The sequence below is a fragment of the Cavia porcellus genome, unplaced genomic scaffold (assembly GCF_034190915.1).
Source record: "Cavia porcellus strain 051 isolate PalLab524CR breed Dunkin Hartley unplaced genomic scaffold, mCavPor4.1 scaffold_24, whole genome shotgun sequence".
NCBI lineage: Eukaryota > Metazoa > Chordata > Mammalia > Rodentia > Caviidae > Cavia > Cavia porcellus.
Window position 1 is genome coordinate 2,420,005 of NW_026947507.1, and position 72,089 is coordinate 2,492,093.

At 40.1% G+C, this 72,089-nt stretch overlaps 2 long non-coding RNA genes across 4 annotated transcripts; one reads left to right on the forward strand and one right to left on the reverse strand.

The window, feature by feature from the left end:
- Positions 1-2,035: 2,035 nt before the first annotated feature.
- Positions 2,036-11,054, reverse strand: LOC106025898 (uncharacterized). 3 transcript variants are annotated; one of them, XR_001199493.2, is made up of 3 exons: positions 10,410-11,054; positions 2,536-3,188; positions 2,036-2,417 (listed from the first exon to the last, which is right to left on the reverse strand). It is a non-coding gene; the product is annotated as an uncharacterized LOC106025898 (long non-coding RNA). The 3 variants fall into 3 exon arrangements; XR_001199492.2 differs by having other exon boundaries at positions 2,536-2,730; positions 10,410-11,042; XR_010042540.1 differs by lacking the exon at positions 10,410-11,054 and adding an exon at positions 7,248-9,010 and having other exon boundaries at positions 2,536-2,730.
- Positions 11,055-55,376: 44,322 nt separating this feature from the next.
- LOC134472586 (uncharacterized) lies at positions 55,377-71,862 on the forward strand. The gene is made up of 3 exons (XR_010042472.1): positions 55,377-55,503; positions 55,731-55,810; positions 70,452-71,862. It is a non-coding gene; the product is annotated as an uncharacterized LOC134472586 (long non-coding RNA).
- Positions 71,863-72,089: the final 227 nt, after the last annotated feature.

Genomic DNA, 72,089 nt, shown 5'->3' on the forward strand with positions numbered 1-72,089 from the left:
GCAGATCTGGCTAGTTTAAAATCCAATCAGAAGAGACATTAGAGAATTCCAATGTTTTACTAGATTCATTCAGTATGACCAATCCTCACTGTAGGTAGATGGTAATTTCTATATGAAAGACATAAAGCATTGAATCATTTGTTATTTGCAACCTAAAAATTATATCAAAATGTCATGACTCGAAACAACAGTGATATATTAGTGCTTTAGATTTTGTCATTTGCTTTGTTGACACTTCTCTGGGTCTTGCGTAGGCTTAGTCTCATGGTGGAGGTCAGCTGGGACCTGTAAGACTGCTTGGCCTCTCTTTCTTTGTGGCTTCTTCTCCCTTTAGAAGCTGGCCTTGCTGGTTTGGCTGGTATTTCAGGGTCCCAGCAATGACAGAGGGCACCTCTAATGCACAGGTCACCATCAGTCCTCTGCTCAGCCTTAGCTCACATCTGCAAAGTTACATGGCCAGATTCAGAGTCTATGGGGGTGGGGTGAAAGCTAATCCAAGGTGGGTTAGAGGGAGGTGAGAACAAATTGGTGCCATTACTGTCATCTGTTCGGTATTTTCAAATATCTTTAATGAGGAGCATCAAAATATCCTAGGAATACCTGCCACCAAAGAGCAGCCTTCATCTAGATCAGTGCTATTTAATACAGACAAATGTAATTATACGTAAATTAGGATTTGGATATGTTTTGAATGTGCCCCCTAAAACTTCACATTCTAAAACCTTGGCACCCTATGTGGTGGTGCTGAGATGGTGAAACCTTTAAGAGGTGGGGACCTAGTACAAGGTGATTAGGTCCCTGGGGTTTTTGTCCTTAGAGGGATTAGTGCTGACCTCACAGAGTGAACTCCTCTCACGAGTGAGTTGCTACATCAAGAGTGATCCTGACTTCTCCGTGGTCTCTTGCTTCTGCTTCCTGTTTCACTGCGTGAGCTTCTTCTCCATCTTGCTTATGCTCCCACCATGATGCCAGTTATCACATTGTGGTGTAGTGAGGAGATCCTCACACAGTTGAGGAGATGATGGCACTTAGACCTCCAACACTGTGAGCTCTCTCACTCTTTCTGTTTTTTTGTTTGTTTGTTTGTTATGTTTTTTGTCTTTTTGAGACAGGGTGTCACTATGCAGTTTAGGTTGGCCTTGAACTCTATATCCTAGGTGTCCTTGAACTCAGTGATTCTCCTGCCTCAGTCTCCCAAATGCTGAGATTACAGGTGTGTACCACCACACTTGGCTGTGAGCTCTTTTTCATAAATCTTCACCATGCAATATATGCAGCCTCAGATATTTTGTTATAGCAACACAAAATTCACTAAAACAATATATAACTATAAAATGAAATTTCCTGGGAGTCACATAAAAAATGAAACACACAAAATTAATTTTAATACTATATTTAACCCAGTAAATCCAGAATAGTGTCATTTCAACATCTACTTAGTATAAAAATTACGAAAAAATTTACTGTTTTTGGTACTAAAACTTCAAAATCTAATGTGCAATTTACTCTTTTTTTTTTTTAATTGCTACCAGAGATCGAACTGGTGACCGCCCCACTTGCAAGGCAGGTGCTTATGCCACTGAGCTAAATTACCAGCCCCATGCAATTTACTCTTATGGCACACCTTAGACTTTCTTCTTTTTTAAGTGCAATGATTCAGGATCAATTTTAGAGCTTGTTTTTAAAAATTATGTCAATAGACTACAATTATTTTTCAAATTCAGTGATCCGCAACTCCAGAATACCTGCTCCAACTTTGTCACTTATTTGGGCAACTTAGTAAGATACTGTCTTCAAAACAGAATAAAAATGGAAAAGGGTTGGGAATAACTTAATGGTAAATTCTCAATGATAAAAAATTTATTTATATAATCCATCATATTGATTAATCAAAAGAAAAATACACTGAAAGAATCCCTTTGTATTAATATTCAGCAGCGTTAATAATTAAAACAAACAACAACCAAACAAACAAATTAACAACATCAACCCAAATTGCTAGTGAAATAAAATACATCACTTAACTTGCAGAAGATCAGAGGAAAGCATCCTTAGGCAATTTTATTGTACCAACACCATAGAGTACACTTTCACAAATTAAGAAACCTACAACATCACTACATCATGTGATCTTTTTGCCCTGCTGAGACAACATCCAATAAAAGTGGGGAGATTTACTTAGCTCACAGTGTGTAGAGGTTTCAGTCCATATTGGCTGGCTCCAAGGCAGGGGGTACATGACAGAGGGGCAAAAGCTCATGGTGGTGGAAGACAGCAGAAGTAAGGAGCAAGGAGAGAGCCGCTTTCTGTCTATTTTATCTTATCCAGACTGCCTGGATTAGAGTGGTGCCAATCCAGTCAGTATCCAGCAACCACCCACCTCTAATCCCAGCACTGCACACGCTAGGTTCAACCACCTGTGAAAAACAAAACAGAATAAAACAGAAGTAAGCAAACAAACGAAAAAACTCTGACTGCAAACTCTGACTGCATGAGGTTTTGGAGGGATATCTAGACACACACCATAACACTCACCATCATCATCTATGTCCTTCATTGAAGCTTTACTGTGTGATCTGTCCTTGACTGAAGCTTTATTGTGTGGCTCCGGACTCAGAAGGGTATTACCTTCCGCACAAAGAATATCTACTTCAATCAACGGTCAACATTTGAAGTGGTGAAATAGCAAAGGCATTCCAAGTAAGTTCCATATTGCTTTTTAATATTGACCTGGGAGGGCGAACCCACACAATTAAATAGAAACCTAAATTTAAGGGTGGGCATATTGGCAGAAGGAGGCAAAATTTTTAAAAATCCCCACTCACAGTAGCAGCAATGACAAAATTAATAGAATTTCTATGAAGTTGTAGTAGATTAAAAATGACAATAAGTGACAAATAAGAAGGACAAATTAAATTAAAAATGACAATAAATTCTTTGCCGCTTGGCCATTGTGACACTAGCACTTGGGACGTAACAGAGGCTTTGAGCGTTGCTTGGGCCTTGGAGCTTGTCTGAGTCAGTCAGCTTGGCTCCCGTAAGGGAGATGCGAGGACTCTTCTTGGAAGAGAACTGAGACGTGTAGGCCTGACATCACGAATCCTTTCTGGAGAACTTCTGTCCCAGCCAGTCAAATGCAGTCACGTGAATGAGTCCAAACAAGACTCACAGTGGAACCACTCATCAAACTGGGGAGAAATATTGAATTGACTATCAATTCTTGGGATCCTTTGATATGTAGCAACAATCAGCTAATATAGAAATCAACTGCTTGAGAGACCTAGAGCGAGCTGTAGTTAGTATTTCAGAAGTGGTCTGTGCTCTTTCCTTATAACAAAGGGATATGAGATCTAGAAAGATAAGTGAAGGAAGTATGTGGGCTTGTCTCTACAGTCAGTCTCCAGAAATGCCTTAGGTCATTGGTTCTTTCACTGAGTGTCCACTGAGAGTTTGCTGGGCTTGGCTCTGGTGGCAAGAAACTAGCTCTATATAATAAGGGACAGGAGTATTTATACAGTCATGATATCAAGTGATAAACACTACAATAAAAGTACATACAGAGTGTTGTCACTAGGTGCACTGGGCCAAAGTGGGAGGGTCAAAGTGACATTTGCACGGAGTCACAAAAGATTTGTGAGTCATGGAAAGACAGTCCTTCCCTGTGAAAGGGTAGTCCATCAGAGCTGAGGTCAAAGCTCGGGAATGTCTCAGTATTAGTTGAAATCTGATCAATCATTGGCAGTCTGAAGCAGTACAGTGACATGAGGACTTGACTGCATTTGCCACTTGCCCTTTGCTGACCTTGTCCTGAAAACTCATTTTGGAACGTCTTCCCCCAAAGAATCCGAACTTCAGCTAACTCTGCACCATGGTTTTTTTTTTTTTTAAAGAAGTTCCAGCTAGGGAGTCTATAAAATGAACATGCTTCCTGCAATATACAACCAGAGGACGCAGGATTTGTACTTTGTCACGTTTCTGACAAAGGAGCATTAACTTGACAAGAGTATTGACCCTTCATTAGTTCTATCCAAGTGGTTGAACATAATTCCTCACATGACATTTGAGTAGGATATGAAATTGGAAATTTAGTCCATTTCTTTCCTGGCATAAGGTGGAAAAGGAGCTCTACTAGTTTTAACCAGTTTCATTTTCCACATCCCCTTTATTACTGAAATAAGCCACTGAAGTTCCTTATGGTATGTTTGAGTACCATTTATTAGAATTTGACCTCAGTATTTGCATATGTAAGAGGGAAGTGTGTTTTCTGAGAGCTTTAAAATTCCAGTCATCACCTGGCTAATGTTTTAAATCTCCATAGATACACAGTAAACAAATGTATCAGGCACCAGCCTACATCCTCATTCAGAGTTACACTGTTGACAGTGTTCAGGAAGTGGTGCTCCACTAGACACTTGATACACTGTTGCTAGTGAATGTGGAAATAAGCCTTCTCTTACTTTTTAAAAAGCTAGGTGTTTTGGTAAAACTGGATAGACTGTCAGAACAAGCCACTTGGAAATGAAGAACAGCTTAAAATCATCTTATCTCATCTTTGTGATATGCTTTGTTTCTGTTCATTTCAGTGACTATTTCCTTATACATTTAGTTCTCTTCCATTTTTGTTCCTTTAAAAATATGTCCACTTATTTCTTTGTTCTTCTTGAGTAGCATAAACCTCTCCCCCTTGACACACACTTTTATGTTGCTGGGTATTGGTGTGGGTCCTCTAGAGGAACACACCATAATTTAAAGCAGAGAGATGGCTTCCTATAAGTGAGGAGCAGAGGATGTCTTGAAGTTTTACAAGATAATCTGTACCCAGCAGATGAAGGAGAAAAAGGATCCAGACAGAAGGAGCAAAACTATGGAGAATGGATCATCAAGTGTGCAAATTTATGAATGTGTGTGCACATGCACACATCTGTGTGTGTATGTGTGTGTGTGTGATCATGATGAAACACGAGCCAGGTTCCGAAAGAACCTGCCTGATGTTCTGGGAGCATGGTCTGCATTCTGAGAATTCTGAATGGTTTCAAAGCAGAGTATCGATAGGCTCTCATTTGGTTTTGAGCCATGACGGCATAAAAGATGGAAAGAAAGGGAGAAAAGGAAGTAACTGGTACCTTTCAGGTGACGATGTTAGACTTAGACCACACCAGACACACTGGTGTTAGGAAAGAAGACAAGCTTAAGGCGATGGTGCTCGAAGGAGCGGTCCTCGGCCTCGGGATGGGTGAACGCTGGAGCCAGGGCCCAGAGTGAGGGGAGGGAAAGAGGACACTGTGGGGTCCAGTCTGGGCTGGGACTCTGGAGAGATTAGAGAGCAACATTCCACAGAAAACTCCGAGGTCTGATCTGGGTCGGGATGGGGTCTGACACCTTTCCTTCAATAGCTATGTTGCTCCTTAGGTTTGCCAATAATTTTAGGATTCTCCACTGTTTTCTCAAACATTTGCAGCCTGAGTTTAGTGCCACTTTCCCACATAAACCAAGAAAAATTTCACACTCTTTCCTTTCTCTCTTTCTGCTAGGATGTACTATTCCAGTGCTGAACGTGGAAGTGAGTATAATCGGGTCAACCCACATGGAAGGCGAAGGGACCATCTGTCATACATATTTCCTCCCAAGAACACAGGGCTGCCATTCCCACCTTCTCGTGCAGCCTGTCTTTATAATTATACATCACACTTCATCTGCTCCTAATTTCTGTTTCAATATTCTTAGCCCATCCAGGGGGAAGCAGTAGATGGCGTGACAACTTCCCTGGCCGTTTTCAGAGAATTAGTTTTGCGTTCAGTGTGGTTAGTTTCTTGGTGCCTATAGAGGAGGCAGAGGGACAGAGAGCACGCACTCTTCCTCTCTCCAAATGTCTTCTTAAAGTTCTTAGAAACTCAGGTTGGCAACAGTTCCATCCCCACGGCTTAACTGTGACAGAGAGATACATGAAAATATCCTGGGAGTCTCCGTGGCCAATCACAGCAAGCACCTTCCACAAAAGTAAAAATACAAAAGCTGCTTCTTATTGCTTTGCTTATCTGTGAGCCCAGAGCAGATTTCAATGAACACTTATGGAAAGACTCAGTCAGAAATTTCTGACCTTTCAACTCCCCAAATGATCCACTTTGTATTTCACAGCTCCATTGTTTTAACAAAAGAATCATGGCAGTCTTAGTTTCTAACCTGGTTCCACATTATTCTGAAAGTTATTGATGTTTCACATACATTTTGACTCTCATTAGAGCTAAATCACCATTTTAAAGACAAAGACCCCAACATTGAATGGAAAGAGGCCTCACAGAGAGAACTTCAACCCAGAAATGGTGCTCATTTGAATGGATTCTGGTATGCACGTTCAGGGATGATCTTCTAGTGACTGAGATGAGCTTTTCTAATTAATATGTATTAAATAAACAGAATACGAAGGTTTGGGTTTCTCCATAATTCCATGATCATGAGCTACATCTCAGAGTGTTGTACCAATGTTTGTCAATGTTATTTTAATGTATCAAGTTATCTGCATATGTGATTAGGCATCAAATCAACACACCAGGGGTGAGTTCGAAATGCATCTGTATTCTTTTTCCATGGTTCAATTTTCCTGACTCCTCTTAGGCCAGGATACCGCCAGACAGCTGCTTCTTTCTGAGCTAAGATTCCTCCAGGTGAGCCACGGCATTGGCCCCCACTGTGGGAGCCATTTGTGTGTATTGTGAAGGTAATCCCCGACCCCCTGGAACTGAGCGGGGACTTGAATTTATTCAGGATTTCGGTTCCCATTATGAGAAACTACTTTTGCAACTTTATTACTTAGAGTGGGATTTCAGATCACAGGTACAGTTCAAAATGAGTGGATTTTAGCAATTTCTGCCCATGATGAAATTGAGCTGATGTGTTTTTCCTAACGAAACCATCATCTCTACCGTTTCCTGGAAACTTTCCGGGTGCCTGGCCCCACAGCCACCCCTGCAGTTTCTTGTTCTCTTGCACCAGGTTGTGAACTGTGACTTTTTCCGTGCTTTCCATGTTTGGCAGACTTCAAAGCTAGGAAGCAGCAGAACCTGACCATCTAGGAAGAACCAGTTCCTCATCCACCACCAGGGTATGGCAGAGACAATAGAAACCCGCCCTCAGAGGAGCAGGGCGAAGGGGTTCCTTCCTAGGTCCCTCCTCCCCCGTTCCTGCACCTCCCTCCTGCAAGTCTCCCTTTCTCAACCCAGTATCCAGCGTTTCTCTCTGGAATCCTTTACCTCCAGCCTTGGATGAATTTCCCTTCGAGTCCACAGCTGTTCTTGTGACGTTCACTTAAAAGTGTGAAGTGACTGGACGTCAAAGTCCCATCACAAGCTCGCACAGTTCCTCTCCTTAGTCCCCTCCCTGGAGCTCTCACGCTCGGGGTGTTGCTTCCTTTCCAGGCCCTGCTCTTGCTTCTCCACGCTTCCGCCCACACGTGTGGACTCTTTGGGACTCAAGGGAAAAGGAGGAGTTGGACGGTTGAAAGGTTATATATCCAACTGGCAGTTAAAATCGATCCACGCAGGTGTGGCGGGCAGCCAAATACCGATCGATTCTTTATCTTTGGGGCCCTCTTGTGGGGATGTTAGAGACACCCACCTGCACGGCTGATTCCTGGCTGGCCCTCTGACTTCTACCCGCGTGGTCTCAGCTTGTAGCCTTTTAGAAATGAGGCCTGGGGGAGAGAGACATCAGTGCGTGTGTTCCCTCCTCGCTTAAGTTTCTGCTGTCTGTCTGTCTGTCTCATTTGGTCTGAAGCAGGTAAATTGAGGAGGGGAAACCCCACCTTCGTCATTCCCACTAGGGAGAATTGAATAGAATAATCCTCTTCACAGATGACTCCCCACCAGCCTGTCTAATGAAACTTTGATCTTGTTGGGGAGCATCATGACTGCAAGACAAGCTTGGAGATAACTGCAAGCCTTACGGGCACCGCAGGCAGCCTGAGTAGGGTGTGGGGGTATGCGACACCTCTGGTTCGTCCTTTTGGTCCAGACTGTCCTTACATTTAAGTTAATGTATGCGTCTAGGAGTTATTACCCCTGCTTCCTCTTTTTTTTTTAATGATGAAATTAAGACTCAGAAAGGTTACATAAGCTGCCTAAGTGCATATGACCCAGAAACAGAGAAAGGTCAGGACGCCTGAAAATTTCCAAAGTCCACTTTTCCATCTGAATTGACAAACTGAGCAGTGAAGAAACTGAAAAGACATGCACTATTAATATTTCTTTAGAGTAAGACACAGGAGGATACTGTGGTGGTTTTGACTTTAGTTTACCTTTGATCCTTGCATGACTCTCTGTGGTGCTGACACTGGGGGTTGATTTTCCAGCTGACATTGTATTAGCTTCCTAGGGCTGCTGTCCAACCTAGTAACACAAACCAGGTGGCTTTGGACAGCAGATACGTTTTTCTCCCAGTCCTGGAGGCTGGAAGTCTGACATACAGATGTCAGCAGGGTGCTGGTTCCTCTGAAGGCTCTGGTTCCCTTTCACTTCCAGCATTTGGAATAATCTCAATAATCTCCATTTCCATGGTTACCTGGCCTTCTCCCCTTTTGTCTGTGTTCAAATTTCCCTTTTCTTAGAAGGCCCAGTTATACTGGATTAGGGGTCTATTCTAATTATGGTACTTAGTTGACCAATTGTCAGCCTGAATGAGAATGCCCAGCTGAATGGAGTCAGCACGATTCTGGGCATGGAAGATCCTCTCAAGGAGTGTTGCTATCAGAAGAGGATAAAAGGAGAATGGGAGGGGTGGATTTCAGCTGATTTTCCTCAGAAGTGCTTCATTCCGGCTGGCTTTCTTCAGCGGGCTTCAGCCATTCTCTTGAGCTGAGCTCTGGTCTTGGTCTTCACTAAGGATGGCTGTTGTTCGCTTTGGAGGAGAACCCTTCCCTTCGCTTTCAACTTGGATGTTGTCTCTGGGCTTTCGGCACAGACTGCAGCTTCCAGCATCCGTCCTTGGGCTTCCCAGTGCAGCCCCAGAGATTCCTTGGCCTCCTGAACTGGACTTGCATGGGACATCGCTGTGGGCTCTAGGCCTTCAGTTGGACTCTTTAGTCTCTAGCGGGCAGATAGATCTCTTGCACTCTTGTGTATTTCACTCTGTGGACAGATACTGCAGATACTGTCAGCTAATCTTGTTAATATCTGTGTCCTGCACTAAATTTGCTTCTCGCACAATACGGACTACAGTACCACTCCAGTGTGACTTCATCTTATCTATTTAATATCTGCCAAGGCTCTGTATTAGTTGCTTTCTTGTTTCTGCAACAAAATGCCCCAACACCTGCAATTAAAGGATTACAGCTTTTTTCTGGCTCATGTTTCAGTGCATGCAGTCCATGGCTAGCAGGCTCCGTGGCAGAATCTGCATGGCGGAACCTAGCAGGACCCGTGGCAGCCAAGAGTGGAGAGGGAAAGAGTAGCTGGAATGAGGATACATCCCTCCAAATCCTGCTGCAGGCCCACACCTTCAACCAGGCCCCAGATCCAAACATGAGACTCTCAGGGGACATTCTAGATATAAACCGTAACAGACTCTGCTTCCAAACAAGCTCACATTCTGAAGTACAGGGAGCTAGCATGCCAACATATTACTGTATTTAACCCATAACAGCACTCAATTTGATCCGGAGAGAAATCCCCAACAGAGGACTTTTTGAAGAAATCTGAAGTTATCTTTGAACTTGTAAAGAGCAGGGAAATTTATGAGGAAATTTCTTGGGATGCTAAATCGCTACAGAAATAAATTTTAAACACAAGACATCACTTGGTTCTCTCTGTGTTGTCTCTAAGAGAACTAGCAAAGTGGTTTCAACCACTCTGCAAGGTCAAGTCATAGAAAACTGCTCCTGGCTGCCAACCTCTGGAGCCTGTTACTAAGAGATGCATACTTACGAAATACAGAGTCATCTGAAGGGTGTTTCTGAGAAACCAGTCAAGGGGACTGGGCAGTCCTGGTCAGCAAGTGGCATACTGCACTTGGCTAGACTCATTATCGAAAATTAAAACAGTACTTACTATGTAGTTTCTATATCAAGTACATGCTATATAATGTACAAACTTTAATACATTTTATCTCAAATTAAAACTAACATGTTTATAGTATCTTGGTACAAAACATATTTTAAGTAGTTATGTCAATGATATCTAATGAGGCTGGCTGTGGGGGTGCACACCTGTAACCCCGGCACTCCGGAGGCTGAGGCAGGAGGGTCGCTGCAATTTTGAGGCCAGCCTTCCTACATAGTGAGTTCAAGGCCATCCTAAAGTACATATTGAGACTCTGTCTCTAAAATAATTTTAATATAAAATGAATATAAATGGAAAAGCTCTCAGTAAGCCTTTTAAAAAGTCATTCCGACAGTGCTGAGTAAGTGAACACGCTCTTACCTTCTGGACATGCAATGGGTCGATTGCTTTGTGCATAAACTCGCCACTGGAGTCTTCGCCTTGCTAACAAGTAGGCCCTGGCTTCTGCCCTTCCACCTCCGCAGCTTTCTCTGCTCATTCTCCTGGGTCCTCAACGGGACCCTGTGAACTCTGCATCCTCCACATCGCCATCGCGGGCGTGGAGAGGACGCCCAGAAAAGATCTATTTTAGGACAGTGGGGCTGGCACAGCAGGGGCCAGTTGCCCCGGTACGGCGGGGCCGTGACACTGGGCAGACCCGCAGCCTGGCAGCCCCCCCACCCACCCGGGGCGGGTCCCGCGGCGCTGAGCAGGGCCGGAGCGAGCGCTGGAGTTGCGCAGCTCGCACGTTCGGGCGCCACCAGCTTCTGCTCGCGCTGAGGGCTTGCAGCGCGGGCGCTGGTCCTCCGGGTCTGGTTTCAGGGAAGCCAGGCCTGGGTCAGGTGCAGCCTCTCACCGCAGGACCCTGAGCTCGCGGCTCCTGCACCAGCCCTGCCAGCTGGTTCCCGGCCCGTCCCAGGACGGCTTAAACAGGAAATACCTGTAGTCAGAGTCCACGTGTGTGTTAACGCACGCTAACCACAATAAGCACATTTTAGGATGTTGCCTGAGAAAAATCAGAATAACCGCGCACTCGGCTAGGCGGCGCTCAGCAATCCCTGGGAAAATCTGCACGCAGCACCCTTGGGTCCCAACGCGGTCTAGGACTCAGCCAGCGAAACAGCGGAGAGCCGGCCGCGTGCCGCGTGCCGCGTGCCTTGGGAAACTGCTTCAGCCTCCCTCATACTGGGGTGACACGTTCATGTTTTCTATTCCTTTTCTTCTCTGTATGTTTATGACCAAAGCAAAAACGTAAAAGCAGATAAACAAACAAAAACAACAACAAAAAGTTCAAATTCACTTCAACAGTTGCTTTGTGACTTTAGAATTTTAAGGTGAAAGAAGTCTGATCCAGAATCAAGATTTGTAAAATCTAACCAGGAATAAAAACACTTACCTAGAAAAAAAATTGTATTTTAAAATGTCAGTGAAATAAATGATTGAACTTATTCCTCCAGGGAAATCTGTCATGGTTAAAAGCAAAGTTTGATCTTCTGTAGCCTGTAGACCTTGCTATGCATGAAATCTGAAGTTGTATTAAGGTGACTAACTTGAAGAGTTACGACAGCTGGAACCAGATAGCCTTTGATGACTTTAAAACGCGTTCAGTCGTCTTGTAGGACAGATTTGAGAGGTAACAGCTTAGCTGGAGGGCTGCCAACTTAGAAGTCAAATTCAGGCTTGATGAAGGCAAACACTGAATAGCGATTAAAAGGCTTCCTGTATTTAATTACAGATTGTGAGCCATCAAGAAACATAAAGATAAAAATAAGGCCAATTATACTGCTTGGCATGTAACTGTGATTGTAAGTAGGAAGACCAAACTACTCAACCTTTGCTTTTGTGATTTAATAGAATGCAAGGACCAGAAGGGTCTAGAGAAAGAATTAAGGTCTTTGTAATATTTGTGTTTGATGTTCATTTTTAAAAATTTGGCTATATGGGAAATTCATTGTGTTTTCAGTTTTCTCATGCAAAAAGTGAAGACAGCAATATCTGTGGTATAGAGTGACTGCAAGAACTGAAAGGACGTGGCAGTGCGTGGTGCCGTCTTCCACAGTCCATCCTTGACCTCACGTCCTCTTTCAGGTACTGCCCTGGGCCCTGCTTCCAGCCCACACACACTCTCAGGAGGGCCAGCCTCCTGCCTCCCTTTGCACCTTGTCCTGTCCAGTCAGCTCTCCGGCCCTAGTTATACAGAAATGACTCTGACCACATCCCAGGGTGAAAGCCACGCATCTGTTAACTCTCACAGTAAGTTTTCTGCCCACTGAGCAGCCTCTGGCTAAACACTGTTCTCTTGGAATACACCTTTCTCCAGGCTCCGCATTTAAGCCTGGGGCTCTGCCGAATGCACCTTCATTCTCTTGTGTCTAGTGTGTGTGTGTGTGTGTGTGTGTGTGTGTGTTTCAGGTCTAAAGAATTTGCAATCTTTTTCTTTTTATATTTTTAATATGATGTCATTTTGCTCTCTGTGTGTATTAGGTTCCATATAGAAGTTATATTAAGTATAGGTAGAAGTTACCAAAATGAGTAGGATCTAGTCTTTTGGGAAATTTTAAACCTGTAAGTAAGGGAAGCACATAAATAGATATTTCACCCCAAGTTATGGAAGTGTACACATGTTTCAAAGTGTGTCAGACAAACCAATTGTAATCATGCTGCTCAGTGGTATTGCATACACCCAGAAAGTTGTGTAACCCCATCATTTGCACAGAACTCTCATCATCCTCAGCATAAACTCTGTACCCACTGACCGACAATTTTTTCTTTTTCTTTCTCCTGTTTTCAGGCAGCCTCTGTTCTACTTACTGTCTTTATGACTTTGCCTATTCTAGGTACCTCAAATAAACAAAACCACAGAATATTTGTCTAGCATCTGCCTTATTTCACTTAAAATAATGTCTTCAAGAACCCATGGTACAGCATATTGCAGGATGTCCTTCCTTTTTAAGATCCAATTTTGTTTATTCATTCACCTGTGCATACAGAGTTGGGCATTTCTATCTCTTTGCTACTGTGAATAATGATGCTATAAATGCAAGTTTACAGAATTTTTGTAAGACTTCTTTCAGTTCTTCAGAATCTGTACAAAGGAGATAAATTTCTGGAACTACAAATGGTAGTTTCATATTTAACTTTTTGAGGTTAAAATATAGAACAGGTTCCATGATGACTGTGCTGTCATATATTCTGAGCAGCTATGAATAAGGGGTCCAATTTCCCTACATCCTCACAAACTTACCTTCATGTTTTTTGATAATCACCATTTTAGTAAAGGAGATAAATCACATTCAGAATTCAGATTGTGTAATGGATCAAATGAGAGGAGTGAATCAAATGTTATGAGAGTTCTAAAAACTAGAATGTGAAGAGATACCCCTGCTCCATTGCAGTAAGGTATGTATGTTGAGCACTGTTGTAGTGTACAGATTGTGCATTCTATTCTGTGGGTGCTCACATATACCTTTATACCTGATGGTTCCCTCTCTGGGGTGGCCGATAGAGTAGCATACATAAACTGGTCCAAGAAGTAATGAAGTTGACTGGTTTACTTGTGACCAAACCCTCAGAGCACCACATCTAAACCCATTCTGTTTATGGCCCCAAGTCTCACCACCCACTATGTGCTCCTCCAAGCATCCATCCAAGTTCTAATAGGATATAATCACAGATTTTGCAATTATGATGTGATTTATAATTTAACGATCTAAAAACTTGCAGAACATTTACTTGGCAAGCAGTTTTATAAACGAATGTTAGTCTCCAGTACATCTGAAAGATCTCACTTAACTTACAGGGAGTAACGGTATTAGAAGGACCTCAGAACTTTAGGTTTTGCTCCCGGGTCCCTTGTACACTTACTGCCCTCCAAGGCAAAGGAGTCGTAGTCTTCTGTTTCTGCCCTTCGCTGCCGACTTCTCATCTTGCCTCGCCCACACATTTCAGGAGCTGAGGTCCTGCTTTGGTGATTCTGATGTGGACGGCCTGTAAGTGTGAGAGCCTCGATGGCAGCAGCAGGAGAGGCGAGCTGAGCGGTCAGAGCCGTGAGGGTCCTTCCGGGCAAGTGCTTGGTGAAGTGGGAATGGGGCTAGCAGCTCATCGTGATCTTAGGAATGAAATGACCTCACGTGTGTAAGCGCTCAGTGTAACACCTGGTCATGCAGTTTAGCTTAGCAGATACCAGCAGATGAGATTATCGCTACTGATGGAAGCCTGTGACCTGCAAAAATGCCTGACATACACTGGTGTTCAGTACCTATCAGTCTGTTTCCTGTTTTGTCAGCAGGTAGAGGGAGAAGTACAGTCTGTGAGAAGGAACATCTTGGCACTTTGATACCCTGATTTTTCCATGTAGAGCCTGAGGCCGGAGAGGCGGAGTGGGCACCCGGAGGGGAGGGTGATGCTGAGGCCGAAGGTCCCATTTGTATATAACGCGGTGATTGTGGTAGAAAAGCAAGTTATGGGTAAGAGGGCGGCTGATATGGGCACTTAGGAACAGAGAGCATGAGTAGGGGTTGCCTTTCACCTTGTAGGTGAACTCCAACCAATTTAACACTTAAAAAGGGTGAGTATACCTAGCCTCACTCTGCCAGGGAATGGCAGAAACCACTGTACCTTCAGGTCTGGTCTTTTGGCTCCACCTACTGGAACTAGATGGTACTTCATGCTTTCAAAAGCCCAGACATTTCTGGTTTGTCTTTAGACTGGGTTGTTGTCAGTAAAAGGGACTGCATTGTGTGTGTGTGTGTGTGTGTGTGTGTGTGTGTGTGTGTGTGTGTTCATATTTGTCATTAATCTGAAGATATCTTGTATCAGCAGGAGTTTAGTTAGGAAGACTGAAGATGTGAGTGCTATAAGGAAGCAGAAAACAAGCATGCAAGGCTGTGATAGCTTTATCTGCACTGCTGGACACTAATCACCATTTACCCGCTACTTAGAATACAGCATCTGAGGCCAGGCTCCAACACGGGGGCACTAGAAGCTTTGCGAGGTGGAACAAAGAGCCCTGTGAGTGTGGCTGCCTGGCCTGAGACCCCAGGTCTGCTCAGATCTCTGGGTGATTGCCTGCGCTCTCCGCCCTTTCAGTGATGTCTCTCTGGCCTCCTTGGGCCCGCAGCTTCTGGAGGCGCTCAAAGGCCTATTCATGCACGTCTTCCTCAAGTGCTCTCCTCCTGTGTGTCAGCAGGTGTCAGCACAAGCCAGGGAATACACGGCACTGGTGGCACTTTGAGCTAACCAGGGGAGGGGCCTGCAGGAGGGGAGAAAGGAAATCACAGTGATTTACAAGTGACACCACCACCAGCGTCTGCTCAGGCTCCCTTTAGAGAGGCACTGTCAGCAATGAGAAATTCTTCAACTCAGGGTCCAGATATCAGCGTTGGTCTCTTTCGGGTCTGTCCCTTTTGCTACAGAAATGACTGAAGCCTGAACTGCTGGTTATCATCTGTGGAATGAGAACAGTCCTGCCCCTGCCTCTCAGTGCAGTACGAGAACACGCATTGCCTTTCCCTGTGACGTTGCCTAGCGCCCTCTGGACGCTAGCGCCCTAGCGCCCGTGGGGTGTCGGCACATGCTTCTGGTGAGGGATGGCATCAAATGCCCCCTCTCAGTGCTTCTTCAGTTCCCACCAGCCCCATGTATACGAGAAACGGAACGGGCAGCCTCTGCGCAGATAGAATTAGTCAAAGGAGGCGTATAGAGGGACAAGGCTTTTGCATGAAATTCCTTGGTGCCTCTGGGCATAGGGTCTTTGCAGGATCTTGAGACTTTCTTTTTGTTGGGGTGACCTGAGGTATAGCTCACTCGAAGACACTCTGGGTCCCAGAGGACAGAAGAAGAGAACTGGGTCGTGATTTCCTCCTCCCAGGCAAACGTTTCCAAGGTCAGAAAGATCTGAAGGTGCCTGGCTGGGTGGGAGCTGGATAGAAGAGGCATGAGAGTGACCTGACATCACAGAACTGCATTCTGTCACAGTTCTGCAGGCCGGAAGTCTGAAATCTTCAGAGCTCTTCTCTCTCTAAGTTTCCAGGGAGCATCTGTTTAGTGCCTCCCGTGGCTACAGCAGCCAGCTGACATCCTCTGGCTGGCGGCTGCATCATCTCGTCTCTGCCCCCTGGCGTAGTTTGGTGAAGCTCCCTGTGCCTGATTTTTAAAAGGACAAGCATGATGACATTCAGGACACACCCAGACAATCCAGGATAATCTCTACCTCTCCAGAGTCTGAATTTAATCACATCTGCAAAGATTTTGTCCTAAAAGGCAAGTTTCCCAGATTAGGAGGTGACGTCTTTGAGGAACCATCTACTCCTAAGGGACTCAGAGCTTATTATTGGTTGCCAGACATGAAACCAGGGATGTGAGGTTACCTGAAGAGAGATTCTGCTTTGATCTTCCCTCTGTCTCCAAACAGGATGTGTTTAGAGAAATCCAAGAAACTTCCTGGCCAGCAGATGTGGGATGGCAGAGTGCGATGGAATGTTGTTGTTATGAAACAGCCTTCCGTAGTTGATCAAGACCTATAGTTTGAGGAGAAGCAAGGAGTGCAAGACAGTTTGATAAACATTGCTCCCAATTACTCTGTTCTGCCCTGTAGCAGTGAGGCAGCTGCAGATAGCGCCTGATAAAACATTCTTCTATCCCCTGCTGAATACAACTTGAAACCCTGAGGACTGCATCCTGAACAAACAGCAAAGCTCTGGAAGGTGGAAGGGGGAAGGAAGATCAGCCAAGAGCCCCGGGAGTGCAGGAACAGCAGCGGAGAGTTTTCTGTTTCTTTGTTGTCTCGTGTATATCAGACTCGGAGCTGAAGAGGCCAGAGAACCAGAAATGCCAACTGCTACCTACAAAATGAGCACCAATGAAACTCTGCCTTTTGAAGTCAGAGGATCAGAAAATGGATAGCTTACTAGGACAGAAAATATTTAGAAAATAACTGATCTATTGCAAACACTGCAGACGGGGTGCCTCTCCACCCAAGTCAGCAGAGGGTGTGTGGGAAGTCCGGGCTTGTACATCACAGAGCTGCCAAGAGCCACCCTAGCCGCACTGCCAGGATGGGGTCAGAAGGGTCCAGATAGAGAGCTGAGACTCACTTCCCAGCAGGTGATGAGCTCCCCATCTGCAGGTCAGCGGAAGCCATGAGAAGAGCCCAGGCTCCTTCCCCAGTGGCAGAATGGTGTTGCCTCTCCATCTGCTCTAGGATGGAGGTGCCCAGCTAGCGACTTTTGCCATTGCCTGATAGTAATGAAGCCACCCTGGGTGTCCTTCAGTTTGTGAATGATAAATGTCCATAAATTCACATATGGGAGCACTACTTATCAGCAAGGAAAAGTGAAACATTAATGCACACAACAACTTGAGAGAATTCCCAGAGAATACTTCTAAGTGAAAAAAGCCAGTCTCCCAAAGTTATCTATCCTGATTCCACTGACACAATATTCTTGAAATGACAAGACTGCAGAACTGGGCAGCGGATAAGTGGTCACTAGACACGGAAAGGGAGAGTTGGGGGCAAGTAGAAAACACGTCTGGGTATGAAAAGCAGCCTGAGCGGAGCTTGTGCTGATGGGAATTTTCTGCAATGCAGCCGTATCCACATTGACATCCAGGTTGTGATACTTAGAGCGATGGGTAAACTGTTACCACTGGGAAAACTGGGGAAAACTTGTGTGAAACCTTTCTGGCCTATGTTTCACAATTGCATTTAAACCTGCAGTTGCCTTGAAATTAAATGTTTGTTTTAAATGCCAAAACAACATTGGCTTTTGAAGTCACACTTCACTCTTTGTTTTCACTCTGTGTCTTTTTAAATTGATCCCTATCAATGTTTATTCTCAATAGGATTTTGTGTTCCTCCCTACAAAGGATTTCAAAGAAAAGATATAGAGATTCAGAAATAATTGCATGAAAAAGATAAAAAAAGAAATTTCAAAGTAAACTGTGGGCTACAGGTAAAAAGGCCTTAATTATTAGGTCTAGTACCGAGTTGTATTCATTTGGGAAATTTCCCCTCCAGAAGGTGTCTTAAGACAGATCCTTTGAGAAGGAGAGGCCAGGATGGAGCTGTGTACCACTGAGGTTTATCAGAGGAAGATGGGGGAGGCCGAAGGAGGAGGATACAGAAGCCGGCAGAGAAGACTTTCGACCTGAACACAGGCCTCGCGCCTGTAAAAGCAGACAGAGCAAGGAGAGCTGGGCACAGGTGTCATAACCTTCGCTGCAGCTCGGCCGAGGCGGGGCGGGGCGTCCACATTGGGAAGCAATGACCTGGCTCGGATGGAAGCAGGAGAGACGTCGTGAGTTTGCTGCCAGGCTGGCTGGCTGTAGTATGGCGCATGTTCTTACAGTCTCTTGAATCTCTGGGCCTCAATTTTTTCTTGCACAAAATGGCAACAATACTTAGAACTTTCAAAACATGATCAGATGCCTGGTGCTCCGATCCCAAATCTGCTATTTGACAGTAGGATGATCCGGGGCACATTTCTCATCTCTGCAGGAGAAATGGCACTTCTGCCCAAACCTCTGATGTGTGTGCTTCTGCTTTTCTCTAGGGATTTTCATGAGCCTCAGTGGTAAGGGGATAAAACATAACAGTTACAAGGGAAAAAACAGAAAGTAATCGATATAAAAATTATTTGGAAGCCGGGGGTGTGGTTCAATGGAAACACACTTGCCTAGCATACAGAAAGTCCTGGGTTTGATCCCCAGCACTGAAAAAAAAAAATAAGAATAAGCAGTTGAGTAGCGTAGTTATTATTAGGAATCCTGTGTTACCCTAGAACCCTCAGGTATGGCAAGATGCAGGCACAATAGCTCACAACCAGGAGAATCATGGGCCCCTCGGCCCCTAAGGTTCACTTCTTTGGCCTGGTCAGGTCTTGCTCAGAAATTTCCTTCCTGTCCTTAGTTCTCCTTACATAGGCGGCAGAGTCATCACAGCTGCCGAGCCGCCTCCTGGTTTCCCTCCCAGGAGACGCCTTCATTGTAATCTCTTACTGTGCTGCTGGAGAAATGTCACCGCATTTAACTGAATAGCTCTCAATTTTGTTTAGTTTATGTACCACAAAGAGAAAACACTGCCAGTGAAACTGTGACAGTGTCTTCATGACAGCCCTGCCTGATGAGTGAGTTTGTCACACCAGCTTCTCATTGCATTAAAATTTCTTTCATCTACTCTGAAGATCTTGACAGTTTCCTCTGTGTTTTGTGATACTGTCTGCTTCTGCACGTCCTCCAAAATCTCAATAATTAGGCACAGTTGATCGCTATTTTATGTCCTCCAACTTTATGGCCTAAACAGACATCATTGAGGAAAGCTGTGTGTGAAAAATATATATCCTGAGTCAATAGGTTTGAGGCAAAATCTAAGATTCTGCATTTCTAATCCTTGCTGCCTGCTGCCGGACCAGACACATTTTGAGTAACAGTGACACAAAGCACTCGGTTTCTTTTGCAAAAATGTGGAATTGCATTCATTCTTTCTCTAATGAATATTCACAAGGCCCGTGTCTATGCCGCATTGATTTTTTTCTTGCCTTTCTGAATAAACTGTAAGTTTTCCTTTCACTGCTGACTCATGGTCTAATCTTTCAGAAGACATTTACATGGCAATTAAACCTGGCACATGGAAAACCAACAATGCACATAATCCTGTTGAAGTGATGACGACAGGGGCAGCTGTGAGCAAGTCTGCACATGCAGGCAATGACAACCAGGCCACGTGAATGACTGCAGACAGCAGCTGTGAGATGGTTTTGATCATAAGATATATTCAAATTTCAAAGAGTCCAGAGATCTTAAGAGGTGAAAAAATGTGCTTCTTGGAAATGATGCGAAATGAAAAGTACTTTATTCTTTCCGTTTTTACATGTCCCTTTTTCCTGTTTTGCTCTCCACTTGAAGAAATTTATTTTAGGGACTGATTAAACCCAATGTGTGCTATGAATAGGCTTTGATTTTTTAGAGAGTGAATTCTCTGCTTGTGTGGGTCCATCCAGAGTCCGGCCTGAGAGATCAGGGCAGCTCTTACCTTGGATCTTGCTTGAAGCTCTCTCTGGATGGGTTGACTATTAGGCTCTAGCCTGACTTCTCATCCTCTTTCTCCAAAGTCCATGAGTTAAAAATTCAAACCCTTTCTGGACACCTTGGCAGGGCCGAGCCTTCTGTGAGCTTATAAAATGAATGCCCTGCTGGGATATTGCTAGTTAGGAATGCAATGAGCCCAGAACCAGACAGATGCCTAGAAAATGACTGTTGAATGCTTTGGAGAGATAAGCCACAACCGATCAGTAATGCCTGGGATTCTTGAGTTTCTGGGGATGTGTTTTATCTGTGGAGATTATAAACTGCGTTTATTCAGCTTCATATCAGCTGGGGAAATGTTGGAGTGGTGATTTCCATTAGTTATGCTAGGAACTTTTCTCACCGTTGGACATTTTACCAACCCTTGACCCAGAGTGCATTATCATCAGGAAGAGAAGATAGGATAAACATGTAAAGAATTTAAATCACTGGCTCCACATTTCGCAAAAATATTTTCCATGGAGAAACATTTTGGTTTCTAGGGATTATTTTCCAACTGTTTTACTGTGTAAAAATACACACAGAAAATGTATCATCTTCACCACTTTTAAGTGCACAGTTCAGTGATGTTAGATTCATAATGTCATGCAACCATCACCATCATCTATCTCCATAAATCTTTTCATATCATAAAATGGCAACACTGCACCCATTAAACAATAACACCCCATCTCCCTTCCCTCCAGTTCCTGGCAACCATCATTCTCCTGTCTGTTTGATATTCTAGCTTTTTCTTTTTCAAAATAAAAATGATTTAATTAGAGGTGTGGCATCCTGTTGTCTTTTTGTGTTACTTAAAATTTCTTGATGAGCATGTGATAATTGTATATATTAATGGGCTACAGTGGGCTATGTTAACACGAGTGTAGACTGTGCACTGATTAAATCAGAGTCATTAACACTTCCCTCTTTGTGTTTTTCATTGTGTTTGCAGGCTTGGAGCTCCTCTTTTCCAGGATTTTAACAGATGTGCTTCCAAAAGGACTTTACTGCCATATGAAGTAAATACACCACTTGTCATCTTCCACTGAACTCGAGTGTAAAACCTGAACTAAGTACATATCACATCAGTTTGAGATATTCTGGGAAAACTAAGTTAAACAGTTTTCTTTTCTGAACAAACTTGGTTCGTCTTTATTAAACATTTTGCATTTCTAAGAGTAGCCCATTCATCTTCAGTATCTCCCACATACAGTCTTGAGGGACACAACACTCTTTTAATGCGTCCTGTGTCCCTACACATAAATTGGATGAATAGACACTTCACACATTTCACCTGGATATTTTTTGACAAATGTCATATTTGGGGAGAAAAAACAGCAACATGGTGATTTTAACGTGGCCTATCCAGTGGGTGGCTATAAATTGTTACTTATTCTGATTTACTAATTAGACCAGGCTTGCTTTTGTCCCTCTCGAGTGATTCATGTGGCAATATTTAATATAATAATCCAGTAGGATTAACTCCCCTTTCATAAAAGAAAAGTGTGCTTAGAGAACCAAGAGGAACAAAGGCCAAAGTGATGAAATAGCTCTTAACTGCACAGAGGAGAGCTTCAAGAGTCAACATTCCTGGAAAGTTGATGTGAACAGATTATTTTGCGATTCTTTCCTAATACCATGCTAGGGATTGAGAAAAAAGAAAAGGTAACAAAGAACTGTGTTAGAAACCATACTGAGTAACAGTAATGATTTGGGGACAATATTTCTTTTTAGTACACCTAGACATTTTAAGCAAGTGGCTCTACGTAGGATGATTTTTTTTTTTTTAGTGCAGAGATTAGATGCAAACATAGATGCTCACACTATACCATTTACTGTGTCAAGAGTCAAAGTTAAGGCAGGACCCAGAGGCTTGTCTGATCCAGTCTTTACAAGGCTGGTTGAGAGGGCAGGTGGGGCTGGGTTCTTCTGAGACTCCCAGTACTCTTCCTGGGTCACCTGGCCCCTGGTAGTATTCATTTCCTTTTAACTGTAGAACTCTGGAGGCTGCAACTGTCTGGTTTTGAATTTCTCTGGCTTCTTTTAAGTACTCATCTGGCTGAATTACATACAGGGAAGATAATGTTTCCATTGATTAAAGCCAACTGCTGAGGAGCCTTAATCACATCTGCAAAATCCTTTCTGTCGCATAAAATAACATAACCATGGGGATGGTATTCATATTTACAAGCCCTGCCCACATTCATAGGAGAGTGTTATCAAAGGCATCTAAAGGGCAGAAATCTTGGGACACATCGTAGTATTCTGCCTGTCATCGGAGAACTATATACCTCTGCACAGCACTTAATAATCTCAACTAAAAACATAGAATACAAGGATGGCTCTTTGAGAAATCTACCAAACAAATACCCATAGACGAGACAGGGGAAGATAACCCAAATTCTAAGTACCATAAAGCCAGTAATAGCACAGTGTTCAACATGTCTGGGATACAGATGAAAATCATTTGTCACTACAGAACTCCATACACCTGTACTGACTTTGGGAAAAGACAATCAACAACTATCAATGATTCAGTGAAATAGATATTAGACTATTCTTCAAGGATTTTAAAGTAGGCCTTATAAAACTACTTATGTGAGCAAGCCTAACTCCTGTAACTTTAGATTTCTTCTGATATTTTTTTAGTATTTTAAGGTAAAGCTGAGTTATTTGATTTAATAACTTTCTTCTTTATGATCTAGGCACTTAGCAATATAGTTTTTTGGTAAGTACTATTTTAACAACCTGTTGTAAATTTTGATAGGCTCATTTTCATTTAGCTAAAATATTTTATAGTTTCTCTTTTGATTTCTTCTCTAATTCATTTGGTATTTACAAATGTGTTATTTAATTTCCATAGCTGAAACATCTGTGTACTTGTATAAATGTTTCCATCAGTGACTTTTAACTTAATTTCACTAGATCAGATGATATAGTTCGTAAAGCCTGAACATTTTAAAATTTATTGAAATTTGTTTGATAGTTCAAAATGTGGTCTATACTGGTTGATAGTTGGTTTGCAATTGAGAATAATGTGTATTTTTAATGTTCTTATGTAGAGTACTTTATGAAGGTCAGTTATGTCAATTTGTTTGGTAGTGATTTTCAAATTTTTGGTAAGATTGCTGACTTTCCTTCTACTTGTTCAAACAATCATAGAGAAATAATTACTAAAATTGTAAATTATGATTTTGGATTTGTTTAGCTCCATTTGTAATTCTGTAAGTTTTTACCATACGTGGTTTAAAGTTGTCTTGTGCTATTCTGTTATTAATGTCACTCCATGTTTCTTTTTATTGGTATTAGTATTGCATATTCATTTTTGTCATTTCAATTTTATCTATTTATGTTTTAGTATTTAAAAAACATTTCTCATGGACAGCTTCATTTATTAGTTTCTTTTAAAAAATATTATCTAACAATCTTTGCATATTAATCAGTAGATTTTAGATTATTTACAGTTAATTTGATTATGAACCTAGTTACATTTATTTTCTATACAAGATTTTATTTCCAACATTTCAGTTTTAATTTTATCTATTTATATTTTAATATTTAAAGAACATTTCTCAAAGACAGCATTCATTTAGTAGCTGAGTTTTAAAAATATTTTGTATATTAATTGGTATTTTTAGATTATTTAGAGTTAATTATGATTATTAACCTGTTACATTCAAGTTTATTTTTTATCCATGGTTTCATTTCCAAGCTTTCAGTTATACACTAAACTTCAGTCCAGAAATATTAAGTGGATGTGATAGTTAATACATTGTGTCAACTTGAGAAGTTTAGAAGTTTTACTGAAAGACTCAGCAGAGAGCCAAGATCCTTGCTTTGTAAATATCCTCATCCTGTGTAAGAGGAGGGCACAGGAATTCTGTGAGCGCTACACCTGCCCTGGAGAGTGGGTGGGTGGCCTGTGTACAAAATAAGGCAGTGAAAAGACACTTGCTCTTCCCCCTTCTGCTCTGGCTGCTGCCTTGAAGGGCTGCCCAGTGCCATGCCACCCGACCTTGGAGCCAGCTGATTGTGGACTGAAACTTCCACAGTGAGCTAAATAAACCTTTCCTTTCTTCATTTTGGCTGTTGAGTGGTTTTGTCCCAGCAAGGAGAGTAAAGTAACCAAGAGAGTGGAAAATTGTAGAAGTAAACAATCTTTAAATTTTAGGTTTTATTCCATTCTTAGCAGCACGTCCAGATCTCGTGCCACGCTGTTTGTACCTGTCTATAGCTCATAGTCATCTTGGTTTCTAGATAAACTGTCACAGTATTGCAGGGCTTGTAATCAGGTTCCCCAATTTTACTAACAATGTTCCCAGAATGAAAGAGGAAAGGTACTGGCAGCTTTGTCACAATGTATTGTTATAATTGTTTTATTTTGTTATTAGTTATTGTTAATTTCTTAGTGTATACAGCTTATAAAGAAACTTTATTATAGGCAGATATATATCGGAAAAAATATAGTATTGATAGGATTTGGAACTGCTATCTGCAGTTTCAGGCAACCCTTAAACTGTCTCCAAGGGAAAAAGAGAGACCTCTGTGTTTGTTTTTCAGGTGTTCCAGGTATTTTTGTAGGGGATCGGGAAAGGATTTTACTATACAGTCCCGGCTGGCCTTGAACTCACTATATAGCTTAGGCTGGCCTCAAACTCCTGCCTCAGACTCCAGAGTTCTGGGATTACAAGTGTGCACCACTATGCCTAGCATTATTTTTTTTTTCACTTTTTCTATTTTTTAAATCATGTTTGAGTTAACTGATTTTTTTTTATAATTTTGTTTGTTCTCTATTGTCAACTTATTAGTTACATTTTTTGCCTTATAATTTTAATGATGAAATTAATCTATCTATATAGTGTACTATATATATATATATATATATATGCACACATACATATTGTGTACAAAATTCACATCATTGTCTTCCTTTAAATGATCAACAATTGTGTATATGTAGAAATCTCCCAGTGGAATATTTCCTTTATTATGCTTGTTGTTTATGCCATTGTTGTCATATGTTTTGCTTATACATATATACCTCACAATAAATTATTAGTTTTACTTCAATAGTAAATATAAAGTCTTCTAATAAGGAAAAATTACATATATTTATCATGTTTTATATACTTTATTCATTTGCCTTAGGTGCCTATTTCCATCTTATTTTTCTCTGTTATTTTAATGTGGAAAATTATTTTTAAAAAATAATACTGCATATTATTTTTCTTCTACTTAAAAAAACTTGTTTTAAAACTTCTTTTAATATGGGCTTACTGATGAATTTTTAAAGTTTTGTATGTTTGGCAATATCCATATTTTAACTTTGCTTTTGAGAGATATTCTTGCTTCATGCAAACCTCTACTTTGGCAGCTTTTGTCTTTAAGTATTTAAAGATGGCTTCCGGTGCACATGGTTTCCTATTAAAAAGTCTGCTCCCGGTTTTATCTTGTTCCGCTTTATGTAATTTGTCATTCTCCTGGCACTCCCAGCCCCAGCTGCTGTAAGATTTTTGTGCTTATATTGGTTTATTTAGCAATTATGACTATGATGTGCTGTGGTGGATTGAAAACTAATGATCAATTTCAACATCAGCTGAATTGAATCAATGTGGTGCTGCGTGTAGAAGGTCCCCTGAGGACTGTTGCCAGCATAAAAAAGGAGACCTAGAGAGGGACAGTAGCATTGTGGGTTCTCCTAAGTGTTGTTTTCCTGGAGGAGCTTGTCATGCTGGCTTCCTTGATATGAGCTTGGCTATTATCATCGGAGTACCTTGGGACCTTGTTGCTGAGAATGGCTGTGGTTCACTCTGGGGGCGCTCTGGTCCTTACTTTGAGCATTGCTTCCTGGCTCCTGTGGGAAAGATGTGTGTTGTTTAATCCCTAGGAGAAGCTTGTCACGCTGGCTTCCTGATAGGTACTCAGCTGTTCTCATTGTTGGAGGATCTCCGGACCTTGTTGTGGCTGAGGATGGCTCTGGTACCTTTGCAGGGAGCCCTGGTCTTTATTTTGAGCATCGCTTCTTGGCTTCACTGTGGAACCCTCAGCCTGCTGGCACAGATCTTCTAGCTTCCACCACTGACCTTGGAGCCTTTCCAGCAGAGATCCATAAAACAAATTTGTGTGTCATTGCTGTGGGCTCTGGGCCTCCAGCTGGACTCACGCAGGACATTGCTGTGGGATCCAGGCCCTCAGCTGAGTTTTCTAGCTTTTTAGTGTTGTGGACAGATTCCTTGCACTTTCTTTGTATTTAACTCTTGGCATGATCATTATAAGTAATACTCTAAATTATGCGCCCTGTATATAATTGTTTTCCTTTCAAACCAACTACAACAAATGCCTTAGTGCTCTTTCTTTTCTTTCTTTTTTTTTTTTTTGCTGAAGGTTGGGTGAACTTCTTCGATCTCTGCATGTATAGTTTTAAATAAGTTTGAAATATTTTCAACCACAATTTCTTCAAATATTCATTCTGTCACCTGTTTTTTTGTTTGTTTGTTTGTTTTGTTTTGTTTTTTGTTTTTGGTACTATGGATCGAGTGCATGATCTTACACTTGCCAGGCAGGTGCTTATGCCACTGAGCTAAATCCTTGGCTCATTGATACTTTTTAAATAGAAATTTTTGATGTGTTTTCTTTTGAATAGTAGTTATTACTGTGTCCTCAGATTTACAAATTCACATACAGTATTTTATTTACCATTAATCTCATTTAATTTTTATTTCAGATTATTGCATTTCATGTGTCTAAATTCAATATAAGTGTGGTATAAAAACACTTTTAGTTCTCTGTTTAGCTTTTTGAATATCTGGAATAAATATGTTACTGTGTTCAGCACTAATTCTAACATCAGTGTCAGTTCTGAATGAATTTTGATTAATTGATTATTCTCCCTATTGTCTTTCCTTTCTTTCTTCCTTTCTTTCTTTCTTTCTTTCTTTCTTTCTTTCTTTCTTTCTTTCTTTCTTTCTTTCTTTCTTTCTTTCTTTCTTTCTTTCTTTCTTCCTGTAGCAGGAATCAAACTCATTACTGATGCCTGCCAGGCAGGTGCTTGAGCCATATCTCCAGCCCTTATTCTCCCCGTTATGAAGTATACATTCCTTACTCTTTGAGTCTCTGGTAAACCTTGATTGGATGCCAACTACTCTTCTTTGAAGAGTGGACATTGTTACTTTTTGTTAGTCATCCTTGATTTTTGCTCTGGTATGCAACTAAATTACTGGCATTGTAATCCAAATATTGTAATCCCTTTTCCCATCCTCCTTGTCCAGAAAGTTTATATTTGTAATTCCATTGAAACGTTATTAGAATCCTGGCAAGTTTATTCCAATCTACGACCTCCAGGGCAACCCACAGTGAGAATAAAGACACTAAAATGTATTCATGGTTAGGGGAGCCAAAGGTCCTAAGCCTGATCCAGGTGAGGATTCATGGGACGAAGGCTGTGACCCTGGTCCTCGCTCAGAATGTATTATTAACTCAGGAAGAAGGGAGTGGCTCAAGGGTGAGTGATGGTGAGAATGGCAGGAATTATGGGAGTCTGTGAGCCGGCTTAGCTAGGAGGCTGGAAAGCACGTCTGCAATGTGCAGAGAGAAGCATATGCAGAAAAAGAGTAACCTGCCGAACTCAATTGGGGTAGCAATGTTTTAGGTGGCTGTTGCTTCAGCTTCTGATATGTAAACTTTTGTGCCCTGGGAAGTCATAGCGGCTCATCTTGAGGTTTGAACCCAGTTGACATTCCTGGCATTATGTGGCTCTGCCATCCTCTGCTCTGTCTACAGGGAGACACAAGGTGAAGAAACAGGAAACTGTTGTGGCTTTAAGGAGTGCACATCTGTACCCAGGTGTACCTATTTGCTTAAAGCCAATTACAGGGAGAAGGAAACGGTTTAGCCGGCTCTGTACATATCAGTACATGGAGACATGGCCTGGTTTAACTAATTTGGTGGCAATCATTCTGCCTTCAGGGAGAGGCAAATGGTCTTCTATAACTTGGAGATACTTAAGCCACTGGGGTCCAGATTTTATGCCTTGCAAAGTGGGAGAGGAGGAGCGTTTGTTTGGGGCTAATTATTTTACACTACTGAGTCATGACCTTAAAGCTATTTTGCCAAGTACCCCCCAAATTTTGACTTTTTCTAGGTTGCTGGTGGGAGAGGACAGGCTATTTTCTGGGTCCTTTGGGAACAACACATGCTCCTATCTGATTTACCCCCTCTCCACCATTGTGCAGAATCTCCACATGCATGCAATATTCTGCACTGTGTTGAATACTTAGGGAAACCACCCCAGGTCTCAGGGTCTCTCTCTGCAGCCATCTCTTCTCTGGGCCTCTGTTCTATAAGCTCTAGCTGCTCTAGTCTTCCTGGACTTGTATCTCTGTCTTCTCATCTCAGGGAGTCCGCTAGCCTCTGCCTGTGTTCCGCTTTCCTGGGCAAGAGTGAAACTCATCTCATTCAGTTCACATTTCTCACAGATCGCTGTCCTCCTGATAAGATAACCAATGTCTTGAACACTGTCGTTTTATGTATTTTGTTGGCTGTTTGTGTGTATGTTTCAGACAGGAGAAGAATTTGTTTCTTTCATTCTATTGTAGGCCAAAGTAGACTTTTTAAGCAGGGTATCTTTGTCGTGTATATCAAAGAATCCTGTTGCATTTGGCTGCTGAGGGAGTAAGACAACAAGAGGGAAACTGCTTCTGCACAAAGCCAGTCCATCCTCTGTTCCTGATGATGTCTTCTGGTGAAGGGCACATTCTTCTCATATTCTCAAAACGTGAGAATTTTAGTAGGGTCTTTCCAATGTAGCATACTAGTGGCCTATGATTACATTTTAGGCACCAAGGCAAATAATAATCACAGTTATGAGAATTTCTATGTGGGGTGCCCAGTGTTGCAACCAATTATGGTCAACAACTTTCTAAGTTAGAATTTATTAAATGTACTTACTCAAACACACCTCTATTTTATGAAGACTGCCTCTAACAGTTATGAATGAAGCAATTTACTTTAAAAATTTCCTAATAAGGCAGATGTACTAATAAAAAGGCTTTTCATCTTTATCTTCCTTTAATAGAACTGAAAAAAAGAAAAATGCTTAGAGTCTGTTTTGCCAGTGACATAACAAGAGCTCTGTGAAGCTCGTGAGAAAACTTCAGAGAATGTTTCCTGCAGCAGTTGCCCAGTTCTGGCTCGGAGCTCTGATAGGACTGGTTCATGTCCCAGACAGAGCAAATGAGAAGTCCTGTCTGAGTAAGCTGTGGAAGGCAGATAAGACAGAAAACTAAACATATACAAAGTCTCTTTATTTACATTTTGTGCATTTGTTTGGACAACCATAAAAAGAAAATGTGTTACCTAGATGTAGAATGAGACATAAGCAAGACTCTGAAGTACGAATTGCTCTTGTTGGAAAATTGAGGGTGTAACTGAGAAGGTTTGGAAGGCACTTCCTTTGCTGAAGAGTTTATGCTTCTCTAATACCCCAAGGTCTTCTGAAGAGCCAGACCTTATGCCAACCTGTGCTTCCTAGGAGCCACCTTGTAGTGGTCAGGAGGACTCACCATGGTGGACATTAGCTTCTTTTCAGTTGGCATTTTTTCTATAGTTGACTTTTTCCTTGACTCATTTCTTTGAACCTAGTGTCTACTGGGTCATTTAATCAAGGATAATTAGGAAATTATTATTTGTAGTATGAGTGTACTTTGTTAGGTAAGCAAAATATCACTCCAGATATCCAGTGCAGAGAGGGAAGAAATTCATAGAGCTCTTATTAGTATTTCTTTTTATGTTGTACTTTTCTTGTTTGTATTTTGTTTTATGATGTGCATAATACACTAATTATAATAGTACATATATGCAATTTAAATATATACAGTACAGTCACACACCTTATAATCCACTTTATAATTATGTTTTGGTCAATGACAAACCATATATACAACAGGATATATCAGATAGCCTAGGAATGTTATAGGCTATACCAGTAGTAGTGAACCTTTTAGAGACAGACTCTTAACTACAACCAAAAACTTACTTATTTATAACAAAATGCTAACCCTGCAATTAAACCTGAATACTGAGATTTTAGTTTAGAAAAAATAACTCATACATTTGACTCAACACCCACAGAGAGGGCTCTGCATGCCTGGATTGGCACAAATGCCACAGATTTGCCACCTCTGGGCTAAATTGTCCAAATTTGATTGGCTGCACTTTACAACGTTCATAAAATGATGGAAACAGCCAATGTTACAATTCCTAGAACATAGCCCCATAGTGATAAATGACTGTAAATAATATTGAATGCTAAATTATGCTAATTGTATAAATCTTCTATTTATTCTATCATTGTTTCCTTTTTTATTTAAAGAGAAAAAAGATAAACAAATAATGAAACCAAGTTTCCAAACAGGTTAGTAGGACAGTTACAATAAGTGATACACTGTGTGTTGCTGGCTTCCTAGTAGTTATTCAGAGTACAGGAGATAGGCATGAGATCTTGTCTAAACAATTGACACAAAACATTCTTTTCAAGGAGCAAATAGAAGCTAGCTATATAATTATTTTAACTTTCTTGTGTGTGTATACATATGTATTTTTTCTTTTTCCTTTTATTTCTTTTCCCTATCAGTTTGTCTTTGTCTTTGAACAATTTCTTCCTGATTCACAGTATCTATTGTATATTTTGGATCTTATTTACTTGCTCAGTTTCTCACACAGTGAGACCATATGATTTTTACACACATGGGTCTGATTTATTTCACTTACGAATATGGTCTTGAGTTGCATTCATTTACCTATAAAAATCTCAAGTTTATCCTTCTTTATGACTAATACTCCATTATATTTCTTCAAACCACATCTTTTTTATCCTTTTCTCAGTTGACGCATACCTAGGTTGCGTCCAAAATTCAGCTATTGAAAATTGTGCTGCTATAAACATGGGTGCATGTATAGCACTGTGGTATGATGTTTTTAATTCTTCTAGGAAAACATGCAGAAAATGAAGAGCTGGGTAAATGAGACCTCTAATCCTAGTTTTTTGAGGAATTTCCATGCTAATTTCCACAGATGTTGTACCAGTCTACACTCCCACCAACAGGGGGAAAGTGTTCCTTTTTCCCAATAGCCTAGCCAGCATTTGTTACCAGTTGATCTTTTTGATGATCGCCATTCTTTCCAGAATGAGATGGAATCTCAATATTGTTTTAATTTGGATTTCTCAAATGACCAGCGATGCTGAACATTTTTTCATGTATTTGTGATTTGTATTTCTTCATCTAACAAGTACATATTGATCTTGGGTGCTCATTTTAGGATTGGTTCTTTAAATTTGGGGAGTCTGCTTTGATTTTTCCAATTCTTTATATATTCTAGAGAAAAGTCCTTTGAGGACATATTTTCACACTCTGTGGGTTGTTTTTTCCACTCTGTTGGTGATTTCTCTTGAAGTACAAAAACCTTTTAATAAGATAAGATCAAAGCACACATTACTCTCAACTGCAAGGTACTAACCAGTATAGAGCACATTTTGAACTATAAAGCACTACAATAAATTTAAAAATATTCAAGTTTTATGAAGTATATTATCTCATCCAGTGAAATTAAGTTAAAAATCATTGATGGAAACATCTATAAAGTATACAAATGTTTGAATGATAGAAATTAAATAACACATTTGTGAATTCCAAATGAATTAGAGAAGAAATATTTTAACTAAATGAAATGAGCCTGTCAAACTTTACAACAGGTTGCTAAAATAGTACTTACCAAAAATTTTGTACTACTAAGTGGCTAGACCATAAAGAAGAAAGTTATTAAATCCATTAACTTAGCATTTATCTTAAAATACTAGAGAAAGAAGACCGGAAGAAATCTAAAGTTGAAGGAGTTAAACTTGCTCACAAAAGCATTTTTGTAATGCCTACTTTAAAATCCTGTAGAATGTCTAATATCTCTATCACTGAATCATTGACAGTTGTTGATTGTCTTTTCCCAAGTGTATGTAGTTCTATAGTGACGAGTGATTTTCATCTGTGTCCCAGACATGTTGAACACTGTGCTGTTGCTTTTATGGTACTTAGAATTTGGGTTGTCTTCCCCTGTCTCATCTATGGGTGTTTGTTTGGTAGATTTCTCAAAGAGCCATCCTTGTAGTCTATGTTTTTGGTTGAGATTATTAAGCACCGTGTAGAGGTATGTGTTTCTTCTGTGGCAAGCAGAATTCTAAGATGCATCAGAGGCACAAGTTTAAATAACACATGGCTTCTCTTATATGAGAAATCCAAAATACAAATGAAGAGAAAAATAAAAAGATAATAGGAAACAGGGAGATAGATCAAGAGATGAGGGAGGTTAGGAGGGAAGGGAAGGGATGAAAAAAGAGTTGAGTTGTGTTGTGTGTGTGAACCAATTCCCCATGAAGAATGTAATCATGATGCACTACAAACAGGTACTGATAAAAAATAAAAATAAAAACGAAAAAATGGAAGGAGAGAAGTTGAGTCTCCAGGTTTTAGCCCCCTGAATTCTGTTCTCACATGTGAGGAATGGTAAGTGAATGAGTTGATTTTTTTATCCCAATCAGTGGCCAGGTTTAAGGAAGTGCCACAGTCGGGTCACTAATGAAGTCCTCAACTAGGCTCTTCCCACGAAGACATTCCAAAACAAGGGGATTAGAAACTGATAGGAAAAGGGGAAAGTAACAGATAGCCCCAGATGTGTTTAACAATCTGGGTTCCCACTGAGGAATTGCCAGGATTGCCATCACTTCAGACGCGGAATCCAGGTCAAGCAAGATTTCAGAACTTGAAAGTTTCTGACACCTTTGCCAGTCAATTGGGCCCTCCTGGCTAAGGCACCTTCCAGAAAACGGAAGTCAAACTTTTTCCCTGAGCATACAAAAAGAGCACAGTTCCTGGCAACCAAAGGAGTCATGAATGTGACCCCATTGTGTTTGCATAAGCTGGGGGAGGGGATTTAGAATTGCATCTGGACCAGTTAATAATGCAGTCCACTGGTTTGTGTCCAGAACATTGCGTCTGAGAATGGTGTTCATTTCCAAAAGATGATGTATGTCTGAAGGAAATCTGATCTTTCTCCCCATTTGTCTTTTAAGACTCAGTTACCTTGAAGTCACCTCTTTATACCAGCAGCAACACCCCAAATTGGTCTCCATTCACAAATTATCTCAGAGGCAGCCTTCCCAGGAAAACTTAAAAGCCTATTTAACAAGAGAGGAGCTGCTGCCAAGAAGTCAGCCTGGGAGAATGGCAGTAATTAAACGATGATAATATTTAGGATCTTGCAGGTATAACAAAGCCTCCTTTCTTTGTCTCAGGTGGGGACACATTAACACATCATCTCCGTCTGGGAAAGGAGGGAGTTTAGGGAGGAAAGAAAGGCTTGTGGGGGTGTGAGAGAGGCTGAGGCGGGAGGGAAGGCTGACTTCTGAGGGCTGACAGGAGAGATTGATGCCAGGCAGGGAGCGAAGCTTAATGCTAATACCCAGCCGAGATGGGTCCTGTGGCTTTTCAGTCCGAGATGTATTAGACAAGGTGAAAGATGAGAAACAAAGCCACGTTCTTGGTTAAATACTTTACTGTCTGTGAGGAGAGGGCAAGGAAGGGAAGAGGAAAAAGCGCTGTCTGAGGAGGGCCATGTGTGGAGGAGTCTCACACCCACCTGGCTGCAGATGAGATGCTTTAGAATCCTGGGCAGGGACCTTAGTGGGAGTCTTGCAGGTGAGGAGGACTTGAGAAGATGGAGGTTTGAGTCCTAAAAGCCTGCCTTTTCTCTGTCCAGCTGTGTGAGTGCTTGTAAGTCACTAAGCGTTGACAGTCTGTCTGGGCGGGGCTCACCATAAGCCAGGCTAGCAGCCCTCCCCACCGGTGAGGGTGGGGTGGGGGTGGGCATGGGCTAAGCCTGTCTGTGCTGTTTTGTCTGTTCCAGTCTGTATTTGTCTCACAAGCCGGGTTGATCCAGGGGTCAGAATGATAGATGCAGCCTGGGGCCCTAATAAATAAGTAAATTTGTGGCACTTCTTCAGCTAAAGCAGTTTTATCTGTTCAGCCCACAAAGAGAAAAAAATGGAATGCAGAGTTCAGTGCTCAGTGCCAGATTCATGGCTCCAAACTCAGGAGAAAGGCCGGGATTTCTCTGTCATGACTGTGGAATTGGAGGTTCCATCTAGCAGGCCTGAGTCCTAGATCAGCTTTCTGCCCCCTCTGTTGGGATTGAACTGTGGCCAGTCTGGACCCAGAAGGTCACAGTGCAGTCAAAGACCAGGTCACTGCTAGCAGTCTTCTCAAGATTCCTCTTGTCAGGAGTGTGCAGGGAGCATCGGGAGGAGGCAGGGTGTGGTCATAGTGCCCTCTGTTATGGAATAGAATCGAGCCTGACCTGGGCTGGCCTGCAGCGAAGTGCTGTTTACTTTTGAAGTGAGCACAGGAAAAAGAAGTCAGAAAATCCCACTGCAGGGGCGCTAGGGTAGGGACTGAGGCTGAGAGAAAGGGGAGCCCTGGGTCCCTCCTGTGCATTCATTATTATTCCTTCCTCATTTATTTATTTATTGACAGTGACAGGGATGGAACCCATGGTCTCACACATGGCAGGCAAGTGCTCTACCACTGAACCACATCGCTCGTTCTTATTTTAAATGCAACACAGATCCTTATTTTAAATGTAATGCACACTCTACACAGAAAACACGAAAGAATTTAAAACACTCATAATATCAAAATTAGAGGATAAATGCCATTTTAAAAAGCTCATCATTTGGTTATATTTTTATAACTTGCATTTTCTTTCTCTTAGTGATCATTCCAAGGGTGTTTTTCAGAACATAGCTGCATCTGCAAAAATCATGTCTCTTTAGGAACCAACCAAATTCATATTTATGACATGAAAAAGTGTAAGTTATTTAAGCAATTTAAAATAGTAAGTATTTAGATCATTCTCCTTTTTACTTTTCTTCTTATACAAGAAAAGCTCCAGTATATAGCTTTGTATGCATACTTCATTTAAATGTGAATGCATATGTGTAGTGTGGTTTTAGAAGCAAAGTTAATTCTAGATGCCCTTCCAAATCCTAGAAGGCAGAAACCTTTAAAAATGCAGTGCTGGTGTCTGTTATGGATTAAAATCTGGTGGTCAACTTAACACCAGCTGAATTAAATCAGCATGGTGCTGGGAGTAAGTGGCCCATCTGAGGAAAGTTGCCAGCATAAAAAGAGGTGTGGAAAGACAGAGAGGGGCATTGTGGAGCCTTGTCCTAAGTGTTATTGTTTGGAGCCATTGGTGCTCCTGGAGGATCTTATCATGTTGGCTTCCTTAAGATGAATTCGGCCATTATCATTGGAGGAGCTTGGGACCTGGTTGTTCACTTTGGGGGAACTCTGGTCCTTACTTTGAGCATCACTTCTTGGCTCCAGAGGGGAACATGTGTCTTTTTAACCTCCAGAAGAAGCTTGTCATGTTGGCTTCCTGATATGTGCTCCACTGTTCCCATCGTCAGAGGGGCTCAGGATGTCACCATTATTGAGGATGGCTATAGTACTTTTTAAGAGAGCCCTGGTCCTTATTTTGAGCTTCACTTCTTGGCTCTAGTGCAGAACCCTCAACCTATTGGCACAGATCCTTCACCCTACTGGCACAGACTTTCTAGTTTCCACTCCTAACCTTTGGGCCTTTCCAGTGAGGATCCATAAAACAGACTTGCATGAGTCATTGTCATGGGCTCTAGGTCTTCAGCTGGACTCATGCAGGATTTTACTGTGGGATCCAGGTCCTCAGCTGGATTCTCTAGGTCTTTAGTGTTGTGGAGAGATTTCCTGCACTCTTGTGTTTAACTCTGGGTGACCACCATAAAATAATATAAATTATGTGTCCTGATTGTAATTGCTTTCCTTGTAAGCCATGATTACACAGTGTCACATACCTGAGCGACCCAGACCTCAGCTTTGGAACAATGTGTAAACCCACGCACTTCTCGGACTCATGCAACTCAGCTGAGTGTTTGTTTATGAAGGTATTCTGGTGTGGTGTGTGGTCTGTAGTGTGTGTGTATATGATGTGTGGTGTGGGTATGTGCATTTATGTGTAATAAATGAATGGTGTATTTGTGCGTGTGCTGGTAATATCTTGTTTGTATGTGTGTTGAGTGTGCTATATGTTTTTCTGTATACTTGTGTATGTATAAATTTGTGTAACATTTGTGTTATATCTGTGTCTGTGATGTGCCTGTGGTGTGTGAGGTGTGTAGTAAATGCATCTATGTATAGTATGTGTATATAGGTGGAATGTCTGTGTTTGTGATGTCTGTACGTATTTGTGTGTATTTGTACTTGTGCCTGGTGTGACCTCTCAATGTGACAAACACACTGAGGGCCTCCTGTGGGCCCCTCAGCAGCCTGTTCAACCTTCTTTTGCACCTCGTGAACCTCATGCTGCTGCAGCATGTGCAGCCTGGCTCTGGCCATCCCTCAGCAGAGCCAAGGTTCCTGCAATGCCACACAGCAGCATGTGCTCACCTCTCCTGGCCCCTTGGAACTGGTATGGCCCCCGCTCTAACACTGATGGGGTCACATATACACCTAATCTCTGTGCATACACATTTTTCCCTTCTATTATGGAAACTGAGTTATTGGTATCCATGGAGTTGATTCGGCCCTCGGACAGATATATTCAAATACAGAAACACAGTCTGTGGTCAACACCTGTATAGTTCACTGTTGAACTACATCCCTTTACATCTCATCTGTTGAAGGCCTAACCCTCAGGGCTGCAGAAAGTGACTTTATTTGGAAATGGGGTCATCACAGGTGTAGTTAAGAAGATATCATGCTGGAGTAGGATGAACCGGTCTGACTCAGAGAAAGGGTACCAGGTGAGGAGGCAGGCGTTCAAACAGTGAAACTGCATGTGGAGGCCAACGTTAGGTTGCCTTAAGCAAAAAATTATTGGAGGCTGGGAAAGAAGGCTGGAGCAGATCCTTCATAGTATGCTCAGAGGATCTACTGCCCTGCCAAAATCTTGATCTTGGACTTCTAGCTTCCAGCGCTGTGAGTGAATAAGTTTCTGATTAAGCACTCTGATTTTGCCATTTTGTTAAATAGCCCTGGGGCTCTAATATACTCACCATCACTTGGGAGCTTAGAAATCTTGTAGATCTATGAAGAATTGTATTCTCCACATAATTCTGTTTAGTGGTACTCATTTTATAGATGCAGAAAACATGTCCCAGAGAGATGAATTTATTTATTGGAAAGTACTTTCCTACAAAAACGTTAAAAAGAGCAAAGCAGCACAAAGTTAACCTCAGCAACTTGCCCATTATCTGCCAACTGCTAACGCCATACCCAGAGCCTGTCCACTGCAGGGTTAGGCCTTTGGGATGCCATGATTCTAGAGGCACGCTGGTCACAGATGAGGAGCAAATCAGCAGTTGTTGAGTATATGGAGCCATATCCCAATGAAATGTTGAAATTCCTACTTTTGTAAAACCTGCCAGCACAGAAGGGTGTATACACCCAAAGTATTTATTTTTATGCTTTGAAATGCCAAAAAATGCTTTGAAGTTTTTAAAAAGTAGTTTCCATCCTGAAGGTGAAATTCCTTGAGTTTTCTAATTGTGCAAAATCTATACCAGAATCACATTTTAAGTGCCCATCTCTAAGAGATTAAGTTTCCAAGACTCTGAAAGAAGGCTGCAGGGCACAGAAGGTGGAACAGGGCTTTGGAGTCAGGAGATGCCCTTTGAGTCCAGCACTATTCTCACTATTCTTATGAAATACAGCAATCTTATGAAAGATCCATTAAAGCCTCTGGGTGTCGTTTCAGAACAGAGTGACAACTGCCCCTAGTACTCAAGTGTTCCTGTAGAATCATGGAAGCAGCACAAGCCATCCTGTCTCAGTGGAAGGAAGACAGCTCAGATTTCCAAGGCAATGTGAAGCCTTGGAATGCTCCCGCATGCAACCCTGAGTTCACACTATAGTTAGAAGCAGGGAATTTTTCATTTGGAAGACTATGAGAAAGGGTTCAAGGAGGGCCAAAAGTGATTTTTTTTTTTTTTTTTTTTTTTTATGTAACTGTTGCATGTATGTTCACTTCTAGGGAGAAAACTCATGACTGTGGGGGTCTTTGACCAATTCAAAGTTAAGCACTCATTCACCAGATAGGGTAAGGAAAAGGGCTCATTCAGAACGGAGCTGGGGTACCTTGAAGGAGTGCAAACAACCAGCCTGGGACCTGTGTGCATCAAATCAAACCAAATCAAATCAGAATCCCCTCATCCCTCTGCTACCTTCCTCAGTCTCGCTGTCTCCTCCCCCAGCACACACCTGGCTGTGCGCCCCTTTTCTCTTCAATGCTTTATCTGTGTTTGGAGGAGGTGGGGAGGTGGCCTGGGGCTGCGGTGTCCTTGCTCATGTACACTCTCCTCTTTTCTGAAGCTAAGTGTCCTTTACACACACCTAATGGGCTGGAAGGGGCACTGATGCTGGTGACTGCCCATCCACCCTGCAGGAAGATGTGCGAGGAGGGACTCAGACACAAAGGTTATGTCTTATTGGAAGGACGCAGGGGCGGAGCGAGCAGGGAGTAGGAGGGAAGGAAGGTGAGCGGGCTCTGACTCACTCTGGAAGGACTGGGTTGCTGGACGTTATAAATTCTCCGGGGCTTGGAGAACAAATGCGAATGACCTCAAATCTAGCTAATAGAGAACGCTGATTTCCTTTATGTAGTGCAGCCAAATGCACTTAACTTCTAATTAAATGTTACCAGCAGATCCTTCTCAGTTCTTATAATAAATCCTCTTTTTAGGTCACCTTTAAAATCTCCCAGCTGTCCCTTTAAGGAGATGCAGTCAGTGATAATGTCTTAATTCAGCAAGACTTCTGATGGTTAATTATATTGCCAATATGCATTTATTTCCTCCTCTTTTGGAGAAATAAAGGAAAACATTCTCATTCTTCTAGAGCCAGTTTATTGCCCTGTGTTTACAACACTACCATATATATATATAGACTGGCCCTAGGCTTACCTGTTACCCAGCCATTCAGCTAAGCCTGGTGACGCTGGTCATCATCAGCCGGAAGCAGCAGCAACAAAAAAGAACAAGAAAAAAGCTTGTTCTTTCTCATTACCTTTCCCTGGCTGTGCTATATCATAATTATGATTTTGTATAGCCTCTGTATTCCTTTAATTTGACTTAAGGTGACAGTACAGAAAGCAAATGATGCTTTTACTCTCGTATGCCTTAATATTAAAATGCATACAGAGCCTATGAACTGACAATAATTAGCAATTGAAGAATAGTTTTCTAACTAAGCTAGTTATCATTGCCTTATTTAGTCTCATAATAGAAGAGTTTCAGCATTCCTGTTCTGTGCAAGCTGTCTAGGAAATATATCTCAACGGTTTGAGGAATTCTCATTCCATGCGTGTTTCTGGCTTCCTGCTGTTTCCTCACTCCTGCTCCCCCCACTATCCTAATGAATATTCAGCCTGTATCCTTCAACCAGGATTTTGAATAGGATGCTTCCTGTTTTTCCTATTAAAGATTGTTGTCCTGGGTGAAAGGGATTGTTAGTAAGAATGTGCAGCTGGGAATTCCTGTTTATTTTTTATTCTGACCTTGGTTCTGGGGACAATATTATTTTGTAGTTTGAGATGCTGTCTTGCAATTTCAATGAATCAGTTATTCCTGACTATTGCAATTTTTTTTTAAATTGGTCTGCCTCTCTTGCTTTACTGTAAGCCATCAAAGGCACAGCTAGACCTAATTTACTTCCTTTTCTGGTACCTAGCATCATGCTCTGAACAGAGCAAGAGCTCAACAAAATTTGTTGAGTGGATGAACAGAAATGATGATGTTTAGGTGCTAGATAGAGGTATTCTTCATCATCTATCATCTTTAGGCTAAAGACAGGAAAGGAGAGATGAAGATTCTTTTATGCCAATTGTGTGGGTTTTGGGCAAAGGAGTGATTACCTAAGCATGTTGTAGCATGACCCATTGGGTTCAGAAATTGTGTTTTATTCTTTTTTTCCCAATAGACGATTTTTTTTTTTCACTAAACTCAAGCACTTAGTAATTGCTACAGCTCAGTTTAGGAATAGTGGTTCTACCAATCATAGTGTTATTTGTTGTTTGTTGTGTGCCTTGGCAGTCAGTAGGTGAAGCTAATTTGTGCACCTTTGGTAACTGCTACCTGGGGCAGCTAGAGATGACCAAAATAACTAACTGCCAATTAGGTGATAATTTTATCACTTTCCAGAGAATTGTGAGCAAAAGCATGCCTGCAAGCACGATTCCACTAAAGCTGGTTATATACATGTGGACAGGGAACATCTAAAACACAGCTGCTTGACCTATGATTTGACCTTCATGGAATCAGCAATTGAAAAGTTTTTGAGTTTCATTCCTGAAATGCTGTGTGGATGGTGTTTTGCATTTGCCATCTGGGAAAGGAGATATAAGTACACTGCTATTTCCTTAGTATTCATTTTTAAAGCTGCAAATGTACTTAATAAACATTATTTCACAAATCCTTAAACCAAGCCTGGAAAATAGTAGATGTCCTTAACAGTTACTGAAACTTTTCAATAGCTTTCTGTCACCTAGGGATATATTCTTCCACTGCCTAGCTCTGATTCATCCCTTCTTCTATTTCTGAAGCACTAATCTCTGCTTACACAGAGCTACGGCATGTATTTACCTCGTGTATACTCTTACGCCTTCAGCTTCCTGTCTACACTGTGCATCTTTCTAAAAGTTTTCATTTCAATTCTTCCTTCCCTAACTCTAGATCCTCCCTTACTTTGAGGAGCTCAAAGACAGATTACTGATCCACACCCCAGGTGGCTTTCCTCACGATTTGCTTTTACAGAGAAACTAAGAATCCATGGGGCAAACACTTTTAGAATAATCACACTTTTTTGGTTATTTTAGGCTTAATAGGAAATATTTGAGTTTAAGGCTGTCCTTTTCAGGACAATACATGTCTTTCTATTTATCCTGTCAAAAGTGGATGCAAAATTGTATTTTAGAGGAGCCAGTAAGAGTTTGTCAAACATCTTGATTTGTACTTAAATAAGTTTAGTTTTGTCTGACACCTTAGCCATCCAGGGAAAAAATAAATCACACTTCTGTTCTTGACTTTTTCTGAAGAATTTAATATGTTATTAGCAGTCTGACTATAATCAATGGCAAATGCATTATTAGAAATGTCAGAAGCTTGTATGGCTTTTCTGATTATTTTAGAACCTAAGTTTCATATTACTTAAAATAAGTCACAGGTAGAGGCCGAGAAGACTTTGGCTATTTAAATTGCTTTATGATGGTATTATTTTAATCACACTAGGTATTTGAAATTCTTAGTAATATTTATGGAAGCAGAAGAGCCAAGAAACAGATGCTGAAGGCGATGCCACTTTTGGTGTAGAAATTAATGCCTTTGAAGCTCCAGTGTCTCATTTATACAACTGGAATAATGATAGAACCTACCTTATGGGATTACTGAAAGCCGCAAGTTTTAGTACAGAGTCAAATATGGCTCAAGGTTAACACTCTGTATCCATGTATCTGTGTCAGCTATTTTATTATTATAATGTTTATGCTAACAAGTAACTTTTACTTCCTGATGGTAGTATTTAGTCATTTCCTTGGTCAAACTGACCTCCACTAGGTGCCACAAAAGTTACAACAGTTACCGGACAGTGGAGGCAGTTGTTTTCCCGTCTGTGTTGCTAGGAAATGACTAAATTCTCTCAGGCCACATTGAGTGACCTTGATAGTAGTGAACTTCCTCACTTTTGCAGCCCCTGCAGCCCACAGCTCAGCACAGGAGATCTGCCTAGGCTGTTTGCTCCCTCGGTGGGTCTCCATTGTGTCCTCTCATCACGGTTTGAAGCACTCTGTGCCCCGCCACCCACCCTCTCAGGCCAGGAGCAGATTGCTCTCAGGCCAGTCCATCTGTCTTGTCTAGATTTGCTCAACCTATTTTGAAGGGCATGTAGATGATGAACATCCACTTTCAAGGCAAAAGATGAGAAAATAGTGTCTTATATTAATTTCAATTTCATCAGTTTAATCTCAGTTCAGTCACAAGTCTCTTTACTAACTGTCAACAATGGCCTTGAATCCTAAATGGGCCTCTAGCTTCTATGTTAAGGGACACTCTAAGGTTATTATCTTATTGATGGATCGTTGACTAGCAAATGTGTCAGCCTAAGAGTAAAGCTAGAACTTTCAACTGTAATCATTTGGGTCTTTTTTATTGATCAAACCTATAGCGAACAAACTTTTAAAGAACTCAATGAATATGAGTGCAGATAGATTTTATTATCCTCTATTTCTTCTTTAAGAACACATATGAGCAAACAAAACTGAGACAAACATATTTTTTGTGTATGCTGGGGATTGAACCCAAATCCAGGACCACATGTGTGCTAAACATGTGTTTTACTACTGAGCTACATCAGGATCCTTGTGTTGTCTTATTTCCCTGACATTTGTCTACCAAAAGTGGCTTCTGGTCTTAAATAGCTAATTTGAAGCTCTTCTCAATCCCAGTATGAAACCTGAGGCCATTTCTACCATTTTTCTCTTAACATCATTGAGGGGAAACTGCTCCAGGAGTAACAGATTCCAATTCTCCCCAGTCATTTGCCATTTTACAAAAAGAATACAGAAATGTTGGTAAGCTATTTATTCCACCGCAGTCTGATCTTTATGATCCTGAGTTTCACCTCCCATCTCTCTGTTGACGAACTTGAACTTTGTTGGGTAGGATGTAAACACACTGACAGCTGGATGAGCTTTTCATTTACTCACAGGAAAAACTGGAGATTCTCTCAGCAGTCTGTAGGACAAAATTACTCCAAGACTGCATTCCAATAGGACTGTTAAAAATCCAATAAAAATCCAGGACTTATATACGATTACCTATTAAACTGGTTAGGCTGTGGCTATTATGATTCATTATATGACATCTGCTTTCTGTAATAAACTCTGAGTTTGTCTATTAATTCTGGCAAATATTGTAATTAAGTTAATAGCAAGAAAGGGATTCTTGACTCAGTGTACTTGGAAGTTCCTAAAAGCAGCCCAGTGTTAGTAACTGGCTGTCCCAGCTAGAATTTATGCAAATATGATTGCATAAATTACAAGTATTATTGCATAAATTGCAAGAATAAGGAACTCTAGAAGGTTCTGCACCACCTTTTCACTTGATTTTATTCAACTGACTTTCTTTTTAAAATGGGTCATTGTAAGAATATTTTATCATAGCAGATTTGAAAACAGAATATTTAATTTTACATATATATAAATGATGCAATATGTCCCTTATTTAATATGTTATATTTGTCACATATACATATTTAACTAAGAATTAATGGATCTTGATAATTAGAGGAGAAGCCATAATGTTGAAACAGATTTGAGCAGATTAGAAACTAAGTTACTTCTCAGGAAGTACTCTACCCAGTACAGAATGTCTGATTTTGTTTGCTGGCAGTATCAAGTGACTAATGGAAACAATGAGCATGAATGAAGCTTTTACAAGGGTCGTTGGTAAAGTGAGGATTAGAAAATTTTTGTGCTGTCCAAGTATAATAGTTAATGGGAGTAATCTGTGGAAAGGATTTTTGGTGTCTGGCATACACACAGTTGTCACAAATGGTTAGTATTATTCTCATCAATAATAATCATGCTTGAATCTATGAACAGTGCTAGATACATTTAGTAGTCTTAAGTCTGAAATGTTACTGCTAAATGTTACTTCTAAAGTTTTGACAAAATCTACTAAACTCTTGTCTTTACCCTTTTATCATCTATCCTCTTAATATGAGGAAATCTTTTGATTTAAATATTTAACAGGGTTCTGCCAGAAAAACCAAAAGTCAAGTTTCTGTCATTATGGAGACAGATAGAAGCAGATAGAAACTAGTTCCATAAACTATCTTTAGTCTAAACAAAACAAAACAAAACAAAACCCATGTTTTCATGTCAGTTTAAGAATACACATCAAAATTTAGAGGATTTCTAGGCCCAAAGAAAAGATCGTGAAAAAATGAATTTCTTGGGCACATGAAAATATATAAAAATGCACATTAGAAAATGGAAATTGTTTAGAATGTTTGCATTAGGAGACTTCCAGAAAGTGGAGAGACCCATTTTCTGAGCACTGTTGTATGGAGCAGGAGCAAAGTTTTTTCTCCTCTCTTTGACCTGTGTCTGACATTTGCCTTTCCTCCCTCCATTCTGTGGGGCCCACTAACTGAGGTCTTTGGCTTGATCCTACGGTGTCAGCTCAAGCATTAGCCCTTCCTGGGGTCCCCACCAGGCACCTGAGTATAATCATCCCTGTTATATGTTGTGCAGTACTGAGCATCAAACCCAGAGGTGCCTTTTTATGATTTATTTTGAGTCTGGGTCTAACTAAACTGCTAAGGGTGACCTTGAATTTACAATTCTCGTCTTCAGCCTTTTAAATAGTTGGGATTACATGTGACCACCACTGCACCCAGCACATCTTCCTCTTTTGTGTTCCTACAAGTGTCTTTCTGTACCCATAATGCTGCTTTGGTTTGGATATAACTTAACCTCTCCAAACTCATGGCAAAATGTAGTTCCCAGTGTGAGATATTAAGAGATGGAACTAGAAAGAATATTTAAGAAGAGATTAGGAAGGAGCCTTCATTTGTATGAGCAATGGAATGCAGTCTCTCCAGAGTGAGTCTGTATAAAAGGAATTTGTGTGGGCCACTCACGTAGCCCATCTCTGACCATATGATACCCTGCACTGCACATTTCCAAAATAAATAATTTTATTCTCTGTTATAAAATGCTAATGCTAATTATAATAATTTTAAAGTAAAGACAAAACTATACCTGATTTATTATTCAGAAATAACCATATCAATATATAAATTGTATTTTCTATGTAAGGTTCCTTTTTTAATGTAGTTGTATTCATCTATTTATACACCTAAAATATTGACAAATGTTTACTACATGCCAGCAGTGTACTTATAATGCATATACTGTAATTATACAGAAAATATAATTTTATGTTCATGTATTTTACTTAATATAATAAAAACAAGGAAAATGATCAAAATGCAATATGTAAACTTAGTAATACCTCAAGATGAATGTATTTATGATGTATCACAAACACATGATAAAACTAACAAACTTTTGCCAATAGCAGTCCAACGCTATTTTGAGACTAAGCACCTTCTCACTGTCCGTTTCTGTCCATTTCATATCATAACGCTGCGTAGCATTTTGGATATTTAGGAAGGATTTGGGTTTTGAGGAAGCTTTGTGTAGGAAGGATTCTCAGCTGTAGATTTTATATGGAGGGAAGCTTTTATAATTTTTGACATATTTATTCACCTGCTTTCTAAAATGAGACACAAAATTAATATTAAAAAATTCAGGAAAAAATCATGGAAACATAGAATATATTTTTAGAAAGATACAGTGAAAAAAGTATACCTCAGTATTAAATCTCAAATGGAAAACCAGTGAGGATCTAGAATACATCCAACTTAATCTCTCAGATACTTGACGTTCATTTGGAGTTGCCATCTTGTCTGGAGGTCTGGACAGAGAAGGAAGAGGCTGGCTCAGGCGCCTTGTGCTTAATCCAGTGTCTCCTAGAGGCATAGGAGCTCTCTAATTTAAGCAGGATGTCTCTTTGGTATGCCTAGAAGCACCTAAAACCAGGACAAAGGGAGGACAAATATAGCAGATTGCACATACACAGAGTTTCATGTAACAAGTAAATGAAGGTTTCTTTAAAAGCTTAAGATTCCTTTCTTGTTAAATATACCTTTTTATTTTTAGATAGGAGGAACTCCAGGCTGGAGCAAGCAGTGTAATACAATCTGGCATTGTCTAGTCTTGAAGGAAATTAGCCAGGGAATTGATTCATGCTTAGCCATGGCATTCTAGGAATCCTTTAAGCGGACTGTAGGGAATTAATACGTCCCTAAAGTAATTTTGGACAAAACAGAAACAGATTTTGAAGGGAAAAGATGCAAGCATCATATAGATGTTTCAGTTCAGTTATATTCCTTCTTTCTTTTTTCTGTCTGATACATGATATAGAGTTAGGAAATTTAGGAGACTTCTGTGATACTTCAAGATTTTCAGTAGCAACTGAGTACAAAACTCAGGAATTTGATTGTGAGTAGTAACCTGTTTAATGGTTTTAGCTCTACCCCAAACCGTACTCAGAAAGTTTGAGTAGTCTTTTTTAAAATTTTATTATTTTAATTTAATTTTATTAATAAATTAAATTTATTAATTTAATTTAATTTTATATTTGTAGTACATGAAGTTCACATTTGTCCTAGGGAGTAGGTAGGTATATGTACATAATACATCTAAATTATTTTTTAATCTCCTTCCCTTCCCCTCCTTCCATCTCTAAATCCTTTTTCCTAATTTTCATTATTGTTATTATTATTTCTGGTTCATGTTTATGATATACATAATGTTTATATCCATGGTGAGTGTTTGGGCCATGCACATGACACATCTTAAATCCTTTTATTTCCTCTTCTCCTCCCCTTCTCCCTTTGCCTTTGATCTCTTGAAATTTCTCATTCACAAAAGATCTAGTTTCTTGTTTCTCTTATTAGTCTTTTATTTTCTCTTTATTTGTGCTTGGCCTTACTTACATTAGAGATACCATATGGTATTTAAGCTTGTGTGTCTGACTTATTTCACTGACCATTATGTTTCCCAGATGTTTCCATTGTCCCACAACCTCTCAAATTTATCCTTCTTTATACTGGAATGGTATCTCATAGTGTATAGATACCTCATTTATTTTTTAATCCATTCATCTTTTTATGGGCATATAGGCTGCTTCCAGGATTTAGCTATTATGATCTGTGCTTCAAAAAACCATAGTGTGCTTATTGTACAGTGATATGATTGTTGGGGAAGACAACAAGAAGGGGACTACTGAGGTCAAATGGAATTTCTAGTTTTAGTTCTTTATGGAACCTCTATACTGGCAGTACTAGTTTACATTCTTACCAGTAATGTAGGACGATTCTTTTTTCACTACAGCCACTCTGGCTGATCCCAGATCCCTGCACAGGTGCCACTCACTCCAGGCTTTCCCTATCCAGGCACCACCTGCAGGTGCCTAGTCATGCTAGTTTGTCACTCTAACTCAGGGGTGAACCAGAATGAAAAACAGACACAGTTTGTTTAGCATGCAGCAGTCAGGAGGCTCTCACTTCTAGGAGGCAAAGGAGTCCTGATAGTCTGGCTCTTCCTGCTTTTATTCACTCAAATACAGTACAGGCAGTTAATTAAAGTAACCCAAGATTCATCTGCCTTCCATCATCCATTTGGACATGTCCAGGTAAGGAGACTCATCTCACTCTAGTCACTTCCTTTGTGCTCACAGAAGAGGCCAATTAGGCCTTGGTTCTCCTCTGGTCTCTCACATAGTATCTGTTATTTAATTTCTTGATGATTGCCATTCTTTCTAGTGTAACTTGAAGCCTTACCATTGTTTTAACTTCCATTTTCTAATGATCCAAGATGTTGAACACTTTTTATTTCTGTTGACCATTTGTACTTCCTCTGAAAAGCGTCTATTCATTTCAGTTGTCCATTTTTCTTTTCTTCTATTTTAAGTTGCCCTTTTTTTTTTTTTTTTTTTGTCTTTTTCATTTTTATCTGTACCAGGGATCGAACTCACGACTGCCTGCTTGCAAGGCAGGAGCTTATGCCGCTGAGCAGGGCGCGGTGGCGACTCCAGCTACACATCCCCCTCTCAGGCGGGATTGGTGAGAAGTGCCTGGCCTGCGTGACGCTGCTGGCGGACCCGGTAGGCTGGCCCAACCCAGATCCCAGAGCCTGACGGTGGCCGGGAGGGGCGGGCCCCACATAGGCTGCCTGGTCCGTAATTCCCTGGTGCGCTGCGGTGAGCGGGAACACCTAACCGGCACAATTCGATCAGGCTGTGGCTGACAGGAAGAGAAGCTGGGTCTCCTATATAAGCTTGCATATATAAGGAACAGAGAATATGGGAAGAGGCAGCAACAAGAAAGGCTCCTCGGCCTCCAATCCTGAGAAACAGGCAATAGCAGAAACCGCACCAATAGACATAAAGCGCCATATAGAGAGCCTCATAGATCAATTCAGGAATGAAGTTATCAATGACCTGAAGCTAGAAGTATGCAGAATAGTTAGACAAATGCTAGGCACCACCCAAGAGAAAATCAGATGGTGGAATGGAAGAACAGAAAAAGAGGGGAGAATTGTTTGATGGAGAAAACAGAGAAAGCATAGAGTACGTGAAGCAGGTTCAAAGGGACTACCAAGAAATTAAGAAGTCTATCCAAGACTGGCATAACAGCTTGAAAGAAACTAAGGACAGACTATCTGAACTGGAGGGCAGACTTGTAATATGGGAGAATGAAATGAAAAACTTCTTAAAAATAACAAAGAAACAAACAGCAATAATACAAAGACAAGAAGATGATAAGAGGATACATAACTTAAGGATTAAGAACATAAAAGAAGAAGTAGGGACACAAACAAGTGAACTACAAAAGCTACTCACAGAAATAATCCAGGAGAATTTTCCTAATTTAGCAAAAGGTAAAGATACTCAGATGTATGACACATACAGGACCCCAGCTACCTACAACCCAAACAGAGCAACACCCAGGCATATAATAATAAAAATTCCAGAAATTCAATACAAGAACAGAATATTAAAAGCTGTCAGAGACAAGAAACAGACCACTTACAAGGGAACACCCATCAGAATTACAGCAAATTTCTCTGCACAAACCATCAAATCACGAAGAGCGTAAGGGGAAATAATTCAAGCTTTGAAAGATAATAATCTCCAGCCAAGATTGAGATATCCTGCACAACTGTCCCTGGAAATTGATGGAAAAACAAAGTGCTTCCAGGATAAAGAGGAACTGGGGGAATTTGCAACCACCAATTCAACTCTACAGAGAGTATTGCAGGATATTCTAAAAAAGAAAAATACAAAGAATCCAGAAATAGTGGCAGGGAGGCCACAACGAATGGAGCAGAGAACAAAATGAAGAAGACAGACTGACAGCTACTGACAGAAAAAGAGCTCAACAGAAATGAGGCAGAGAAGATTGGATGATAGGAACAGCTATTTTGGAGAAAATGACATCTTAATAGGTAATACTGATTTAGTATCATCTTGTTTTGAAGTCTCATCTAGCTTTTGTTCTTCTGTCTCCAATGGTCTAAATAGGTTGTATCTTATTGGATTTTATTATGTATGATAGTATAAGCAAAAACCTTTTAAAGACAAGGAGATTATACAGAAACCATTGTTCATTTTCTGTTAGTCGATTCTAAATACTCTGTAATGCTGTCATTCTCTTAAATGGTTTTACATTGTTTTGATATACTTAATGCTACAGTATACGAAGTTGTACTCAAGGATTTCAAGGAAAGAGACAATATGGTAACTACTTTTAGGTCAGAATTATCTGGTGGTGAAACACTATTCTGCTTAAATGGTTATGTTTTGATCTGCGCTGTTTTGCTGTTATGCCCTCTTTTATCTCAATCTCCACTCCATTATTTACTTTTTTATTTTTATCCGTTTAATTAAAGGGAAAAAAATAGCAGGATATATTATAGTAACCCACTTTGACTTTCCATTATCTCGATTTAAAGCCCTGTATTACTCTCACCATCTTGTTTTTGACTGATGTTCCCCTATTCTGTTTTGCTGGATAGTATCAGGTTTGAAAGTTTAGGCATCAGCTGTGAAGATAATGAGATTCATTATAACGCCCATTCTCGTTGACTTTTATCTACTTTTGAAGACCTACAATGTCTCCAATGTTTTGGTTTTGTCGGTTTTATTCTTTACTGTTTTGCTCAATTGTATTATAACTAATGATATAGGCAATTCTATTAGAGATAGCGGGAGGCATCATGGTAACCATTGTTGATCACCTTGTATTATGTTTTTACATTATCTATTATGTCCACCCTTTTGACTTGACCGATTCTGTTCTGTTATGTCACATTTGGTTTTACTCTCTTCCAAAAAAGTAATAAGAACCGTGGGAGCAATGAAACCCAAAATGTGTAATAGTCATTGTACAAGAGAGAGGAAAAGAAAGTGCTCTAAACTATATAACTGCATGTATATTTAAGTGTATAAGATAGAAAATGATATCACAGAGTTTTATTGGATCATTGAACAGAACTGTTTGCAGTATCATTGTTGGAATGTCCACTTTACAAGCTTTAATTTTGTGACTTGAACAATTATTTCTAAGATGACAATATGTAATCCATTAACTAGTGGTTTCCTACTGTTTATTTTTTTTCTGTAAATCTGTATAACTTGTACCCTTTCTCTGTTTTTTTTTCTTTTCTCCTTAAATAAAATTTAAAAAAAGAATTCTTTCAGTATAGTATAAACACTAAGAACAGTCAAATATTTATAAATATGTAAATGCAGTAAATATGTACTAAATACAATAACTCTACCTACAACTAACAATAGAACAGTATTCGACCATAGTAGGATAGTTACCCAATTAGCTAAGGATTCATAAAGGTTACATATATAAGTAAGGATTCATAAAGATTACATATGTAAGTAAAATTGTTAGCAATTTTACTAATATATGTAAAGAATATTTTTGTTGATTTTCTTTATTCTTTTTCAATTTCATTAATTTCTATTTTAATTTTTAACCTCATAAAGATTAATGATTATACTAATAAATATAGAGGGAGTAGGGAATGAGCGAATAAAAAAAGGAAAATTTGAAAAATTCATCAATGAAAGAAGAGAAGAGGAAAAGTGAGACAAAGAATACTACTGAAGATAAAAGGAATTGAAGCATTGGGTAAAAGTAACAGAAAGAAAAAACATGAAATCTAAAAAAGAAAAATCACAGAGCAAAATAAAAATGAAAAAAAGAAGAAAAAATTCAGAGAAAGAAAATACAAAAAGGATAAAAATCCCTAAAATCCCCCCAAAAAACAATGAAAGAAAAAAAAAGAAAAATATTGTGTCCTCCCCGCTTAAATTCTTCTATGTTTTTGAATGAATGGTTTGTTTGTAGGAGTTGAATCTTGGAATTCAGAAAATCACAGTTTTCTCCACCCAGCTTTATCGTCTGTGGGTTTGTGAGGTGCCCTTCCCACTCCTGTTAAGGGTCTTGGCATTTATGTTCAAGAGACGTGTTGATCTGTAATTTTCTTATAAAGTCTTTGGTTTGGTGTTAGGGTGATATTGACTTTATGGAGTAAGATAAGAAGTTTTCCCTCTGCCTCTATTTTTAAAATATACTAGAAGGAATTAGTATAATTTCTGTCTTATACATTTGATAATAGCCACCAGTGAACCCATCTAAGACTGATCCATTTTGCTTTGAAAGATTATTAATTGCTGATATAGTTTTAAAAGTAAATATAGGTCTACAAAGATTACTTCCTTTCTGTGGATTTTGACAGATTTTTAAGGGATTGGTTCTTTTCATTTAAGTTGTCAAATTTGTGGGCATAGAGTAAATCTTTGTTATCCCTCTAATTTTGGGGATTTGGGGTTTATAGAGGTGTTTCCTCTTTAATTTCTGACCTTAGCAATATCATCTGTCTCTTTTTTTCTCTGCCACCTAAGCTATAGTCTTAACAATTTTACTTCCATATGTAAAGAATGGATTGGTTGGTTTTCTCTATTCTTTTTCAATTTCATTAATTTCTATTCCAATTTTTAATCTCTTCTGCTTACTTTGGATTTAATTTGGTCTTCTTTTTCAAGTTTCCTAATTTCAAAGCTTGAATAATTGATTTTAAGATCATTTTTGTGCTCTCCTGCATGTTTTAATATGTTTTAAATAGTGTATTTTTCTCTAAACACTGTTTTTTGCTGTGTCTCACAGACTTGGTAAATAGTATTTTCCTTTCATTCAAAATATTCTAAAATTTCTTTTAAGATATTTTTCTTTGAACTATATTATTTTTGAAATGTAGAATTTAAATGTCAAGTTTTTTTTTTTTAATTTTGCCAGTTATGTTTCTGGTACTGATTTTTAATTTAACTTCATTGTGTTCTCAGAGCAGTCTCTGTATGTTTTCTGCTGTCTCAAGTTCTTTTGCAATGTATTTTCTGAGCCAGGATATGGATTGCATTGGTGAATGTTCCCTATGCACATGAGGAGACTGGGTATTCCATAGTTACTGAATAAATTAGTCTGTAGATGTCAATTAATATCCAGTTGCCTGATGCTGCTGTTTAACTTAACTATGTTCTTACTCAACTTGTACCTGCTGGTTCTGCCAATTTCTGATAAAGGAATGTGAAAGTCTCTAACTGTAATAGTACATTCATCTTTTTCTCCTTGAAATGCTATTTCTGCTTGAAATGCTAGTTTTTGTCTCATATATTTTGAAACGTTGTTGTTAGGCACTGTCTTAATCACTTTTCTTATTGTTCAGACAAAATACCTGGCACCCAAAGTTAAAGGAAGAAACATTTATTTGGTTCAGAGTTTTCACAAGTTTCAGTTCATAGTTGGCTGGCTCCAGCACAGGGTAGCATGAAGACAGGCCCTGCAGAGGAGAAATATTCCATGCAGGTAGAAAACAAAAGTCAGCAAGCTACAAGTGAGGAGTGACAGATTTTTATGCAAGCCACCCCTGCTTAGGGTGTGTGGCACTCACACCCAAGGTGGGGCACCCTTAATTCTATCCAGAACTATCCCAAAGCAATCATGGATGTGTTTACTAATCACACATCCTTGATCCCAGCATCACACACTCTAGATCCAGCCACCTCTGTAAACCCCCATGTATAAACACATTAGGCATTGGGGAGACACCTATTTGGAAACCATAACAGGTACATACATTTTAAAGGTTGTAATAGCTTCTTGAAAAATTGACCCATTTATCATTATGTAATATTCGTCACTCTTTTTTTTAAATCCCTGATAACATTCCTTGCCTTGAAATCTACTATATCCAAAGTTAATGTAAGTATTCCGTTAATGGTTGTATGATATATCTTTCACCATCTATTTACTTTTGCTTTATATAAATCTATGTATTTAAAGGGAGTTTCTTATAGATAGTGTACAGTTTGGTGTTGATTTTTTAAAGGGGGACTACTTTCTTTTTGTTTGTGCTTGTGTATGATTTTTTGTGTGTGTGCCAGGGATTGAACTCAGGACCTTACATTTGCCAAGCAGGCACTTATGACACTGAGCTAAGCCCCTGGCCAAGGGGACTACTTTGATAAGGTCTATCTTTTTAAATAATGAATTTACAATTGACATTAAATGATGATTAATATAACTGGATTGATATATACTCTATATACTTTATCTTTATTCATTTGGCAATATTAGATAACTGAGACCTTCTTCTACATCATCAATATAGATTTGCCTGTGATTGTTTTAACAAATGTTTGTTTTCCACTTCGAAGACATACCACAATTTATTTATGAGATCTGTGATGATAAGCATTGGGATTGTCAAATCTTTGGTCTCTGTATTTATCATTTGAGTCCTCTTATGGTTTGTATTCAGATGCCCCTCCTCAAGCCTCATGCAATCATGGACATAGCTGAATACAGTATTTGTGATTGGTTTACTGTCTATGCTGGGATTGGTGGTGTGAGTGCTGCACCCCAGAGGCTGACCAGGCATATAGTAAAAGGGCAAGAAAAGGACATCTTTTTACTCTTTTGCTCTGTTCATGCTTGCTGTTTGTGGTGGCCATGAACAGCTGCTCCGCCATGTCATTCTGCCTTGAAGTCAGCTGAGTATGGGCTGAAACCTCCAAACTGTAAGAAATAAACCTCTTCCTTCATATTGGGCATCCGGTATTTTATCTCAGCAATGAGAGAAAAGTACCAAGACAGAATTTGATACCAGAGTTGGGGTCATTGTTGTGACTATACCTGACCATGTGGTCCAAGAGCCTTTGGGAATGGCTTGAGGGAAGAGTTTGGAAAAGTTTGGAGATGTCACCTGAAAGGGCAGAGCTGGAACAGCTTAGGCTGTTCTGTAGGAGAGATTCTGGTCATAGCTCAGAAGACCAGAAGGCTGATGATAGAAAGTGTGCTGACAAAGACCAGCCTCAGGAGGTGTCTGCTGGAAAGGAAGACTGCATTGGTTGTTGGTCTCCAGATGATGTGTTTTATGGCTTGACAGAAATTTTGTCTGCATTTTGCTCATGTCCAGAGACTTTGCCTGAGACTGAGATTAAGGATGGCAAACTGATTAATCTGGCAAAAGAAATTTCAGGGCAGTCTGATATTGAGATAGTGACATAACTATTGTTGGGGACTTTTAGCCAGATTTGTGTTGTGAATGAAGAGCAAATAGCCTAGCCAGATGATTTAAAACACTGTGAGTTTGGCCAGAAGGAAAACTCCAGTAAAGCTTTGGACTATAATGATAGAGCTGAGACCTCGATTGCTGAGGAGGAAAGAGAAATAAAAAGATAGCCTGGGGGCATCCCAGAAGCAGCAGGTCCTCACCCTTTGCAGCATCAAAACTGCAAAAGTAAAAGACTGCTCAGAAGAGAAAGCCACAGAGTGCCGTGTTCCAGAGTGGTGACTGAGGCCACAAGAGGTTCCAAAATGGTAACAGCAACACCAGATTCCACAATGGCAGTGACATAAAGAAGCCATTCCCCACAATCAGGTTCTGAGAACTCAGAAATCCAGGCACTTGACCCCTATAGCCAAGAGAGAAGAAATCCTGGCTATTGCTCCATCTGGCAGCATTCTTGTGCCACTGGTTTTAGGTGAATGGAGAATGCGTGAATTCTGACTTTAAGGCAGCTTCTACTCCAGTTTCATAGGGCCTGGGAAGGCAGGAAGTATGCACCTGAGAGGGCAGTGTATAAAGCTGTGAGTGTAAAACCAAAGGTGTAATGGAGACCCCAGAAGTCTGGAAAAGCCAGGAATGTGGATCATCCAAAGAAAGGTGCAAAGATTCAGCAGAGTGGGCTTAAGAGAGAAGTGGTGGGAACTGAACCCTTGGAAGTGCTGTGGGAATGGAGTCACTCAAGCCTTTTGGAGCTTACAATCAGGTTCTTCAGATGTTGAGCATGGAACTTCAGGATTTGATGTTTGCTCTGCTGGACTTTGAACTTGCTTTGGTTCCAATGCTTTGTATTCCACTGTGTGTAACCTTTGGAATGGTAATGTTTATCTTGTGACATTGTATACTGGAAGTGTTTAACCTTGTTTTCATTTGTGCAGGGACTTGCAGCTAAGGTTTACCTTAGATCTTGGAGAAGACTTGAGACTTGGACTTTTCAGCAATGCTGAAACTGTTAGGACTTTGGAAACTCTTGGGGATGGACCAAACGTCTTTTGCATAAAGGGTGTGTATGAGTCTTTGGGGGACCAGGGTTGGAATGTTATGGTTTGTTTTAGATGGCCACCCCAAACCTCATGCAGTCACGGACATGGTTGAATCCAGCACTCATGATTGGTTCACTGTCTAGCACTGGGATTGGTGGTGTGAGTGATGTGCCCTCCTAGGGATGGAACTGGCATATGGTATAAGGGCAGAAAGAAGGCAGCTTTTCACTCTTTTGCTCTGTTCAAGCTTGCAGGTTGTGGTGGTCATAAGTGGCCGTTCCACCTTACCATCCTGTCTTGGAGCCATCTGAGTGAAACCTCCAAACTGTAAGGAATAAACTTCTTCCTTCATATTGGGCATTGGGTATAATAGGAAAGTAACCAAGACAAGTCCTATCTCCCTTTCTGAACCAAACTGCCTTCTAAAAGCATATATTATATCTTATTCATTGTTATCTTCTCAGAATATTGTATAATGCCTTAATTTTAATATTTATGAAGAGAATGATGAAGCAACAAATTAATATATAATCCAGGAAGGTTATATTCTGACCTTTTCCCACTGTTATCTTTATTATTATCATTAACTGGGGTCTCTGACACTGGACAAGTACTATCATCTGTTTTTGTTTTGTTTTTGGTGTTTTGAGATAGGTCTTGCTCTGCAAGTTGCTCTCCAACTTGCCATGATCCTCCCGTCTCAGCCTCCCAAGTGTTGGGATTATAGGTGTACACCACCATGCCTGGCTTCAATTTCCCTGCTGAAGTGAATAGACAAAATGAGACTAAGCTTGTAGCTCTGAAATCCTGTGATTCCTATGTGGTAGGATTTGATCCCTGCACTATCTCAGGAACTGAGATAGGGCAAAGTCCTATCTCCTGCTACTGAAAAAAAGCCTTCTCTTACCCAAACCCCCACTGAGAGATCAGCTTGCACAAAGCCTAATCTTTTCTGTTTGGGAGTGGAGACCTGAAAATTAGATCCTTTAATGTGCTGAAAGCCATGCGAGGTGGCTTTGCACTAAGATGAATATCTTTCTGTGAGTGGTATCTGCCAGGACTACAGTGACAAATACAAAACAGTGTCACACAGACTAACTTCTATTTGCATAAAGTGTCCCCATAATACAGGTCATTGTGCTTTTTCTGCAAAGAAAAAAATGCATTAGCACAGGGCATTGCAATGATGGGAAAATGGATGTTAACATTTCTCCCTGACTGATAATCTCTAACGTTACCCTTGGGAAGCCCTGGCTTTCAGAGTGATTTATTTGTCAGCATTTGGAGTTTTTTACTCCCATAATGGGTTATCTGGCACATGTAGCAATGGGCAGTGAAGACAAGCTCAGGGCTTGGAGCAAAATGAAAAAGCGTTTTCAATGTTTTCTGGGAGTTTTATTCATTTCTGATTTCTGAAGTAAAGTTTTCATTTCAAATGAAGTAAGAATAAAAGGGGGCAAAAATCAATGGGTTTCTTGTTTGTTTGTTTTGATGTTCTTTACATATCCTTTATTCTTACTGCCAAACTCTAAAACTGAATGTTCAGCTCTCAGGGGTGAAGCTGCGGGTGAGGGGTTTTTCCTGTGGTTTCTTTGGTGTACAGGAAACTTGTTGTGACATTATTAGAAAATTAGTGCCAAGAGGCCAGAGCACAATCTGTCTTCCAGCACACAGCAGGTGGAGGTGGGAGGCCCCTTTCCCGGGAAGGACGCAGGAGCCTCTGTGCTCACCAATCTGCTTTCACTTTGGCTCTTGCAGCATTTGAAAATCATAGAATCTTGGCAAAGTGTTCCGTATAATCCTACAGGATGCCCACACATAGAACAGCTTTCTTTTCACTTGTTTCTCAAAATTCCCCATTGCTCCGAGATAAAAATCCAACTTAATGTCTCAGTTTTTGAACATAGCCATCAAAGCAATAACTTTCAGCAATAGTGCTGTTCTACGGGCTCTCCTGTGCTCTTGGAGTCATACAAAGCCTTTATCATGCAGGTGAAAGGCCACTTAATACTCAGAACATTGAAATAGATGACCATGACATAGTACGTGCTTTCTTCTCTCCCTGCACTTACAATATAAGGGAAGGAAAAAACCTGACAGTATGAAACAGATGTTAAGCCTGTTTTTAATCATGTATTAAGGGAGTGAAAGAAACGATATACACTGAATGTGATATCTAGGATAAACAGAATCAAAAGAAATCAAACCTCGAGGGTTATGGAAACAGATCAGCAGTCCAGCTTTAACCTCAGAAGCACGGTGTAACCTGGCGGAGCGCTCTGAGTTTGACCTTTGCAGTTATTTGACAACACTGCCTAACCTTGAACTTTTTCATATGTGACAAGTTTTCACTCCAGCAGGCAAGAAAAGTGATTAAAATGACCTACCTCTGAAGCCAATGGTATCTAATTTTTTAATTTAAGGGAAAATTTGAAGGGAAGGCTCATACATTCCTTACAATACCATGCTGTGGTCTCACTTCTGATTTACCATAAAAGAGTAAGGTTTTGGCCCAGAAAATCTGGTTGCTCTTTCTTGCAAGAAGTGTAATTATAGGGGTTTTAAAATTAACAGTGGCTGAAAAGATTTCAACTAGCACATTAGAGAATCAATGGTAAACATGGTTTCCTAAATCAGTAGGTGGTGGCCGCTTCCCCTTAATTGACACTCTGGGAGAGACATGTAACTACTTGTGATTTACCTGAAATTGGTTTACATACTTCTTTACAGGCCAACCACATGTTTGTCTACTCTCTCTGTCTTCTTTCTGCCAGCTTTCTATGGTGGAGATTAAATGTTCATTTTATTCATTATGAACCTCTCCTGAAGAATTCAAATGCATCACTTAGAGGGCTAAATAAAGGCTCTCTTCAAGGCCAGACAAATGAGAGACAAAGTAAAATATGGTTTATAAAAATCATTCGCCTGTAATAGTTAAGCCTCTCTGCTAAGCTAGAAGAGGGACAGCTTTCAATTTCTTGCTCTTTGGTTTAAAAAGATCACCCAACATTTGTGCATATTCTTCTAAATAAAAGTAAAATCATAAAATTGGCTTCAAAGATTTTTAAAAAGCATTTTCTAGTCATCCAATTGCATCCTAGAAATAAAACTCATGATACTAATTCATTGTTTGGATGAACCTTATAAATAACCAATCCAGAAGTCAGCCTGCTGTAAGTCAGACTTACAATTCGTCAGATTACTATTGTGAGAGGAAAAGCAGGAAGCAAAAGAATAATTTTATCGTGATTGGCTCCCCTCAAAGCCAGAACTTGACTAATAACTGACAACTTACTGTATTTTGCCCCTACTTCTAACTTAGGACCAACCAGAAAAACATAAATACATTCCCTAGCCAATCACCTAGAATGCCTGGCTTCTATTTAACCCACTTTCAGCTTCACTAGACCAACAGCTTCCAGTCAGGGCACACAGGAAGCTTCCCTTTTTCTATTTTAAGCTGTCCTACTCCTCTACCTGCGTAGGGATCTCTGGCAAAATCCGGCTAATGCTGGAAAGCTCCAACTAGGCTTCAGCGATCTTCTGTTATTTCCACAGCCACTTCCATCTCCCCATTTCCTAGCCATAGTTCTGAATATTTGCCCTGTGTGGGTAGGTTTACCACCCTCCTTAGCGTTTTGGTCTCAGTGCCAGGCCCCTCTCTGTCAGTCCACTGGCACAGGAGGCTTAGATGCCCTTTGGGCCATCTGCATTCCTAGTAGGGAGGCGGGAGCCCTGCCTTGAAGCCATCTAAATACTTTTTTTTCTGCTGCTCCTCCTAAGCAGTGCTCTTGTGTCGTTTTGAAAGTGAAGAGAATTAAGCAGGGAAGATTTTGGCTTTTTACATTTGGCTATTTCTGAATAATCCCCTTTCCAACCAGGGTAGGAAAAAATAGGTGGGGTGGAGGTGAATATTTTCGTCTGGGTCTCTTTGCTTTCCCTTTTGTCTCCTGTCTTCTCCCCGAGCCTCTCTGACTATTGGATACTGCTTGGGTTTTATTTTTTCCCCCTTCTTAAATACTTTACTCTCCCAAGCTGAGACAACAAACTTCACAGCCTGTTCTCCGTGAAAAGTCTTTAAGAGTCCTGTAGAACCAAGCCTATAACTACACTGGTAGATGACCAGCTAGCTGCTGCCCCACGTCACTCCCCACCTTAGTCACACACTCAGGAGGAGAAGGGCACAGGGAACTTAGTGTAAGTGCTGAGGCGGAGCTCTTTCCCATTGGGCCACTTGGTCTGTTTTGATGGGTTGGCTCTTGGTCTATTCTGACTGGCTGGTGTCTGCTCTGTCTCCATTGGCTGGTGCTTAGCTGCACTGATTGCCCATCTCCCTGCCTTATGCTGCCAAATATGGTAAGACATTCAGAAGAGCAAATGGGGAAAGCTGAATATTTTTGAGTCTGTTACTCCTTTGTGTGCAGAGCTCACTTTTAAGCTTCTAAGTAAACTTCCAGAGAAAATTCTGCATGTTAGCATGCTCAAGGCCCACACTCTGGGAGTCAGACAAGGCTGCTTTCACTCCTGCCTTGCCACCGGACAGCACCACAGCACTGGGTTCCCTGCTGACCTCCTTGATCTCTAGTGTGTTGATACGTAAAGCACAGCTATTGACACACAGCAGCACGGGAAGTTTTTGAAGCTATTTGTAAAACACACAGCTCAGTGTGTGGCACATGGAGAATAGCTGCTATTAGTACTGTGTTTTTAACAGCAATTTCCTCCAAGTTTCAGAGCTTTAAGAGAATTCTCTAAAACTCTGGTGTAGGGTACATGAATATATCATCATCGTCTTCATAGATTTCAGTTTAACAGCAGAGATGGATGTGTCTCTCAGCATTCATAGTTGAAAAATGAGAGACAGTCTGGCCCACATAAGCAGAAGGGAAGCTGAAAATAGGCATTCTCAATGAAGTATTACTACCCCAAGAGGAGGAGAAAATTAGTTTGGGGAGTAAACAAAAGTTTAAATATTCGACTGGTCTTTAGTCCCTCTAAGGCCATAATATATAAACAAATCTATTGGGAATACGTGGTATTAAAATTTCGTTGGGTGGGGAGAAGTAAGGATGATCAAGGAAGGTCTTAAAAGATTCCTTTGAGGTGAAGGGGACATAACTAGGCGGATGAGTGCTTCAAAAGGAAAAGTAGGAAGGACTTTCTGTTACTGTTAGCTAATACTCTGAGGTTAAGCACGGACCTCTCTGCTTCCAATCTCACTAATAACTGGGTGCCACTATCCTCTTAAGCTGAATGCTCTGTGTCTCCAGAGGGACTTGCAATTTCTCTCCATTTCTGGATGGCTAGGTGTCTCCAACACAGTAGTATTTACATTCATAACAGCAGAAACAGTTCTGTCCTCCAGCCAGGAGAGTCACTAACAGCTTTGTGTGTTACCACGTTGCCACATGCGTGCCTCACATTCCTGGTTGGCTTGGAATATGTCTGGTGTTGGGCTAAGCAGCTTTCCACACACAATTTCATTCAGTGTGTTTGACAGTCATCCGGCACGAGTACTTCCGTTATCCAGATTTTACAGATGTGAAAACTAGGCTGTAAATAAATTATGTTCATGCCATTAAAAAAGTGGCAGAGCTGTGATTCAAACACCCATCTGTCTGATGCCTTTCCCTGTCTTATTTATCTCTGCCTCATTTTGTGGCTTCTTTCATAAATTGGCTTCTCCCATAAGCCTCTAAATTCTTTTTTCTTAATATTTTTTAATTTAAAGAGAACAAAACAAAACAGAATAAAGCAAATCAGAACAGAACAATGCAAGCAATACAGAACTTCACATCAAGACAACAGGACATCAACAGTAGTTACCACTTCTCTTGTTTTCTTCAAAATAGCTGACCACACCTTTGCACACAATAATATCAAACATAATAAAATAATATAAAACCAAACAAAATAATGAAAGTATTACAGGACTTTAAAACCAGATAATAGGAAATGAACAATGCCTACTATAATCGCATTTTCCTAAAAATGTTGTCCGTACCATCATACATAATAAAATAAAAACCACAAGAAGTAGAACCAATCAAAACAGAAGAACAAAAACATGATAGGACTTCTAAACAAGATGATAGAAAATCAGCAATGGCTACCATAATGTCTCATTTTCTTCAAAATAGCTGTTCATACCATCACACATAATAAAAATCAAACAAAATACCAGAATAAAACCAATTAAACAAATGAATGAAAGCATTATAAGACTTCAAAACAGTATAATAGGAAACCAACCATGATTCCCATAATGCATCTCATTATGTTCAAAATAACTGCCCATACCATCACACAGAGTAAAATCTAACTAAACAAGAACAAAGCCAAACTTAACAAAATTGTGAAAACAATACAGTAAAAAAATTAACAATAGTTACAACCTTTCCCTCCCAGGCATTTTCTCCCCATCACTCTTACAGTAACTGTTTTGCTTTGGACCCCATTAACTCCTGTTTCTTAGGCTAGGCTTCATGTGTATGAGTTCAAACTGTTTTGCCCATGAACATGATCTCCAGTTGCATCCATTTACCTACAAAAGCCTCAAGATTATTCTACTTTATAACTCAGTAAATTTCCATTGGGTGAAAACACCATACCTTCTTATCCATTCTGTGGTTAATGGGCAAGTTATCCATTTCTTTTTCTGGTCTCCTGTCACATGGAACAATTGTTTTCTCTCCTGTGATTTTCAGTCTGTGAATTTCCTTTCCAGGTAAATGTGTTTCCTGTCTGTAGTACATCAATGGATCTTGTTTCTTGGTCCACTCTCCCTGTGTTTCTTTTTATTGCTCAGCTTAGGCCATCTACATTAATGGGTACAGCCAGCATACACCGGTTTGTCTCTGCCATGCTACCTTCATGTTGTGAGCCCTCCACTTTTTCCCTTCATTCAGTTGCCTGTCTTGTTTGGTGATCCTCCTCTGCTGCTGTTCCTGGAAATGTGGTCATCTTTATCTCGCTCTAGAATATACATTATCACTCTCTAATGTTGGTTTGGAAGCTATGAATTCCTTCAGTTGTTCTTTATCATGGACGTATCTTATTTTTCCATCAATTTTGAAATATAGTTTTTTAGGATAGATCAATCTGGAAGTTGTTTTCTTTCAGGGTTAGAAACACTTCTCTCCAAACTCTTCCCCTCTTGTTGTGTTGATAAGTCTGCCATGATTCTGATTGTTTTTCCTTTATAGGTGATGTTTGTTTTCTCTAACAGCTTTTAATATTCTATTCTTGTGCTGCATTTCTGAGATCTTGAATATTATATGTTTAGGTGCAGATTTACTTTCATTATAGCTGGCTGGAGTTCTATATGCCTCACTTATTGGCATGCCAGAACCATTTCCCATGTTTGAGAAGTTTTCTGCTATTTCTTCAGTAAATGGCCTTTTAATTTCATTTGTGTTGACCCCTGATTCTTCACCAATACCTATCATTCTTAAATTATACTTCTTTGCATCATTTTGCAGGTATTGAATGGTTATTTCCTCATTCCTTGTTATTTTTAGGAGACCTTTTCTTTCACGATTCCTAGCTGCAATCCTTTCTTCAAGGTTTCAAAGTCTGTCTTCAGTCTCTTTCAAGTGATATTGCCAGCTTTCAATTGACTTTTTAAATTTCCTGGATCTCTCTTTGAATCTGTTTTGTGCATTGTAACCCCTTTCTATATTCATTCAAGGTTTCCATCATTTTCCTATGCTCCTCTTTTGTTTTTAATCTATGTCCTCTTTAGACATGTTGAGCAATTCTTTCACTATGTGTGTGATTTCTTCTTTTACCTGAGACATTAGTTCTGATTTGATTGATTTTACAATCTCATGAAGTTGTTTCTTTACTTCAGTTGCTATCTTCTCAGAGATTTCAGTATGTGACTTTCATTTTCTCCATGACTGTATCTCCCAAACTTGTTCTGTGTGGGCTGGATGTTGGAGAATGCCTTTTGCTCCTTCGTCTTGACATTTTCCTGGGTTCCTCCCAACAAGCTGGTTGTGGGGTCCCAGAGACTTCCCACATTGGCTGCCCCTCCACGGTATAGGGAAATGGGACAGGCATCTGGGTTCCTCTGACCCCAGATTTACAAGAGGTATCAAGGATGGGCTTCCCCAGACCTGTGCAGCTGCACTGTGGCTTCCCTAATGATTAGGGATGCATGGATGTAGGGCTGCTTCTCTCAGCCTGTGTGTCTATACTGGGACTCCCATGATGGTGGCAGGCAAACAAGAGTATGTTTGTCTGATTCTCTTGGTGGGTGATGGTTGCCAGAAGGAACGAAGGGCCTCAATGGTGGCCTACACGTGCATGGCACTTACCTGGCTGTGTGTCCCTGCTCCTGCTGGCTGCCCAAAGGAAGGAGTCTTCTAGTGGCAGTGCCCAGCAGGTGGAGACGGATCTATCTGGCTCTCTCTGCCCATGCTGGCTACCTGGAGGAAGGGACCTGCTGGTGATGGCAAGCCTCTAAATTCTTTTTTTTTCTTTTTTTGTCTTTTTCATTTCTATCGGTACCAGGGATCAAGCTCACGACCGCCTGCTTGCAAGGCAGGTACTTATGCCGCTGAGCTAAATCCCCAGCCCAGCCTCTAAATTCCTGAGTGCAAGAGCTTTAGACATTTTTTTCTTTTAACCAGTATGTGTTTGCAGTATGTGATGTTGACATTCACCTCAGGGAGTGGGTACATGGACACAGCCCAGCCTGGTTCTGTTGTAGTCCCCTTCTTACCTCTCTAAACCTCCTTTCCCCATTTTCATTCTTGTTATTCTTAGTTCATGTTTATGACATACAGTGTTTGCATTCTTGAAGTTGCTAAGTCCCTGCACAGGGTCTATCTTAATACTACCTCCTTCCCCTCTCCTTTCCCCACTCTCTTGGTCTGCTGGACCCCTCCCCATTTGCAAGAGATTTAAAACCTTATTTTCTTCCATCTGTCCTTTATTATTCTCTTTGTTTTTACTTTGCCTCACTCAAACATGATATATCAGGTAGTATTTAAGCTTGTGCATTTGGTTTATTTCACTCAGTGTTATATTTTCCAGAGACATCCATTTTCCAACAATTCTCTCAAATTTACCTTTATTTGTAGCCAAGTGGCTTACCATTATGTATAGATAGCACACTTTTACAATTCATTTGTCTGCTGATGAGTACAGTGGCTGCTGCCAGGATTTAACTATTATGAATTGTGCTGCTATAAATATTGGTGTGCATGTATTGCTGTAAAGTCTTAAGCTCTGTGGGGGAAATACCTAGAAAGAGAATAGCTAATTTTAGTTCTTTGAGAAATCTCCATAGTAATTTTCATACTGGTTGTACCAGTTTGCATTCTCACCAAAAATGTAGGAGGGTTTCTTTTTCTCCACAGCCACATTTTTTATTTTTCACTTCTTAATATTATCATCTTTTCTGGTGTAAGAAAGAATCTTAGTGTTGCTTTAATTTCCATTTCGCTATTGACCAGAGATGAATTTTTTTAAAGTATAGTTGTTGGCCATTTGTACTTCTTTTTCTGAGAAATGTCTATTCACTTCACTTGCCTATTTCTTGACTGAGTCTTTTATTTTAGGTGGTCTAATATTTTTTTTGAAGTCTTTGTATGTTCCAGAGATTAGTTCTCTGTCTGAGAAATAGCTAGTAAAGATTCCCCCCCCCCACTCTTGGAATTGTTAGAAATGAGGTCTCTGCCCAGATATGTAAACCCAGCAACAAGATCCCCCAGATCACTCAGGTTGCCGTTGGGTGCAGTGTCACACCTACTGGCGGGGACGGAACTGCTAAGGGCACCCTATAAAGGCCAGCTATGGATTTGGAGGATAACTCTCTTAGCTGGCACATTTTCATAGTGGCACTGAGTCCTCAGAGTTCTCAAAGAAATTCCTCTGAGATCCCCAGGAAATCTCCTTACATCCCCTGCCCTCTGTCTCACCTTTCCATGAAAGAGCCCCTGCAAGCATGCTTGTTTATTATAGTGATTGGTCTGATTCGGCTCACGAATACCAGACCTTAGGCTTAATTATATATTCTGTAGTGTTGTTATACATACAGTAATGCATAGTGTACATGTTTATATACAGATTAATACTAGGACTAGGGGCCTGTAGAGCACACAGGATAAACTAAAGATAAACAGTGTAGCTGGGCATGCTGGTACATGCCTATATTTCCTGCCCTCTTGGAAGCTATAGCAGAATGATTGCAATTTCAAGCCCAGGCTGGGCAATTCAGCAAGACCTTCTCTCCAAATAAAATATAAAAGGGCTGAGGATTTAGTTTATCATGGGGTTGGGGATATAGTTCAGTGGCACGGTGTCTGCCCTGCAAACACAAAGTCCTGAGTGAGTTTAACCCCAGGACCAAAAACAAACAAACAAACAAACAAAAATATATTTCCATTAAGGTTTTAGGTCCTAGGTTCAATCCCTAGTTCAAAAACAAAACAGTAAGCAGTGCACTTTTCTGAGAAGTAGTTTATGTAGGAGATAAAAATACATTCCCAAACCAAATGAACCTTGCTCGTGAAGAATCACTTCTGCCAAGGAAAATGAGGAAGAGTAATGGTAAACATTGGCACTGTCACTCCCCCCACACAATGACAGCTCTCTTTATTTTTGCCTTTAAATAAAGGAGTTAATATTATCCTTCCAACATCACAGAACTATTTTAAAGATCCAGAGACAAACTGTATCTGAAAGACTGTACAAACTGTGATACATTTTACATGAAGATGAAGTTTTTGCTTAACTGTGTTGAAAATATTCCTTGGAGAAGAGTTATGTTGCCCTGAAAAGTGGTTTAGGATTTCTTTTGACTTTTGAACTGAAATTTGATCTAATGTGTCAATTCCTGTCTCTGAAAGTCAGTCATGGTCCAGGTAAACTTCAGTGTGATTGTTTAGTGACGTGAATCAGAGTATATACCCAGATTGATATCCTTGGTTTATTGCATGTTTCAGTATCTCACTTATCATTAACACTACATTGTTAAATACAATTTGATAACATAATTTTTAATTCCTACATTTTTTATTCTATAAGGTGTTTAATCTTGTGGTATATATGTTAGGCTTCTAATTTTTACTCACAAATAATATTGTAGTGATTATATTTAAAACTAAATAATAGCACACCTGTATTTTTCTCTCTTGGTATATGTTTCTGGAATTTAATTGACTAGACTAACGAGCTTAAATATTTCTAAGGATTTTTATACTATAGTAAAGTTTACACTGAGAAACAGCTAAAATACATGAATGTGTTTATTTTACTAAGGCTTAATCAGGAAAAAAAATTTTCTTCTTTGCTTTTGTCTGTTAAAGGTAGAAATGATCCTTGTAAATTGTAATTTGCATTGCACAGTTTTGATTATTAATATGGCAATACTTTTCCACATGTGAATTGACCGTGTGAATTTTTCTTTCCTTATTTCTCACTGTTACCCCATTTTTCAATCACAGTAATTTTATACATCTATCATTTTATTGCCCTGTCCCAGAACAGTACTCCCAAAGATGACAATTTTAAGCCAATAGAATATGAAACGTATCTACTACCAATCCTCGAAGAACCTCTAGTGCTGATAAAATTAGTCACTTTTTCTGCCACTTAAAAAGATTTTAGTAAAGAATAAAAGCAGTATTTTCAAGTATTATAGTTCTTATTTTAACACTGAATAATTTAAACTTCTTTCATTTTCAAAATTAAAAGAATTAAAATGAGCCAGAAACCTAAAACAGACCTTGCTCAATAAATGATAGTGGATTCATATAGACATATGCAATCAGTCCAACATTCTGTTACTCAAACAAACATGTATTCATTCAGACAATTGGTAGATTATGCTGTAGAATTTGAAAATGAATATATTCTTTTAAAATAAGGATATTTTTTCCAGGCATGGTGGTGCACATCTGTAATCTCAGCCCTGGAGATGCTGAGGCAAGAGGATTGCCATTAGGTTGAGGCCAATCTGGGCTGCATAAGCAAGCTTTGGACCAGCCTGCATTACATGGCAAGACTCGGTCTCAAAAAAAGAAAAAAGATATTTAAAAAAATAAATACATATGACTACTATAATATTAACAGTGAAATCATGTCACTCTTTTAGATATATAGCATTAATAAAGTTTATAGGATCCATATGTCTAATATTTGCACTTTATAACAATTCTGGTCCATTTGTATTACCCACATTTAAAGCCAGAAGTTGCTAATAGCAAGAGAAGGAAATTGTACATAGTTTAAGCTAGAGGCATTTTGCTTTGACTTTATATAGTCCTCTTCATAGAAAACCAGTCTCATTTCTTTTAGGTTCCAGTAAAAAGAGCTCAGTGAAAGCAGAGCCCCAGGAGTGCTCAGGTCAGGGCTTTGCCCGGCAGGCTTTGGCTACGCAGTCAGCACGTAATAAAAACTTTTCATCTGAGCTGCATTGATGACCATTCTACAGTTTGCACAGCTTTCTTCCAGAAGTGTTTTTTCCTAAACATAACTTCTGTGATTCCAAAAAAATAGCAACATAGGTAAAGGCTGAAAGTAAATATGGTGCCATTCTTACCATCTGGATGCAAAGTATTTGGCCTCTTATTAATACGAGTCTTTTCAGGATTTGTGCTCTCCTTTGTCCCAGTTTGGCAGGTGCTTCCTTTCTGATGAAACTAAAAACTTTTAAAATCATTTGACGCTGCGATTTGCTCCTGATTCTTACTATAAACCTAGGTAAAAGCAGCCAGAAGTATCCATGTCTCAGATCGGACATTAAAATTTCCTCTGCTAGACAAGTTAGTCTGCCACCCTTAATCTGTCTCCTGAAGAGTCTCAGGAAATAGGCAAAAACAATGGTAATTTTTTTTTGCAATAGCATGATATACATAGTCTTGAGTTCAACTGCTGATAAAGTCCTTGTTCCCAACTGAAATCTCCTGAGTCTGGTGATTATCATCTGCATTTCTTTAAGCATTCCAGTCTTCTGAACACCGAGCCAAGTGTCCTATGTAGTTCAAATTATTGTGTTCTAGAGCTTCTTTAGCTGGTATCTTTAAACTTTTCCAACCTCTTCCCACATACTAGTTCCAAAGGCCATGAACCACATGGTCAGGTATAGTTTCAGAAGATACCGTCCATGGTCAGCATGCTGCAAGATAGAAACAGGCCCAGCCTCTTCTAACCGGACCCCCACTTCCTATCAGCAAGTCCTCTGTAACATCCTATAATCCAGTTACTCCCGAACACATGAGGCTTTGTGGTCATTGCATATCTAAACCATAACAGAAAAATTACCTTGAATTATTTTAATGGAATAAAAAATCTTGTGAGAATTCTGTCCCATTGACTTCTATACTGTGGGACTTTATAGCAGTTCTGGAATAAAAGTCTGTAACTTAAATCACATTATAGATGATACATGAGAAGCTATAATTGTCTTATCCTCATTTAAAAAAATTAATAGCTGATATCTGAGTGCTCATTATGTATCCAGAACTGCTCCTCTTATTTAATTCTCACAGTAAGCCAATGAATTAACTTCAGCTAATTTTTAAAATTTTATACCTGATAAGTGAGACTCAAGGAGGTTAATTAAATTACTTAAATATATTTTACAAGACCATGAGTAAAGAAATAAACAAAACCAATTCTTCATTTTCCAATATCTTCGTAAACTCAAATTATATTTCTGGTACTCTGGATTCGTTGTAGAATAGTGCCAGTTTCCCAACACAATAAAAATTCATTCTTCTTTTTCTAAACTAGATGATGCTTATATTTTTAAGGCACTAATTATTCTAAAAATAATGCTAGTTAAGTTACATTAATTCAGAAGTTTCAGTTTCAAGAAACTGGTCATATTTCAGCTTAAGCTTGGGATTCTATTTTGACAATAAACTAAAGGTAGGCCTACTATATTTGATTTAGATTTCTAAACATTGGTTTATTTTCCCTCAACTGAAGGTTGTTAAATGAAAAAAGAAAACAATTAGAGCAACCATAGCTTATCACCAAATTATTTGAGACGGCATACGGTGATGGAAGAGGTGATATCTTGTGATTAAATTCTCATTGTGGACTTTGGCTGTAGTGTAGGAAAGAAGCTCTAAGTCACGTACTCAACCCTTATGTGCGCAAAGAACTTGTTCTTAGCAAAGCACAGTGAGTCAGGATCAAGTCACACAAGTGGGAACAATAATGACGTAATAATGAAAGTGGATGAAACAGCATTAGACATACAGACAAAGGTTACCCAGATGGCCTCACAGAGCTCAGCCACGAAACAGGAGGATCGTGACAGAGCAGTTTCCCCTCAGTGATCAAGGTGCACTTTTTGTTGTTTGTTGATCATCTGATTAAGAAATTACTTTTAGCTTCCATAAGTAATTACTAGAAACTTCATTTCCACCAAAAAAGCAAATCCAGATATTCATATTTTATATGAAAATTTCTTTCCAGATATAAAGATTGAGCTGCATCAAAACATGTCAAGAAATGGAGTTAGGGAAGGCAGTTAATGTCTAATAACTCAACCATAGCACACACTTTATGGACTCTGGAATACAAATAAGGCAGGATACAAGGGCATTCATTTTTCCCTTTGTTTGGTTTGCACAGTATTTAACTAGCTGAGAAGTTCCATAAATAGAGGAAAATGTCATCTTTTTTGAAAAATGCTAGCAATGAATGCAGGAACAATAGGTTGCAGGTGCTGGATGGGCACACAATGGCAATTCTGTGTCTCCTGTTAACTATTCATGAAGGTCCGTGATCCCAAATACACATCCAGCAATCATAGTCACATAGTTCAGAGGGAATAAGAAAATGTCCTGAAGAAATAATTGTCCACAAGAAATACCAATACCTAAGTATAAAATAAATATAATCCCGACTAAGCATTTCCTGTCATTAACCACTGCACCATGCCATTCCCCTGAACTCAGGGCTGCTTTAAACTCCAGGAAATATTTTTGGCTCTGTTCTACAGGTCTTGTGCCTGGGCCAGAGACTGAGAAATAATTAGCTTCTACCAGAAGACAGGAGCAGCTTGAGAACTCACCCTTACACCTCTTTGAACTCCAAGAAATGAGACGCATCATGAACTTGAAGATGCCTAAGTCATTGGACATGCTGTCTTTGTAATGTGAGCTTACAAGGAGCTGCAAACACTTTTGAGACGTTTACCTCTACAAGCGACACTCCGGTATGCTGCTTGGAGAACTAGAGTCTGATGAGTCCCAGAACAATTTGTAGAAGTCATAACACGGACTTCTGCCAGAATAGTATTCCACTCACAGCTTGAAGTTACAAAGAATGTTTGCATGTCATTATCAGGGTCTTCAAGAATCTGAAATTGTTCACAATGGTAAGATCATAAAATCTACATCAGAAAAAAAGTAGGTGTTAAAGTCCTAACCCCAAAATTCTCCATGTTGATGCAGGCAAAGTGGTTTTATTAGGGAAAGAGCTGATTCAGGAAAAACAGGAACAACAAGCCAAGGTCATTTCCCAATAAGAATTGTTGTCCTGGGTTCCTACTTACCCATAGTCTGGCTCTGCGTTTTCATGTGACATTTTCTACCAATACAAAATAGATTTAACTACAACTGGAACTCTCAATCTGATGTTTTCTACTCATTTAAGCCCTGGATTGTGACCCTTGTTCCATTTAGCTCCTGGGAATTCTGTTGTAGCCCTGACACATGATATCGTTTTATCTGGATTGATACCTGGCTGCTATCCTAGTTGGTGGAACTTGGGCAGGTTTTCACTGACTCTGCTCCACACCTAGTGTAGGAGGAGATGCAAATGTGCTTGCACATAGTCCAGGTGCTCAGTTCATGTAGGAAGACGTTCCCTTATGCAACCCATAGAATCCTCCTCTCTACCCACATTGATGAGGGCTGGGAATCACCCAGTGAAGGAGTCAGCCATTCTCAGGCCAAAGATTGAAATGAATTCTCCTCTGTGAACAGGATGGCTTCTAGGAAGCCCAGGAGAGAGTGAGACAGGAGAACTTTGCATGCGGTGAGCAGAATCCGGGCTGCTGAGTGTCAGAAGGAGCATCCATGCCAAGGCAGCCTGAGATGGCACTGATGCAGGGTTACAGAGCTTGTGACTTAGGACCAGTTTCAGGAACAATAAAATACGTGAAAAGTGCATCAGGATTGTTTTTTCTATAAGCATTCAATAAATGGCACTGTGGGACAAATATTTATAGTAATACAGGTCTACATATCTGCTCTACCTACATATTTGTGATTGGGCTCCTTAGGAAAGCCTACACTTTTTTTCTGTGTTTCGGCTTCCCACATTGGGACACAGGTTATTGAACATCAAGATTAAAACTAATATTTTGGGGCTTGATTTCCTGGGTTTAAATTTCAGTCCTGCCATTCACCAGCTGTTTGCCTCCGGTAAGGCAGCCTATCAGTCTCAGAGTCTTACTTTCCTGGGTGGTAGAAGGTGCAGTGAGACTCCTTGTGACAAGTCTGTATCACCACCAGTTATTAGGTTTTTTTTTTTTTTTTTTTTATATTCCTTGTATCTACACTTCAATTTCTTTCTTGGATTTACCCTGACAATTCTTCTTCTTTTGTATTTCTGACACAACGTATAAGAATTA